Genomic DNA, 72,089 nt, shown 5'->3' with positions numbered 1-72,089 from the left:
GGTTAAAACAGCCCTGGGAGCCAATAGTAATAGCAGGCCTGGAGAGGGCTGTGGCTGGGAAAAGTGAATCTATCAGGACCTCCTCCGGACCTGGAAACTGTTCTCAATGACCAGGTCCATGGCGGCCACCGTGGGAGCAGATCTCCTCATGGAGCCCCTGCTACACAACCCCCAGCTCCGTGTTCAGGTGGCGGAGTCCCGCTCGGTGCACCAGAGTTTGGTCCTGGTGGAAGTCACGAGAGTCGGAGACCTCCTGGACTACGACCGGGGAGACTGGCTGGATCCCCTGATGCTCGCCCGGCGCATGGGGCTCTCCAGACCTCGTACCCCCCGGCGCGTACTTCAGGAGGTGAAGGCCGTCTTGACGCCTGCTGCTCGGGCTTATCTCAATTGAGCCCTGCGCGAGGGCGCACCCCGCCCACCCTCTACGCCAGGACCACCGGACCTTTCAATTGGGCCCCTACCCCGTAGATCCCAACAAACCCCTCACCCTTTCACTGCAAGCCAGCTGCATGAACTGCAGGTGGTCAGCTTCCAAATCACGACACGGAAATATTTATACACACTCACGCTTCACACCCTTCACGCCCACACCCTGGTGTCCCGCCCCGATACAAAGTGGCGGGACCTCCTGCCACCTTTGGAGGGTGAGCAACCTTGGTGGGCCAGCCTGTATTCCACCGTGGTCCCGAGGCCCGTCAGGGACATTAGTTGGCGGCTCCTTCACGGAACTGTGAGCACGGGTGTGTTTTTGACACTGTTCACCCCCATCCCGGATACCTGCCCTTTTTGCAACGTGAGGGAAACCCTGGCGCACGTATATTTAGAGTGTGCCAGATTGCAGCCCCTTTTCCGGCTCCTCATGAATATTTTATTATGCTTTTGGCTCCACTTTTCCCCTCACCTTTTTATCTACACACTCCCCATCCGTGGCCCCACAAAGTCGCGGGATCTCATGGCTAACCTCCTCCTAGCCCTAGCTAAAACAGCCATTTATAAAACCAGAGAGGGGAGGTTGGCTTATGAAGCGTCCTGCAATTGTAGGGCCATTTTCCGATCCTCAGTACATTCACGTATCCGGGTGGAGTTCCTCTGGGCGGCGTCCACCGACTCCCTTGACACCTTTGAGGAGCGGTGGGCGCTGTCCGAGGTTCTCTGCTCGGTGATCCCATCCGGTTCCCTCCGTCTGACCCTTTGATTGAGGGGAAGAGCGAGAGACCCCAGTCCCAGCCATTGCCGCTGTGGATACCATCATCATTGTCACCTAGGAGGGCTCCTATAACACGTGGGTGTAACCCCCCCCACCCCAAACCGCCCACTCCGCAGCCGTTCCCATCTTGTCGGGCACTCTCAGGAGAGGAATAATCGGTGACCCTGGGCATGGCACTAGGTAACTCGAGGGGGTAGAAGACCACGAGTGTGGAGGAAGCCCCCCCCACTCTAGGCCACGAGGTAACTCAGGAGGGTGGAAGACCACGAGTGTCGAGGAAGCCCCCCCTCTCTGGGCCCAGGCTAGCCTGAACACTTCTCCCTCCTGAAAGCTGCTGTGTTATACCTTCTGTTTGCGTTGTTTTGTTGCATAGTTGTTTTGTTTCCTTTGGTAATTCTGTAAGCGTTACCAATAAACTTTCTTTCTGTTTAAAAAAAAAAAAAAGCCCCCCCTCTCTGGGCCCAGGCTAGCCTGAACACTTCTCCCTCCTGAAAGCTGCTGTGTTATACCTTCTGTTTGCTTTTGTTTTGTTGCATAGTTTTGCTTTATTCTCTTTGGTGATTCTTTGTAAGTGTTACACAAATAAAATTCTTTTCTGCTTCAAAAAAAAAAAAAAAAAGGAGTGAAAGCACCTGAGTAGCTGACCACACCTGTAGCCAGCTCAATCAGGGCCCAGCTGGCCCTTATAAGAGGGGCCAGGAGCTGGAGGAGTCTCACTCTAGCCCTAGAGTGGGAAGGGCTGGCTGTCCGGGAGTGAGGTATTGGAGCTGGAGCAGTGCTGGGGAATAGGGCAAGGGAGCTGGGGAGCCCCAGCCTGGTAAACCCCCAGGCTGCAGGCCTTGATAAAGGCCCAGAAAGGCACTGGGGCTGCAGAGGGGCAGCCTGGGAATAGGCGGAAGCAGCAGCTGGTCCTAACCCCTTGTCAATGATGAGTGGCCATTACAGACTGTAGTCTTCCCCAGTAAGCAGGGATTAGATGATGACTGGCAGTAGTCACTGGGTCAAGGTGGGTTTAGAGGATTGGGGGTTCCCCTGGGAGGGGAGACCCAGAGTTTGGGGGTACTGCTGGGGCAGAACCCCAGCATAAAGGGCACTGGGATCTGGGAGGGGCATGGGGACAGCAGCAGGCAAGACACTGGCCTGCAGATGGCGCTCTGTACTCTGGAAAAGAGCTAATTCCCAGGATGACCAGCAGGAGGCGCTGTGCCGGTGAGTCCTTGCCTCGCTACAGACCTTCTCTCACTATAATAATCTGAGGCCTTGTTCTTTGGCTAAGCAGCAGGGGCAGCCATAAGATGGGAAACGTGTAGGCACATCCACACTTTCCAAACAAGTTACATTAAAACTAGGTAATACCAGGCTGTTAAGAAGGCAATGCAATCTAACACCTTAAGGAAAAGAAAAGATCCCAGAATGCTTAAATAAAACTTAGTTTGATCGCTTTCTGTCTGGCAAGATCTCACTTATCAATCGATGTGCTCAGGAAACCCTCATTTCTTTATTGTTTTATCTTTATGGTCCCCACTTTTCTATTGTTAATCTGTATGGTCTCTGTCTGGATCTTTAATTGTTTCTGAATAATGACAGGTTTCAGAGTAGCAGCCGTGTTAGTCTGTATCCACAAAAAGAACAGGAGGACTTGTGGCACCTTAGAGACTCACAAATTTATTTGAGCATAAGCTTTCGTGAGCTACAGCTCCCTGCATTGCATTTTATAATTAATTTTGCCAGGTGTAAATCAATTAAGGTGGTGAGATATAATTGTTAGAGATTATGTTATAATATGTTGGTGTTGGGGACACTGGGGCATGGCCACTAGGTAACTCGAGGGGATGGAAGACCACAAGTGTAGATGAAGCCCCCTCGCACTAGGCCCAGGTGTCCTTGGCCCCCCCCTCCTGCCTGGAGGCACTCGCAGCAGCTCTGCGTACTAGGCCCAAGTGTCCTTGCCCCCCCCGCCTGGAGGCACACACAGCAGTTATGCTGAGGATCTGCAACAATATGCTGCGGAGTCAGACTGCCTGAAACTAAGCAAGGCCACACAGGGCAGATATGGAAGAACAATGCTGAATAAAGCAGCTTTATGTATAGTTTAATAAATGATACAGAGAACCAGGGAACTAGCTGGGAACTGGATTGGCTGGCTATATGGATACTTGGGGCAGCTTGCTAGTGGATAAGTATGCTGGGAAAAAGGATGTATAAAAGCCTGTGTGACTTCCTGCTCTGGGTACAGGATTTGAGATTCAAATCTCCCTGTACCTATTTGAAGCTTCAAATAAACTTTTCTGCTTCTCGACCCCGTTGTGATAATTGGGTGTAGCACACCGGGTAACGAACCAACTCAAGCTGTTGTTCAGCCTCTCGGCACTGGGTGCCGGCAACATTGGGATTGGTTAGTAAAATTTCAGTAACAGAAACAAAAAAAGAGTTAAAATCAGAAGATGTTACAAAGTCCTGGAATGCTTCCACTCCTCTTGCAGGGCGGCAAGCAGTCCAGAGACAACCAGCACAGGAATAGAATAAAACACTGGAAACAGCTGAAAGGAACCTATAAAAAATACATGTGACATCCCCTCTTATAAATATTTGTGATCAAGAGCAGGCTTCGGGTAGCTACCCTGTGCCTGAAGAGTGGGGACAGAAGTGGAAAAAGGTGGCCCTAGTAAAACTAAAAGATGGAACGAGGTCCACTGCAGTGCAACCACCATCATATGATAAAAGCCAGGTTCTGCTAAAACCTAAACTGGGACCTAGACTGGTGCCTGTCAGAACAGAACAAGTAAGAGCAGAGAAAGAAAAAATAGCAAATAATACTTTCAGTGGATTGGGAAACCCAATGAAGGAAACAATGGAACAGTTCACAGAGCACACTAGAAGATAGGGCCTGCAACTCAATGGCAGGGGAGTGAATAAAAAATAATTTCAAAGTGAAAAATCTAGCTTATCCCATAGAACGGATGCATTAACACATGGAGTTGCCCAAAAATAGTTAAGTACAGAAAAAAGGGCACTCCCGCCATCCATTTGACATGCACACAACAGCAACAGGTACTGGTGGAACAAATTCAGGTTTTACAAGAGCAGGTAACAACCCCCACTCTCCTTTCAAAGCCAGGATAAAAACTGGGGATGTGGCTTCCCAACTGCTTTGACCCATGGAACCGCACTCCACGTTCAGCTAAAAATATAACCTTTTTTCTCAAATATTTTTACATAGAGGTAGGTTTTCCTTTAGATCCTTTCTCAGTTTGCTCAACTTGCTGTTGCTGTCTGTACCTTAAGAGTTAATCTCCCTTGGCTCAGGTCACACTACCTTCCTAGGTTGCTCTTCACCTCCCCCTTCCCTTCCCTCCCAGCCTTTTCCCTGCCTGTCCTCACTTCGACTCCCTCTCTGTTACAAGTTACAGATTTTACAGACATGTCCAAAAGATAAAGCAATTCAAAACAGAACAAAGCAAGAAACAAAGAGAAAACAAGGTAAAACCTTTACTTTAAATAAATCCAGTAAATTAATTATTTTAACCCTTCAGGAATGCAACAGCTGGAATTATTCCTAACTTTCTTGAAGATATGGTTGCCAAGCAACAGAAATGCACACCCTACTTCTAATCCTAACCACAAACTAATATTTGGAACATGGGCTTTTCTTATTTCCATGTAGCAGAGTTTTAAAATAAAGTTGAATATAAAGTAATGCAGAACTCCTCGTTACTAAATTTATAGAACAAATTTGGCAAATATTAATATGATTTTTATCAGTTTTATTAAGTTTTAAATAAAGTAATAATGCGTTTAAATGTTGACCCCTTTTTATTTTTTATTTTTGTTTGCTGTATTTTGTACAGTCATAAATAGAATTATGGCACCCTTTGTTTTTAATTGTAAGCTGTCCTGTATGTCATGTGTGTTGTATGTTGTGTGACACATGACTACTTTTTATTATTATTTTTATTTTATTCCAACAAAATTAAAATGTGTACCCTTTGAAAAAATATATATGTGGTACCACACCGTTGGAATATCATGGTTGGGATATAATGATAATATTCCATTTTTTGTGTGTGTCTGCAGTTAGGGTTATTGGCAATGTAGTGGCATCTTAAACATGTGTTGTGTTCCTGGATAACACTACTCAAATGGATAAGGCCGGATAGCTGTGTTGGTTGCCCATCAAGAAAACTTAGTTCTCACGATGGGCCATTGAAGAAAGATACCTCTGTAAGAAAGCATGTAAGGACATATGATGTGCTCATGTAACCCTGGACTCTGTCTTGGGCCAGTAACTTACCAGGCACCTGGGCTGTGGGCTTTGTTTGGGACAGTAACATTCCATGCACAGAGCAGAGGATATGAAATGACCCTTGAGACATCCCCACCTTGTCTTAATTTCCTGCTTAATTTATCTAGTCCGGATTTTTATCAAGGAAGCTCTCATAGAAGAGACCTCAGGAGGACTGATGATCCTCAAGCTGTTTGGATGACTCCCGAGAAACTTTTGCAAGCTAAAAGTTTATTCCATCACTGCTATGATCCTGATCTATAAACACTGAAAAGTCACTTGGATGTATCTCATATATTAACTATAAAAACATAACAAAGGCCATATTGGGTCAGATCAAAGGTCCATATAGCCCAGTATCCTGTCTTCTGACAATGGCCAGTGCCAGGTGCCCCAGAGGGAATGAACACAACAGGTAATCATCAAGTGATCCATCCCCTGTTGCCCATTCCAAGCTTCTGACAAACAGAGGCTAAGGACACCATCCCTGCCCAGCCTGGCTGATAGCCATTGATGGATCTATCCTCCATGAATTGCTCTAGTACTTTTTTGAACCCTGTTATGGGCTTGATCTTCACAACATCCTCTGGCAAGGAGTTCCACAGGTTGACTGCATTTTGTGAAGAAATACCTCCTTTTTGTTGTTTTAAACCTGCTTCCTATTAATTTCATTAGGTGACCCCTAGTTCTTGTGTTATGAGAAGTAGTAAACAACACTTCCCTTTCTACTTTCTCTACACCAGTCATGTTCGTATAGACTTCAGTCATATCTCCCCTTAGCAGTCTCTTTTCCAAGCTGAAAAGTCACAATTTTATTAATCTCTCCTCATATGGAAGCCATTCCACACCCCTAATTATTTTTGTTTCCCTTTTCTGAACCTCTTCCAATTCCAATATATCTTTTCTGAGGTGGGGTGACCACATCTGCACACAGTATTCAAGATGTGGTCGTACCATAGATTTATACAGAGGCAGTATGATATTTTCTGTGCTATTATCTATCACTTTCTTAATTACTCTTCGCAGTATGCTTGGCTCTTAACTATCTTCAATCATTTTGTATCATCTGCAAATTTTGCTACCTCACTGTTTACAGCTTTTTCCAGATAATTTATGAATATATTGAATAGGACTGGTCCCAGGCCTCTGGACACCACTGTTTACCTCTCTCCATTCTGAAAACTTACCATTTATACCTATCCTTTGTTTCTTATCTTTTAACCAGTTACCAATCCATGAGAGCACCTTCCTCTTATCCCATGACTGCTTACTTTGCTTAAGAGCCTTTGGTGAGGAACCTTGTCAAAGGCTTTCTGAAAATCTAAGTACACTATAACCACTGGATCACCTTTGTCCAAATGCTTGTTGACCCCCTCAAAGAACTTTAGTAGATTGGTGAGGCACGATTTCCCTCTACTAAAACCATGTTGACTCTTCTTCAACAAATTATGTTCATCTATATATCTGACAATATTATTCTTTATTATAGTTTCAACCAGTTTGCCCGGTACTGAAGTCAGGCTTACAGGCCTGTAATAGCCCGGATCACCTATGCAGACCTTTTTAAAAATTGACATCACATTAGCTATTCTCCAATCATTTGGTACAGAAGCTGACTTAAATGATAGGATACAGACTATAGTTAGTAGTTCTGCAATTTCACATTTGAGTTCCTTCAGAACTCTTCGGTGAATCCCATCTGGTCCTGGTGACTTATTGCTGTTTAATTTATAAATTTGTTCCAAAACTTCCTCTAATGATACCTCAATCTGGGACAGTTCTTCAGATCTGTCACCTAAAAAGAATGGCTCAGGTTTGGGAATCTTCCTCATATCCTCAGCTGTGAAGACTGATGCAAAGAATTAATTTAGTTTCTCCGCAATGGCCTTATCTTTGAGCACTCTTTTAGCAACTCGATTGTCCAGTGGCCCCACTGGTTGTTTAGCAGGCTTCCTGCTTCTGATGTACTTAAAAAAAAATTACAATTAGTTTTTGAGTCTTTGGCTAGCTGTTCCTCATATTCTTTTTTGGCCTTCCTAATTGTATTTTTACACTTCGTTTGCCATTTAAATCTCTTCTTCTTTTCTTTTCTTATTAAACCTTTAGTTTTTAGTTACTAATGGATTGGCAGCAGCGTGATCTTTGGGTAAGATCTGAGTTATATATTGGCCTGGTTATGTGGCTGAGCGCTTGAGATAAGAAGGATCCTATACGTGGCAAAATTTGTCTTCACTGACCACTCATCCTGGAGTCCAGTGTGTGGATGGTGATCTGGGGCTGTGATGCCTAATGAGATTGCACTTTTTTTGCTTCCAGTTAAGCCGTGTGGTGACACAGAAGTTGAAGTTTGTTACTGGCTTGGTACAATCTAACGGGGGTGAGTCTGCTCTATTTCTCAGCAATTTGTCATGAATTTGTCATCCTCAGCTGTGTTCCACTAAAGCACGATGACACCTGGATACCACTGACAAGTTCTTCATGAACTATTGCTCACTACTCCCAACAGATCTCCCCCTTTAAAAGATCAGGAAACTGAGGCAGCAGGAAGGGTTTAGTCTCTCTCAGACCTGGCTTGTACAGTCCATGCAGGAGCAAAGAGACCTGGTGCTGTTGCTCCATTGGTTTCTCTATTTCAGAGGACTTCCCCTGATCTCATTGGGACTGCACCCACTTATACCAGCTGAGGATTTGGCCCAAGACTTTTAACTAGAGATATAGTGTCATCAGAGACCAGTAAACTGGGAGTGACGAGTCCCAGCTCTGCCATGGATTCGTAGGGTGACCTTGGGCACAGCCCCTCCATGCATTAAATGCAGATTATTTTTTATTGTGTTCAATGTGCTGCTCCTAAAAGGCCTTAAACAGGGCCTACAAGTCACACCTTGCACTGATTTCATTCCTCGAAGAACATTCTTGGGCCTCTATCACTGTGTACACTTCTAGGCAGGGTTTGGTCCCTGGAAAACAAGAAAGACAAGTCTGAATACAGAGCTCTGTGGCCGTACTTTGTAACTGTTTCTTTAATAAATTCCTCCTGTTCAAGGAGGACTGCAACGCCACTGATTACAACACACAAATAACCTCACTGCACCTAATACAACCGAAAGAAGCAATGGGAGTTCATAGCTATAGCAACGGTGCTGGGGGGGCCAAGACCTCCAGTACCCATTCCCACCTCTGCTGTTGACTCATTGCATTGCCCTAGGTAAATCACTTTACTGCTGCTTCTCTCAGTCCCTCCATGACATGGGGATAATGCTGCCTAGCAGCCTAGCTAAAGAGCTTCTAGATGTAGTGACAAAAAGCATCATGCAGAGTGTATGTTAGACTCAGCGTCACTGTTCAGCCTCAGCCCCTGGGCAATAGGTGCCCTGTAGTTCCAGATAAGGTGCCCTGTATGTGTGTAAATAGCAGACAAACAGCACACCTTCTGTTAATCTCCCTCCCTGTGAGCTACCTAAGCCACCCCAGATTCGGCCCAGCATCCAGCCTTCCCAGCTAACACCGGGGCTTGTCCTTCCACCTTCGTGGAAGAGGTAGAGCAGGGAGATGGGCCTCAGTTGACATTGTGTATAGTTTTCTGAAAATATCAATTCAATGTGCAGTGGCAGTCAAAAAAAGTGAACAGAATGTTGGGAATCATTAGGAACAGAACAGATAAGACAGAAAATATCATCTTGGAGCTATATAAATCCATGGTATGCCTGTATATTGAATACTGCATGCAGATGTGGTTGCACCATCACAAAAAATATACTTTGGATTTGGAATATGTACAGAGAAGGGAAACAGAAATGATTATGAGCATGGAACACAGTCCATAGGAGGAAAGATTAAAAAGACTGGGACTTTTCAGCTTGGAAAAGAAGGGGGATGTGTGAGCTGTCTATAGAATCATGAATGGTGTAGAAAAATTGAATATGGAAATGTTATTTACTCCTTCACATAACAGAAGAACTAGGGGTCACCCAACTAATTTAATAGGCAGCAGATTTAAAAGAAACAAGAGGAAGTATTTCTTCACAGTCAACCTGTGGAACTATTTGCCAGGAGATGTTGTGAAGGCCAAAACAATAACAAGGTTCAAGTAGGAACTAGAAAAAAATCATGGAGAAATAGGTCCTGTTAGAGAGCTTATTCCTTCACTCTCCCACTTCCCTGGTCCTTCTTGCATGAACAGAGAGCAACAATACCCGAAGTCCGAAGGTGCAAACAATTCGATGTTTATTGGGGTGAACTTCCAGCAAGCTTAAATACAAGTTCCTTTTTCCTTATTTTCGAATCCCAACTTACTTCCTGTTTGCCCCTAATTTATATAGTAATATTCTTAGCTATAACTTAACCAATCATTCTACTGAAATTTAACTAACCAATCCTAACATATTGTAACATGATTAGCTAACCAATTATATCCTACCACAATAATTAGATTACACCCAGCAAAATTAATTATACAGCAGACAGAAACAATCACAAAACCAGACAGAGATTATACAGACAAACAATAGCAAAGTGGGAACTATAATGACAAAACAATACAGAAGTGAGGATTTCACATCCCAGCTATTGATAAGTGAGTTCTTGCCAGACAGGATGCTATCAAACTAAGTTTCCTTTTACATTTTCTAGGCACTTCCCTTTCTCTGGAGGTGATAGGATACAATCCTGTCCTGATAGTGCCTAACAGCCCAATAGCACCTTATTTCAATGTGACTAGTTTGGAATGTGAGGAGGTGACTGGTCGCTTCCTAGCTTATGGCTGCCTCTGCTGCTTAGCCAAAGGCCTTAGCCTAAGAACAGGGCCTCAGACTGTCACAGTAGGAGAAGGCCTTACACCGGCAGACAGTGATTTTGATTCTTTCTTTTATACCTCTATAACTAGCCAAGTGATAAGAATACCCCTAAATTCTTAAAGTACAGGCCTTTACAGACAGGCCTGAATATCTATATCCTAACAGGTCCATCAATGGCTATTAGCCAGGATGGGCAGGGATGGTGTCCCTTCTCTTTGCTAGAAGCTGGGAGTTTGGATGACTTGATGATTGCCCCATTCTGTTCATTCCCTCTGAAGCTTGTGGTATTCTCCAGTGTCAGAAGATAGGATACTGGGCTAGTTGCACCATTACCCAGTAGGGCCATTCTGACGTTCTTATATAGATCCCAGATGTATCTGCTCCCTGATGTAACCTAGTATACCCCACTTGCCTGCCAGAGATGAGAAAAAAAAAAAATGTAAGTCTTGACACCATCTCAGTCTCCACAGATTTAGTAAGAAAGTTTGAATATACATTTAAATTTTAACCTAACCAGGATCCCTTAAGTGACTTGCCACAAGGCGTCAGACATATTAGTATTGGAATTGAGTGAGTCTAATATTTTTTTTTGTTAATATATAAATTATATATAGTGCCCCTTCACCTAATTGCAAAGTTGTTAGCCAAAAAAAACCTAGAGTTTTTCAAGAGCCCCGATAGCCACTGGAATCACTCTTAATGTTGCAATCCCTATCAAAATTTGAAATGCTTCCCTTGCTGCTGGGGAAATTATCAAGACTGTTACAGGAGAGGGGAAGATAGGAGCAAGCAACAGGAGCAGGGCATTTGGTGGAAGAGGGAGAGCAGGGATAGAGCCTTGGTAGAAGAGGCGGGTCAAGGGGTTGGGTTTTGGGGATCCAGTTATAAGTAATTAGAAAAGTGGCAACCCAGTGAGTTTCACACAGACTGATTCCCCAGTTTCTCATGTTTATACTGCAAAGTAAGGTCAGGAAAGGTTTCAGTGTCTCTCAGACTATGCAATAAGTGATTCAGGAAAGAGGGCTCAATACCAAGTCACCAGCCAGCTTTGCACAGAGCTCAGTCTGAAAGCCAGAGCACCAGGAGAAAACTTTAGGCCCATTGATGAGTAAAGAGCCGGAGCAGACTGTCCCGGATCTGTTTGGTCCTCACCCCATAGATGATGGGGTTCAGCATGGGAGGCACCAGGAGATACACATTGCCCATGAGAACATGGAAATGCAGGGACACATTCTGGCCAAACCGGTGGGTGAGGAAGGAGAAGAGAGATGGGATGTAAGAGGCTGAAATGACACAAAGGTGGGAGCTGCATGTCCGAAAAGTCTTGAGCCGGGCGTCCTTTGTGGGGAGGCTGAAGATGGCCCTGAGAATCTGAATATAGGACACAGTGATAAAAAACAAATCCAGACTAGCCACATTGAATGCCACAAAGAGGCCGTAGTAACTACTGATGTGGATGTCAGCACAGGCCAGTTTCACCACAGCCATGTGCTCGCAGTACGAGTGGGCGATGATGTTGGTTCTGCAATATGGCCACTGCCTCGCCAGGAAGGGTTTGGGGATTATTAGTATTCCCCCACGCAGCACCACAGCTATGCTGATCTTGGCCATGATACAGTTTGTCAGGGTGGAGGAATGTCTCAGGGGATCACAGATGGCCACGTAGCGATCAAATGCCATGGCCACAAAGATCCCAGACTCCACCACTGTGAAGCAGTGAATGAAGTACATCTGGGTGAGACAGGCACTGAAATTTATCTCCCTGGAATTGAACCAGAAGATGCTCAGCATTTTAGGCAGGGTGGATGTGGACAGGACCAGGTCGGTGACAGCCAACATGCAGAGGAAATAGTACATGGACCCATGGAGGCTTGGCTCCATCTTCACAATGTACAGGATGGTGAAGTTCCCCAAGATGGCTATGGCATACATGGCACAGAAGGGGATGGAGATCCAGACATGGGCTGCCTCCAAGCCAGGTATGCCCAGCAGGATGAAGGTGGAGGGGTTGGTGAAGTCGCTTGTATTGTTTGAATCTGACATGGAGTATAGGAGAATTGTCCAACTCTGAGGCAGAAAGTTGTCTTATGAATGCACAACATGTTTCCCTGAGATCCTGTATGTGCACAGATTCTAGTGTGCTGGTCGCATTATTAATGCCTGGATGGAGAGACAATGTTAGTATGAGACACTGCATGAGCTACTAGAAGCTGTTCCCATGGGTGAAGCCAATTGCTTGCTCTTCGTACACTGAAAAGTGAAATTTTCATTATTCAGATAAACAAATCATGAACAACTGACACTACTAATGCCAATTCCACATTTGATGGTGCTTCATGCATCAATAGTTCCTACACATCATGGTGTGGAAAACCTTTGAAGGCACCAGCAGGAAACACATGTGTGGATACTGGTTATCCCTTATTATTCCTTAATAAAATCAAACCCAGACCAGAGAGTCCATGCTCTCGCGAGTTCTCCATTCTCCCAGTTGCTCAAAATCTGACAGTAGGAAATAATGAAAGATTTGCCAGGACATGTGCCAGGGGGAAACATCCCAAATAGAACACACCTTAGGGAAAAGAGCTGGGCATAATTGATAGCAGCTACATGGAAACACCTGCTCATTCACAGAAGTGGTCAAAGCAAAGGCAATGTTTGGTTGCTTAAGTAATGGGATGGAGAATAACCTACTCTGGATATGCGCTAAGTTTGGCTAACCAGTCTCTATAAAGGATATAGCAGACAGAGAGGGGGTTTTTGAGACAGTCTGGGAGAATGGGGGAAGCTGCCATATGCACATAGACTGAAGAGTCTGGGCCTATTTAGTGTAGAGAAGAGACAATGAAGTGGGTATATGATAGAGGAGAACAAAATAACAGAATGGAACTGATTACATTCAAATGGAGAAACAGAGACCAGTTCCCAACCAGTAATATCTATAGGCACTTATTGCTTCAAAGGGGCTAATTCCCCAAAGCTGAGGCAAATTATCAGCAAAATGATTGGGAAGAAAAATTAGTAGTTATTTAAGCAGAGTTTGTATAATAGCTAAAAACCACAATTCCAGAGTCAAGAAAGTGGATCATTTTTGCTAAAAACCCAATTGTGTGGCCAACAGAAGGCAGCCATTAGATGGGGAAAAGCATATATAAGAAAGAGGAAAAAAGGAGAAACATATAACAAGTAATATAAATCAGAAGATATGAAAACTGAAAAGGAAAGTTGAAGACATCTGGGGAAAATCCATGTTTCGCAGGCCTAAGGATAACAAAAAGGAGGTTAGTAAGTGTATTAAGAACAAAAGAAATCCTAGAAAAGGTTTGGGCCAATTCCAAGAGGGAGAAAGGAAACTTTTTAATGCTGCAGGAAAAGAAGATATGTTTGTGACGGGTTCGGCCACAGAGGGACCCTTGGGACTGTCACCTTTCGTGCTGAGACTACCTCTGAGGCTGTAAGTGGTTTCAAGCATAGAGTGCAACATCACAATCATGCCACGTCATATAGAGTCCAACATCACAGTGTTCAAGAGATAGTTTTGTTCTGCATTTAGAAAGAAGCAGTATGATGTACTCATCTCTGATTAGGTTGAAATATCGTCCAGTCCATTAGCTGTCAAGGAGGATGTTAAACAGCATCTTCAATAGAACCTTAGAGTTACAAACACCAGGGTTAGGAACTCACCGATCAACCACACCTGTCATTCGGAGCCAGCAATATGCAATCAGGTGGCAGCAGACCCAAAACAAACACTAAAACAAAACAAAATGAAAACTGGAAAAGTCAAATACAGGACATGAGTCTGTTAAATGTAAAAGATTAAAAAATCAAGGGAAAGTTTAAAAAAAGATTTGATATGGATAAGAAACAATGGAAAAGCTGGTATGGGATTAGTTTAAAAAAGTCTATGAATATAACTAATGCCAGTCAACAATAGGGTTTATGGAAACCAGGTATTTTCAAATAAAACCAATTTCAGTGTTTAATGAGAGTATGTTTGGCTGACCTGGGAACTGAGCAGATGCAATAGATTTCGATTTCTCAGAGACATTCAATTTAGTAGGGGGAAATATTCAAATAAAAAATAAACACGGTACAATATCAGTAGAGCACACATAAAAACGGACTAAAAATTGGCTAACTGACAGATCTCAGAAAGCAGCTTTCAATGGGCCATTGTGAGCAAGTGGGGCTGTTCCTAGTGGGGTTCTGCAGAGATGAGTACTAGGCCAGATGCTATTCAATATTTTAATAAATGATCTGGAAGCAAATAGAAAATTACTTCAGATAAAATTTATGACCGACCCAAAGATTGGCACAGTGGTTACAATAAGGAGGCCAGGGCAGGTATACCAATTGATTTGGAGAATTTGGTGATCTGGGCCCAGCCAAACAAAATGTTTAAATATATTAAAATGCAAATTTATCATCTAGGAACAGGGAATACAGGTCCGACTCACAGACTAGATCACTGCATTATGGAATGCAGGGACCCTTAAAAGGATTTACGGGTTACTGTGGACAACCAACTCATCGTTAGCTCCCAGTTTGAAGCTGTGGCCAAAGGGGCTGATGTGACCTTGGATGCATAAACAGGAGAGTGGCACGGGTGTAACCAACTGCATCCAGTTCTGGGGCCCACACTTCAGAAAGGATTTTGAAAAATTGGAGAGAGTGGAGAAAGGAGCCATAAAAATTATTTGAGACTGACGAAAGAGACTTCAAAAATTTCATTTATCAAAAAAGATGGTAAAGGGGAAACTTTCATTGGGAAAAGACTGATAATTGACTCTGTAATCTAGTGGAGAAAGGACGAGCAAGACAGAATGGCTGGAAGCTGAAGCCAGAGAAATTCCAGATGGAAATAAGGGCCAAATGTTTAGCACTAGGGGTTGTTATCCATTGGAACAAACTGCGAAGGGAAGTGGTTCTCCATCTCCTCATGGCTGCAGATTCAGACTCGATGCTTTTCTGGAAGAGCTGCTTGAGGGCTTGTCTGCACATAAAACACTACAGCAGAGCTGCCGTAGTGCTTCAGCATAGACACCACTTACACCAATGGCGGGGGCTCTCCCATCAGCGTAGGTAATCCACCTCCCTGAGAAGTGGTAGGTAGGTTGATGGAAGAATTCTTCTCTCAGCCTCATTCTGTCTACACCAGGGTTAAGTTGATATAGCTATATCTCACAGGGGTGTTGGTTTTTTGCTCTGGCACAAAAAGAAAATGCAATTTTAGGTTGCATTAACAGCAGCAGAGCATGCAACTCACGGGAGGTGATATTGTTCCTCTACTGGGAGCTGATTAGACTTCAGCTGCAGTACTGTGTCCAGTTTGGGTCACCAGCGTATAGGAAGTCTGTAGAGAACCTGGAAAGGATCCATGGGATGGAATAAAAGCCATACAAGCAGCGGCTGAAGGAACTGGGTATGTACAATTTGGAAACAAGGAGATTGAGCGGGGACATGAGATCAGTCTTGAAATACTTGAAGGGCTGCCATAAAACCTATGGAGAAAAGTTGTTCTCTCCTGCCACATAGTGCAGGACAAGAGGCAATGGGTTCAAACTCCAGCAGAACTGAGTTAGATGAAATCTCAGGGTTTCAGGAATTGCCAAACTGTAAGAACAGGAGGACAGTGGAACAGATGCCTCGATCCTTCACTGGAGGTTTTTCAAAGGAGGCTGGATATTCATCAGTTTGAATGGTTTAGGTGCAACAAATCCTGCATCTTATAGGTTGTAGAATACCTGCCCATTGTTGTCCCTTCTCAACCTCTGGCTCTACCTTTCTATAATGAGAAATCTGAGTGTAAACCAAGCCTTTGTCAAACACAAGTTGAGGAGCTCAATACAGGGGTAAGTGTGTGAAATTTAATGGCCTGTGTTATACACAAGGTCAGACTGGATGATCTAATGGTCCCTTCTGGCCTTAAACTCTATGAATCCATTGAGAAAGAAAGTAGATCAGACAATTATATTTATTGTCTCTCACAACACATGAACAAGGGAATCTTCAATTACATTTAATACTGATAAAAGAAAATTGTTTACATAAACCATATTTGGTCTGTGGAACTCCTTGCCATGGCCATTAATGGAAAATCTTAGCTGAATGGGATTCACAAATAGACTGGCCATTATATGTGGTGCTGATGGCACCACCTTTAGTTAAGGCTGTCTGAAAATGTCAGTTAGAAGACCTCATATTCAAATGCTTGTAATAACTTTGCCAAACTTTAAGAGTTTGGACTGTAAATTCCCTTGCTGGGTGTCTGCTATGGGCTGAACTGTTTTCCATCATAACAGTTCAGCTGACTTCTTGAATGAAGCTGGGAGATAAGATGTCTTGCCCATGATGAAAGATTCTTATAGTTTTTATATTTTTTATGATTCCAGTAAGAAGCCCTAGTACGTCCCTGCGTTCCATCAGATAAAGGTCGGGTAACAGCCCTCCCACCCCCGTGTTAATAGCTAGAGCTCTGAATTGCAAGAGGAGGAGGTGACAGTCTCTGTGCATTAGCACACAGCTGGCTCCTGAGTTCTTTACTCAGTTCTTACTCCAAGGGGAGTTTGAACTCAGTGGAGCCTGAGGAAAGTATGGGCCATGGCCTCAGAATGTGGCCTTGTACTGTACATCTACTAACACCTCTCACACTGAAGCAGCCACTGTGCCATTGAAATGCAGCTCCCTTGAGGCTGGAGGCCATCAGCTAGGATGGGTGGGGATACACAGAAAAGAGGAATACTTTGGCTAATCATACCGGAACAAGCTCATCCCCTGTGGCAAGGGCCCTAAGATGTTTAAAGGCTGGGCAGAGAGGAAAGGACAACAGACTTACTTTCTGTCCCAGCACATCCACGGTACACTGTGTTTATCAAGCAGGTGAGCTCCTCAGCAAGAGATGGGTACCTGTGAATTGTGGGATAGAAGTGCCTTCCCTGGTAATCCCCTCAGATAGCCGTGTCCCAAACCTCTCTCAGCCCAGCATCTTCAGCATCTTCCCATGCTGAGAGCCAACACAGTGGTGTGTACCATACAGTTCTGTGCAGCAGCAGAGGTTTCTTCAGCCTATAGTGGATAAGCGAGCATCTGGATGCAAACAGGCTGGAAACAAGCGTGTCTGTGCTTCTGTTCTATTTATGCAGCTTTAGGAGTAAATAGTAATTAAGGGACCTTCCCAAAGGGAGATGAGAACTCTTGGGCTCTGTGCTGAGTCAGAGAGAAACTGGCTGTTCTCTGTATTTGTGTATATTTAAAACATTATAGTAGATTAGGAAGAAAATTAGGGATAATGCCTAAATCTCCACAGGGCCTGATACCCTGTAAATGCTCAGGAGGGTTGGGTAGATAGTAGTCAGACACTTCTGGAGAGAGATGACTGAGGGGAGACATAAGCACTTTCTGCAGGCACCTGGGGCTTTTGCTAAGGGATCAGAAATCAGTAATTCTCATCAGTAACTGTCACCTTACTTTGCAGCAGCTTTCACTAAAGGAGTTTCAAAACACCCAGCGAAGGAAAGTCACTATGAACATATCCTCATAATACAGATAGGTGAACTGAGTCACAGGGATATGTGATTTAGGCAAGGTAGTGCAGAGAAAGCAGACAGACTCCAGCAGACAGACTTTCCTGCTGTAACCACCGTCTCTCTGTCAGTAACTTAGCGCATGACAAGAAGGAAATGGACTCACAGTCTAGTAGGGCCTGTTCCTTGGGTGGGTGTAATGGATTTTCCCAAGTGCACAACCTGGAACTTGGGTACCATTGATTCCTCTGGCATACCAATATGGACCCCGTCTCACACTTTAAGTCTGTGGGAAGCTGAAATCTTCTCCAGGTCACACGCTTACACAGCCATACACAAAGAGTGAGACACCCAACTGCAGTTACATGAATGCTTTCAGTAGCCACTGATGGACCAACAATACAGAGGCTCCAGGACTTCCCCAACAGCTTCCCAGCCTAGGACCTCAGAGCTGTATGGTCTTGCTCTGGTCAGAAGCCTGACTGGAGTTAGATTATTACTCAGTCCATTCCTTCCTCCATGTGCAGAGGAGTACGCACCAGCTCCTGATCATGAGCATAGTTCCCTTTTCCATTTCAAAGAACACACTGTTATAGGTAAAAAAAAAGAAAAGAAAATAGATTAACTAAGTATGGAAAGATAGATATTAGGTGATTATAATGAAGAGTGTACAGATTAGGGTTGTTGATTAATTGCAGTTATCTCACGTGATTAAGCAAACAAATTAACCATTATTAATCGGATTTTTAATCGCATTGTTAAACAATAGAATTTATTCAATGTTTCTGAATGTTTTTCTACATTTGCAACACTGAATACAAAGTGTACAGTGCACACTTTATATTCTTAATTTTTGATTTAAAATACTTGCACTGTAAAAATGATAAACAAAAGAAACAGTATTTTTCAACTCAACTCATGCAAGTATTATAATGTAATCTCTCTATTAAAAGTATGAAAGTACAACTTACATATATATGTTTTTGTTACATAACTGCAGTCAAAAACAGAACAATTTAAAACTTTGGAGCATCCAAGTCTACTCAGTCCTATTTCTTGTTCAACCAATCACTAAGACAAACAAGTTTGTTTACATTTTGGGGGGATAATGTTGCCTTCTTCTTATTTCCAATGTCGTCTGAAAGTGAGGGCTTTTGTAGCTGCCATTGCAAGGTATTTACACGCCAGATATGCTAACCATTCATGCTTCTGCCACAATTCCCGAGGACATGCTTCCGTACTGATGATGCTCGTTAAAAAAAATACTGTTATTTAAATTTGTGACTCATCTCATTGCGGGAGAATTGTATGTCTCCTGCTCCATAGTTTTGCCTGCATTCTGTCATATATTTTGTGTTAATGGCAGTCTCTGATGATGAACCAGCATGTATTGATCATTTTAACAACACAAGGAAGAGGGAAAAGGGGGAATGTTGGGCCACCAATAACTTAATCACAAACTTGATTTAGGCTTGTTTATCTCAGGGAATTTCAGTGTTGGGACTTGTACAAAAGCCTGTTTTAAATCACAGAAAGCTTTTTCCTGTTCAGGTCACCATGCCTTTTCTAATTTCTTTTTGAATAAATGCCACAAGGGTTTAGTTATAATGGTGAAATTCCAGATGTGTTACCTTAAATAGTTAAACCCTGCTAACATTACCCTCAATGCATGGGAGCCCTCTGGTCTGGGTAAAGTCAGCAATTATTTCATTTTTTGTTGATCTACCCGAACTTCTTGTTCCCCTAGGGTCACCCACAAGTAATTCACCCTCTGTTGCACTAATTGGTCTTTCTCTCTGTTACTGTTAAAACCCGTTTCCTGGATAAGTCTAAGCACCCTTTTAGTCCTCTCACTTACCTCCTCCTCAAAGTCTCCCCCAACTAACATGTCATCTACATGTAACTCTGAGGCACTGAGACCACTAGATGGAGAGTGAAGTCTGGCTACTCTATGGCCTGAGTTAAGAGCCAGCTGGTGTTTAGTTCATGCAGTAGAGACTCAAAGGTCCCAGGTTCAATCCCAATCACTATATTAGGTGACATTCTCCCACTAGTTCTAGACTTGATTTTCACAAACAAGAAGGTACTGGTTGAGGATTTAAAAGTGGAAGGCAGCTTGGGGGAAAGTGATCATGAAATGATAGAGTTCATGATTCTAAGGAATGGCAGGAGCGAAAACATCGAAATAAAAGGAGTACTTGTGGCACCTTAGAGACTAACCAATTTATTTGAGCATAAACTTTCGTGAGCTACAGCTCACTTCAGCGGATGCATGTAGCTCACGAAAGCTCATGCTCAAATAAATTGGTTAGTCTCTAAGGTGCCACAAGTACTCCTTTTCTTTTTGCGAATACAGACTAACACGGCTGTTACTCTGAAAACATTGAAATAAAGACAAAGGATTTCAAGAAGGCAGAAGTCTGGCAAGAGACCACCCAGGCTTCACCAGGAGATCTCGAATGATCTAAAAATAAAAAAAAAGAGTCCTACAAAAAGTGGAAACAAGGTCAAATTACCAAGGAGAAGTATAAACAAATAATACACGTATATAGGGGCAAAATTAGAAAGGCCAAGGTACAAAATGAGATCAAACTAGCTAGAGACAAAAAGGGTAACAAGAAAACATTCTACAAATACATTAGAAGCAAGAAGAAGACCATGGACAGGGTAGGCCCGTTACTAAGTGAAGAGGGGAAAACAATAACAGAAAATGTGGAAATGGCAGAAGTGCTTAATGACTTTTTTGTTTTTGTTTTCACCAAGAAGGTTGTCATAAAGAATGCAATGAAAATGGGATAAGTTCAGATGCTAAAATAGGGAAAGAACAAGTTAAAAGCTACTTTAACAAGTTAGATGTCTTCAAGTCACCAGGGCCTGATGAAATGCGTCCTAGAAAAATCAACGAACTGAATGAGGAGATAGCTGAGCCATTCCCTGTTATCTTTGAAAATGGAAGATAAGGGAGATTCTGGCAGACTGGAAAAGAGCACATATCGTGCCTCTCTATAAAAATGGAAACAAAGGCAACCCAGGCAACAACAGACCAGTCAGCTTAACTTATGTGTTTTATTTTGCTTGGTAATTCACTTTGTTCTGTCTGTTATTACTTGGAACCACTTATATCCTATTTTTTTTTATTTAATAAAATCACTTTTTACTTATTAATTAACCCAGAGTATACATTAATACCTGGGAGGTGGGGGAGGCAAACAGCCGTGCATATCTATCAGTAAAAAGAAAAGGAGTACTTGTGGCACCTTAGAGACTAACCAATTTATCTGAGCATGAGCTTTCGTGAGCTACAGCTCACTTCATCAGATGCATACTGTGGAAACTGCAGAAGACATTATATACACAGAGACCATGAAACAATACCTCCTCCCACCTCACTCTCCTGCTGGTAATAGCTTATCTAAAGTGATCATCAAGTTGGGCCATTTCCAGCACAAATCCAGGTTTTCTCACCCCCGCACCCCCCTCCAAAACCCACACACACAAACTCACTCTCCTGCTGGTAATAGCTTATCCAAAGTGACCACTCTCCTCACAATGTGTATGAAAATCAAGGTGGGCCATTTCCAGCACAAATACAGGTTTTCTCAACCCCCCACCCCCTTTTTTAAAAAAAAACACACACACAAAAACTCACTCTCCTGCTGGTAATAGCTTATCCAAAGTGACCACTCTCCTCACAATGTGTATGATAATCAAGGTGCGCCATTTCCAGCACAAATCCAGGTTTTCTCACCCCCCCCACCCCCATACACACACAAACTCACTCTCCTGCTGGTAATAGCTTATCCAAAGTGACCACTCTCCCTACAATGTGCATGATAATCAAGGTGGGCCATTTCCAGCACAAATCCAGGTTTTCTCACCCCCCCCCCCACACACAAACTCACTCTCCTGCTGGCAATAGCTCATCCAAACTGACCACTCTCCTTACAATGTGCATGATAATCAAGGTGGGCCATTTCCAGCATAAATCCAAGTTTAACCAGAATGTCGGGGGGGGAGGGGGTAGAAAAAAACAAGGGGAAATAGGCTACCTTGCATAATGACTTAGCCACTCCCAGTCTCTATTTAAGCCTAAATTAATAGTATCCAATTTGCAAATGAATTCCAATTCAGCAGTTTCTCACTGGAGTCTGGATTTGAAGGTTTTTTTTGCTGTAAGATAGCGACCTTCATGTCTGTGATTGCGTGACCAGAGAGATTCAAGTGTTCTCCGACTGGTTTATGAATGTTATAATTCTTGACATCTGATTTGTGTCCATTTATTCTTTTACGTAGAGACTGTCCAGTTTGACCAATGTCCATGGCAGAGGGGCATTGCTGGTACATGATGGCATATATCACATTGGTGGATGTGCAGGTGAACGAGCCTCTGATAGTGTGGCTGATTTTATTAGGCCCTTTGATGGTGTCCCCTGAATAGATATGTGGGCACAGTTGGCAACGGGCTTTGTTGCAAGGATAGGTTCCTGGGTTAGTGGTTCTGTTGTGTGGTATGTGGTTGTTGGTGAGTATTTGCTTCAGGTTGGGGGGCTGTCTGTAGGCAAGGACTGGCCTGTCTCCCAAGATCTGTGAGATGTTGGGTCATCCTTCAGGATAGGTTGTAGATCCTTAATAATGCATTGGAGGGGTTTTAGTTGGGGGCTGAAGGTGACGGCTAGTGGCGTTCTGTTATTTTCTTTGTTAGGCTTGTCCTGTAGTAGGTGACTTCTGGGAACTCTTCTGTCTCTATCAATCTGTTTCTTCACTTCCGCAGGTGGGTATTGTAGTTGTAAGAATGCTTGATAGAGATCTTGTAGGTGTTTGTCTCTGTCTGAGGGGTTGGAGCAAATGCGGTTGTATCGCAGAGCTTGGCTGTAGACGATGGATTGTGTGGTGTGGTCAGGATGAAAGCTGGAGCCATGTAGGTAGGAATAGCGGTCAGTAGGTTTCCGGTATAGGGTGGTGTTTATGTGACCATTGTTTATTAGCACTGTAGTGTCCAGGAAGTGGATCTCTTGTGTGGACTGGACCAGGCTGAGGTTGATGGTGGGATGGAAATTGTTGAAATCATGGTGGAATTCCTCAAGGGCTTCTTTTCCATGGGTCCAGATGATGAAGATGTCATCAATATAGCGCAAGCAGAGTAGGGGCTTTAGGGGACGAGAGCTGAGGAAGCGTTGTTCTAAGTCAGCCATAAAAATGTTGGCATACTGTGGGGCCATGCGGGTACCCATAGCAGTGCCGCTGATCTGAAGGTATACATTGTCCCCAAATGTAAAATAGTTATGGGTAAGGACAAAGTCACAAAGTTCAGCCACCAGGTTAGCCGTGACATTATCGGGGATAGTGTTCTTGACGGCTTGTAGTCCATCTTTGTGTGGAATGTTGGTGTAGAGGGCTATGGAAAAGAAGCCCTCTACACCAACATGAAAAGAACCCATGGAAAAGAAGCCCTTGAGGATTTCCTTTGGTGAGTGCACCTTTTAAAATACTATACATGGTTTAAAAGCAAGCATATGAAAGGATTACTTTGCCCTGGCATTCGAGGCTATCCTGGATATACTCCCAAAGCCTTTGCAAAAGGTTTCTGGAGAGGGCAGCCTTATTGCATCCTCCATGGTAGGACACTTTACCACACCAGGCCAGTAACACGTACTCGGGAATCATTGTACAACAAAGCATTGCAGTGTATGTTTGCTGGCGTTCAAACAACATCCGTTCTTTATCTCTCTGTGTTATCCTCAGGAGAGTGAGATATCATTCATGGTCATCTGGTTGAAATAGGGTGCTTTTCTTCAGGGGACACTCAGAGGAGCCCGTTCCTGCTGGGCTGTTTGCCTGTGGCTAAACAGAAATGTTCCCTACTGTTAGCCACGGGGAGGGGGGAGGGTTGAGGGGGTAGCCACGCGGTGGAGGGAGGCAAAATGCAACCTTGTAACAAAAGCACATGTGCTATGTATGTAATGTTAACAGCAAGGTTTACCCTGAAAGAGTGTACCCATTGTTCTATAAAATATGTCTTTTTAAATACCGCTGTCCCTTTTTTTTCTCCACCAGCTGCATGTGTTTCAATGATCACAGGATCTTCTCCTTCCCAGAGGCTAGTGAAGCTTAGAAAGAAAAAAAAAACGCACTCGAGATGAAATGTTCTCTGAGCTCATGCTGTCCTCCCACACTGACAGAGCACAGATGAATGCGTGGAGGCAAATAATGTCAGAGTGCAGGAAAGCACAAAATGACCGGGAGGAGAGATGGCGGGCAGAAGAGAGTAAGTGGCGGGCTGAAGACAGGGCTGAAGCTCAAATGTGGCGGCAGCGTGATGAGAGGAGGCAGGATTCAATGCTGAGGCTGCTGCAGGACCAAACCAGTATGCTCCAGTGTATGGTTGAGCTGCAGCAAAGGCAGCTGGAGCACAGACTGCCACTACAGCCCCTGTGTAACCAACCACCCTCCTCCCCAAGTTCCATAGCCTCCACACCCAGACGCCCAAGAACACGGTGCGGGGGCCTCCGGCCAACCAGCCACTCCACCCCAGAGGATTACCCAAAAAAAAAAGAAGGCTGGCATTCAATAAATTTTAAAGTTGTAAACTTTTAAAGTGCTGTGTGGCATTTTCCTTCCCTCCTCCACCACCCCTCCTGGGCTACCTTGATAGTCATCCCTCTATTTGTGTGATGAATGAATAAAGAATGCATGAATGTGAAGCAACAATGACTTTATTGCCTCTGCAAGCGGTGATTGAAGGGAGGAGGGAAGGGTGGTTAGCTTACAGGGAAGTAGAGTGAACCAAGGGGCGGGGGGTTTCATCAGGGAGAAACAAACAGAACTTTCACACCGTAGGCTGGCCAGTCATGAAACTGGTTTTCAAAGCTTCTCTGATGCATACTGCGCCCTCCTGTGCTCTTCTAACTGCCCTAGTGTCTGGCTGCACGTAACCAGCAGCCAGGTGATTTGCCTCAACCTCCCACCCCACCATAAACATCTCCCTCTTACTCTCACAGATATTGTGGAGCACACAGCAAGCAGTAATAACAGTGGGAATATTGGTTTCGCTGAGGTATAAGCGAGTCAGTAAACTGCGCGGGGCGCCTTTAAACGTCCAAATGCACATTCTACTACCATTCTGCACTTGCTCAGCCTGTAGTTGAACAGCTCCTGACTACTGTCCAGGCTGCCTGTGTACGGCTTCATGAGCCATGGCATTAAGGGGTAGGCTGGGTCCCCAAGGATACATATAGGCATTTCAACATCCCCAACAGTTATTTTCTGGTCTGGGAATAAAGTCCCTTCCTGCAGCTTTTGAAACAGACCAGAGTTCCTGAAGATGCGAGCGTCATGTACCTTTCCTGGCCATCCCACATTGATGTTGCTGAAATGTCCCTTGTGATCCACCAGAGCTTGCAGCACTATTGAAAAGTACCCCTTGCGGTTTATGTACTCGGCGGCTTGGTGCTCCGGTGCCAAGATAGGGATATGGCTTCCATCTATGGCCCCACCACAGTTAGGGAATCCCATTGCAGCAAAGCCATCCACTATGACCTGCACATTTCCCAGGGTCACTACCCTTGATATCAGCAGATCTTTGATTGCATGGGCTAATTGCATCACAGCAGCCCCAACAGTAGATTTGCCCACTCCAAAATGATTCCCAACTGACCGGTAGCTGTCTGGCGTTGCGAGCTTCCACAGGGCTATCGCCACTCGCTTCTCAACTGTGAGGGCTGCTCTCATCTTGGTATTCATGCTCTTCAGAGCAGGGGAAAGCAAGTCACAAAGTTCCATGAAAGTGCCCCTACGCATGCGAAAGTTTCGCAGCCACTGGGAATCGTCCCAGACCTGCAACACTATGCAGTCCCACCAGTCTGTGCTTGTTTCCTGAGCCCAGAATCGGCGTTCCACAGCATGAACCTGCCCCATTAGCACCATGATGCATGCATTGGCAGGGCCCATGCTTTCAGAGAAATCTGTGTCCATGTCCTGATCACTCACATGACCGCGCTGATGTCGCCTCCTCGTCCGGTATCACTTTGCCAGGTTCTGGTGCTGCACATACTGCTGGATAATGCGTGTGGTGTTTAATGTGCTCCTAATTGCCAAAGTGAGCTGAGCTGCCTCCATGCTTGTCTTGATATGGCGTCCGCACAGAAAAAAGGTGCGGAACGATCGTCTGCCATTGCTCTGACGGAGGAAGGGGCGACTGACGACATGGCTTACAGGGTTGGCTTTAGGGAGCTAAAATCAACAAAGGGGGTGGCTTTACATCAAGGAGTATATCAGGCAGGACTTCACGGAGGGTTCCAATAAGAAATGGTGCACCTAAGTTATTGTTCTTATTGGAACAAGAAGGTTAGTCTGGCCTCTGATTGATACATGGCTAGATTTACCTCGCTGCACCTTCTCTGTGAGTGACTGCAGTGTGACCTAGAGGAATGAGTCCCCTAGATGGGGGAGGAGGCAAATGAGTACAAAACAAATCTGGTCTATTTCTTGTTTTGATCCACTCCATCTATCTTTTACATCTTTGGCTGGCAGCAGACGGTGCAGAAGGACTGCATGCCATCCACATCTCATGGCTGCTCGGCAGAAGATGGTGCAGTAGGACTGCTAGCCATCCTCATCTCTTGCCTGCCCGGCAGAAGATGATGCAATAGGACTGCTAGCAATCCGTATCGCCTGCCTGCTCACCATAAGACGGTTCAATAGGACTGACTGCAGGACTAAAGAGAATGACCTGGTCAAGTCACTCCAAATTTAGTCCCTGCGCCCATGTCTGCCCAGGCGCTCCCAGCCGAAGTGGCCAGGAGCACCTCGGACATGACGATGACGGCTACCAGTCGTACTGCACCGTCTGCTGCCACAAGGCAATGGGTTGCTGCTACTGTGTAGCAATGCCGTACCACGTCTGCCAGCACCCAGGTGACATACGGTGACGGTTACCTGAGCGGGCTCCATTTTTGCCGTTGTATGGCGTCTGCACAGATAACTCAGGAAAAAAGGCGCGAAACGATTGTCTGCCCTTGCTTTCACGGAGGGAGGGAGGGAACGGGGGCCTGACGATATGTACCCAGAACCACCCGTGACAATGTTTTAGCCCCATCAGGCATTGGGATCTCAACCCAGAATTCCAATGGGCAGCGGAGACTGCGGGAACTGTGGGATAGCTACCCACAGTGCAACGCTCCGGAAGTCGACTCTAGCCTCGGTCCTGTGGAAGCGCTCCGCCGAGTTAATGCACTTAGAGCATTTTCTGTGGGGACACACACACTCGACTATATAAAACCGATTTCTAAAAAAACCGACTTCTATAAATTCGACCTTATTCCGTAATGTAGACATACCCCTAGGGAGGTTGTGGAATCTCCTTCATTGGGGATTTTTAAGAGCAGGTTGGACACACACTTTTCAGAGATGGTCTATAATACTTACTCCTGCCTTGAATGCAGGGCACTGGTCTAGATGACACCTCGAGTTCCCTTCCAGTTCTATGATTCTGATTCTACTGTTGTCCCTTAAAGGTAAATGCAAAGCTGGCCCAAGAATCTGGATGCAATGGGATAGCAAAACAATAATTTACCAAATCTATGACAGAGAATCGTTTAGGGACCCCCTGTATTCTTGCCATCACATGAGTCAAATCTGCTGCTATTGGTGCCAGGGCGGGGGTAGCTTTATGAATTTGTCTAAAATGCACTGTGAATCTCCAATCTCCTGAAGCTTTTAGTATGGGCCAAATCAGGCTATTGTATGCAGAATTCCTCTTTTGAATCACCCCCGTTCATAGAATCATAGAATACAAGAGTTGGAAGAGACCTCAGGAGGTCATCTAGTCCAACCCCCTGCTCAAAGCAGGGCCAATCCCAAACTACATCATCCCAGCTAGGGCTGTGTCAAGCCTGACCTTCAAAAACCTCTAAGGAAGGAGATTCTACCACCTCCCTAGGTAACATTCCAGTGCTTCACCACCCTCCTAATGAAAAAGTTTTTCCTAATATTCAACCTAAACCTCCCCCACTGCAACTTGAGACCATTACTCCTTGTCCTGTCCTCTTCTACCACTGAGAATAGTCTAGAACCATCCTCTCTGGAACCACCTCTCAGGTAGTTGAAAGCAGCTATCAAATCCCAACTCATTCTTCTCTTCCGCAGACTAAACAAACCCAGTTCCCTCAGCCTCTCCTCATAAGTCATGTGTTCCAGTCCCCTAACCATTTTTGTTGCCCTCCGCTGGATGCTTTCCAATTTTTCCACATCCTCCTTGTAGTGTGGGACCCAAAACTGGACACAGTACTCCAGATGAGGCCTCACCAATGTCGAACAGAGGAGAATGATTGCGTCCCTCAATCTGCTGGTAATGCCCCTACTTATACATCCCAAAATGCCATTGGCCATCTTGGCAACAAGGTCACATTGTTGACTCATATCCAGCTTCTCATCCACTGTCACCCCTATGTCCTTTTCTGCAGAACTGCTGCTGAATCATTCGGTCCCTAGTCTGTAGCAGTGTATGGGATATTTCCGTCCTAAATGCAGGACTCTGCGCTTGTCCTTTTTGAATCTCATCAGATTTCTTTTGGCCCAATCCTCTAATTTGTCTAGGTTCCTCTGTATCCTATCCCTACCCTCCAATGTATCTACCTCTCCTCCCAGTTTAGTGTCATCTGAAAACTTATGGAGGGTGCAATCCACGCCATCCTTCAGATCATTAATGAAGATATTGAACAAAACCAGCACCAAGACCAACCCTTGGGGTGCTCTGCTTGATATTGGCTGCCAACTAGACCTGGATCCATTGATCACTACCTGTTGAGCCCGACGATCTAGCCAGCTTTCTATCCACCTTATAGTCCATTCATCCAGCCCATACTTCTTTAACTTGCTGGCAAGAATACCTTGGAAAACCATGTCATAAATATAAAGGGAAGGGTAACAACCTTCCTGTGTTCAGTACTATAAAATCCCTCCTGGCCAGAGGCACAAAATCATTTTACCTGTAAAGGTTAAGATGCTCAGGTAACCTGGCTGGCACCTGACCAAAAGGACCAATAAGGGGACAAGATACTAGTCTACCAGGGGATCCTGCTCATCAGTTCCCTGAGGGAGTAAAAGCCTGCTTTTATGAAGTCCAGGGTCTGTATTCTGCTGCTCTCCTTTCTTCCTTGTGTCAGGATCCTGAACTCGACCATCTCATTGTCACTGCCTCCCAGGTTCCCATCCACTTTAGCTTCCCCTACTAATTCTTCCAGTTTGTGAGCAGCAGGTCAAGAAGAGCTCTGCCCCTAGTTCATTCTTCCAGCACTTGCACCAGGAAATTGTCCCTTACATTTTCAAAAAACTTCCTGAATTGTCTGTGCACCTCTGTATTGCTCTCCCAGCAGATATCAGGGTGATTGAAGTCTCCCATGAGAACCAGAGCCTGCGATCTAGTAACTTCCATGAGTTGCCGGAAGAAAGCCTTGTCCACCTCATCCCCCTGATCTGGTGGTCTATAGCCGACTCCCACCACTACAATCACCCTTGTTGCTCACACTTCTAAACTTAATCCAGAGACTCTCAGGTTTTTCCGCAGTTTCATACTTGAGCTCTGAGGAGTCATACTGCTCCCTTACATACAGTGCAACTCCCCCACCTTTTCTGCCCTGCCTGTCCTTCCTGAACAGTTTATATCCCTCCATGACAGTACTCCAGTCATGTCAGTTATCCCACCAAGTCTCTGTTATTCCAATTGCATCCTAATTCCTTGACTGTGCCAGGACATCCAGTTCTCCCTGCTTGTTTCCAAGGCTTCTTGCATTTGTATATAGGCACTTGAGATAACTCGCTGATTGTCCCTCTTTCTCAGTATGAGGCATGAGCCCTGCCCTCTCGTGCCCTCCTGCTCGTGCTTCATCCCGGTATCCCACTTTCCCAGTTATCTCAGGGCTTTGGTCTCCTTCCCCCGGTGAACCTAGTTTAAAGCCCTCCTCACTAGGTTAGCCAGCCTACTTGCAAAGATGCTCTTCCCTCTCTTCGTTAGGTGGAGCCCGTCTCTGGCTAGACCTCCTCCTTCTTGGAACACCATCCCATGGTCAAAGAATCCAAAGCCTTCTCTCCGACACCACCTGCGTAGCCATTCGTTGACTTCCACGATTCGACGGTCCCTACCCAGGCCTTTTCCTTCCACGGGGAGGATGGACGAGAACACCACTTGCGCCTCAAACTCCTTTATCCTTCTTCCCAGAGCCACGTAGTCTGCAGTGATCCGCTCAAGGTCATTCTTGGCAGTATCATTGGTGCCCATGTGGAGAAGCAGGAAGGGGTAGCGATCTGAGGGCTTGATGAGTCTTGGCAGTCTCTCCGTCACATCGTGAATCCTAGCTCCTGGCGAGCAGCAGACTTCTCGGTTTTCCCAGTCGGGGCGGCAGATAGATGTCTCAGTCCCCCTGAGGAGAGAGTCCCCGACCACCACCCTCGCCTCCTTCTTTTGGGAGCGGTGGTCGTGGAACCCCCAACCCTAGGACAGTGCATCTCATGCCTTCCAATCGGCGGAGTCTCCTTCTGTTCCCTTCCCTCAGACGTAACATCTAGTCCACTCTCCGCATTAGTACCTGTGGAGAGAACATGAAAACGGTTACTTACCTGTATCTGCGCTGCTGGTACATGGGCGCTCCCCTTTCTCCTTCTGGAGGTCACATGCTGCCAAATTTCTTCACCGTCCTCCTGTCCCCGCTGTGCAGCCTGCTCTGAATCTTCAGAACATTGTGCCCATAGAAGTATATCCTGACATCTGTCCAGGAAATCTTCAGTTTCTCTTATGCAACGCAGGGTCGATACCTGTTACTCCAGACCTTGTACCTTCTCTTCCAATATGGAGACCAGCTTGCACTTTGTACAGACAAAGTCACTTCTGTCCTGTGGAAGAAAGACAAACATGGCACATCCAGTACAGGTCACAACAGCTGAACACCCCTCATCCATATTACATTCCTTCTACGAGCTCACTCAGGAGTTGTAGAAACTACTCAGAGAAGCCGGCAATATGTAAGCCTCAGCAAGCTCTCCCCAGGCAGATCCCAGGCAAACTCCCTCTGTTAGCTGCTCTGCTCTTTGCTGCTCAGCTGGTTCCCAACTGACTGGCTTTTTATACAATCAGGCCCACCCAAGGCTCACCTGGAACAAAGCACTCCCAATTCACACATTTCAAACCACCAATCAAGCACACGGTCAAACTGTCCCCACAACAGACACTCAGATATTCACCAACACAGCCTCCTTAATACAGCCCTTAGAGTACCTCCTCTCAGGCAGATCCCAGGCAAACACCCTCTGTTAGCCGCTCTGCTATTCGCTGGTCATTCATATTCATATATAAAAGAAGAAAAATAAATATTAGACCACTCAGTTCCAATACTAATATGTTCTGATGTCTTGCGGCAAGTCACTTAAGGGATCCTGGTTAGGTTAAAATTTAAATGTATATTCAAACTTTGTTACTAAATCTGTGGAGAGTGAGATGGTGTCAAGACTTGCGGTTTTCTTTCTCAGTTCTGGCAGGCAAGTGGGGAATTCTAAGTTACATCAGGGAGCAGATACATCTGGGATCTATATAAGAACCTCAGAATGGCCCTACTGGGTAAGACCAATGGTGCAACTAGCCCAGTATCCTATCTTCTGACACTGGAGAATGCCACGTGCTTCAGAGGGAATGAACCGAACAGGGCAATCATCAAGTGATCCATGACATGTCTCCCACTCCCAGCTTCTAGCAAAGAGAAGGGACACCATCCCTGCCTATCCTGGCTAATAGCCATTGATGGACGTATCCTCCATGAATTTATCTAGTTCCTGTTGAAACCATGTTATTGTTTTGGCCTTCACAACATCTCCTAGCAAATGATTCCACAGGTTGACTGTGAAGAAATACTTCCTTTTGTTTCTTTTAAATCTGGTGCCTATTAAATTAGTTGGGTTCCCCCCCTAGTTCTTGTGTTATGTGAAGGAGTAAATTACATTTCCATATTCAATTTTCCACACCATTCATGATTCTACAGACACCTCACACATTAAGACATCTCTTTTCCAAGCTGGAAACTTCCAGTCTTTTTAAGACTTCCTCATATGTATAGTGTTCCATGCCCATAATCATTTCTGTTTCCTTTCTCTGTAGCATTTCCAAATCATACTTTTTTTGTGATGGTGTGTAATCACATAGGATATCAGGTTAGGAAGGGACCTCAGGACGTTATCTAGTCCAACCCCCTGCTCAAAGCAGGACCAATCCCCAATTTTTGTCCCAGATCCCTAAATGCCCCCCTCAAGGATTGAACTCACAACCTTGGGTTTAGCAGGCCAATGCTCAAACCACTGAACTATCCCTCCTCCCCCACAGCTGCATGCAGAATTCAATAAATGTGCATAATGTATATAGCGCCAAGATGATATTTTCAGTCTTATTATCTATTCCGTTCCTAATGATTCCCAACATTCTGTTCACTTTTTTTGACTGCCGCTGCACACTGAATGGATGTTTTCAAGGACTATTCACAATAACTTCTGAGGCCCCACTCCCTGTTCCTCCTCTTCACGTCTGCAAAAGGATAAGTCCCTGCATTAGCTGGGAAGACAGGATGCCGGGCAGAGGCCAGGGAGGCTTCGGTAGCTCACAGGGTGGGAGATGAACAGCACACCTGCCATTAGCCAGGTATTTACATGTGTACACAGCACCTTAGCTGGAACTACAGGGCACCCGTTGCCCAGGGCGTGAAGCTGAACATTGGAGCTGCGTCTAACATACGCTCTGCATGATGCTTTCTGTAGCAGCCCACTAGAATTAATAAATAATCATCTCCATTAAATACATGGAGAGGCTGTGCCCCCTATCATCCTTCTAATCTGTGACCGGGCTGGGACTCTTTGCTCCCAGCTCGCTGGTCTCTGCTGATGTTAGTTAAATGACTTGGGTGAAATCCTCAGTTGGTGTAAGTGACTGCAGCCCCACTGAAATCAGGGGAGATCCTCTCACTAGAGAAACCAATGCAGAGAAAGCACCAGGCCTCTGTGCTGCTGCATGGGCCATACGAGCCAGGGCTGAGAGCGACTAAGCCTTTCCTGCTGCATTAGTTTTCCTATCTGTAAAAGGGGGATACCTCCTGGGAGTAGTGAGCAATAGTGTGTGAAGAACTTGTCAGTGTGCCACTGTCCTTCAGTGGGACACAGCTGTGGATGCCAAATTCTGGACATAGTGCTAAGAAATGGGGCAGACTTACCCCAGGCTGATGGTTGTTCTATCATTAGATTATACCAAGCCAGTAACAAACGTAAACTTCTGTCTCACCACACTGGTTAACTGCAAGCAAAAAATTGCAGTCTCCTGAGGCATCCCAGCCCCTGGATCGCCACCCGGACATTGAACTTGATTATGAGGGTCAGGGAAAACCAGTTTCATTCCTTCTGATCTCAAGACCTCAGCCACATAGCCAGGTTAATATATAACTCAGAACTCGCCCAAGGATCATGCTGTTGCCAACCTGTTAGTAACTAAAAACTCAAGGTGTAATAATAAAAGAAAAGAAGAAGAGTTATAAATGGTTAACAGATCAGATACATCTAAGTGGTTTTTCAGTGTTCATTGATCAGGATCAGAGCAGTGATGGAATAAACTGCTGGCTTTCAAAAGTCTCTCTGGAGTCACCCAAACAGTTTGGGGGTCATCTGTTCTTGCTCAGAAGACTAGATGACCTCCTGAGGTCTCTTCCAACCCTGATCTTCCATGATTCTATGAGACCTTCCTTGTTAGAAATCCAGTGCAGAGAAATGAAGACAGAATGGGGATGTCTCAGTGGTCCTCTTATATCCTCTTTTCTGTGCATGGAATTTTACTGCCCCAAACAAAGACAACTGTCTCTGTTTGTGGAAAGTTACTGGCCCAAGAGGGAGTCCAGGGTCACAAGAGCAAACCACATGTGCTCACATGTTTCGATGCCTCACAGGGGCAGCCATTGCCTGTATTTTTGATGACTGTGTTTCTTCTATGGCCCATTGTGAGAGCTAAGTGTCCTTGAAGTGCCCTCAACACACAGAGGTCTGACGTTAGAGTAAATTTTACCTGAGCGGTGTTATCCACAAATAAAACACTTGTATATGATTTTAAGTATATATAGATCAAGATCATATCAGTGATGGAATAAACTGCTAGTTTGCAAAAGTTTCTCTGGTGTCCTCCTGAGGTCTCTTCCAACCATAATCTTCTATGATTCTTTGATTCTATAAGTGCTTCCTTGATAGAAATCCAGATCAGAGAAATGAAGACAAGGTGGGGGTATCTCAGGGGTCATTTCATAGCTTCTGCCCTGTGCATGGAATTTTACTGTCCCAAACAAAGCCCACAGCCCAGATGTCTGGAAAATTATGGGCCCAAGTGGGAGTCCAGGGTCACATGAGCATATTACATGTCCTTACATGCTCTGATGACTCACAAGGGAAGCCACTGATCCTATTCTTACAGAGATGTGTTTCTTCTATGGTCCATTGTGAGAGCTAAGTTTTCTTGATGGTCCTTTGACACAGCTATCTGGCCTTATCCATCTGAGGAGTGTTACCCAGGAACACAACGCATGTGTAAGATACCAGCACATCACCAATAATCATAACTTCAGACACAAAGTTGATACATGTATATAAACAGGATAATCATAGTTAAGAAATCATAACTTTCCCATTGACACCTGATAGCACATACTTTTTACAATATTTGTAGCAATTGTACAACAGTGGTAGCAACATTGATAAAAATGGTCATTTTCAATCATACAGCATCACACCGTGTTCTCCTCCCACAATGGTGCTACAGCCGCTAGCCACCTAAGGAAGGGGCATTGCCCGGGTTCGAGCAGGGCAAACAGCTGGGACACGAGAGCCACTGGAGGATGGGAAGAGCACATAAAAACCTCTTTTGCCACAGGGACCCTGGTCCTTGTACAAAGAAAGGAGGAAAGAGTTATTTAATAGTGAGAGGTGGACGTTAATTAACTTGGCTGTTTCCTCCAAGCATCGCCAGCCAGCCCCCTTGGCTTTGAACAACCTTAACTTGTATTTGACTAAAATATCTGCCAGAAAGGTGTCCAGGCTTAGACCCACAAAGGCACTCAGGTAAATACTAAATTTAGGCATCACTGCATTTCTCAAACACCGGCTCATCTGCTCCCGGACCCTGTAGGTGCCTAAGGTTCTGCCAGTAGCCTGCACAAAGCAACCTGGGGGCTGACACTGCTCCACAGCTAACGAGCTGCTGAGAGTCTTCGCTCAGGCCTCAATTCTGTTGGGGTTCTCCAATGATCTCCCCAGCAGGCCCGATCAGCTAGGGATTCTCAGACCATGCCTCCTGTATGGGGCCTTGCAGGTCGGGAATGTGTGTATGTACATATGCACACATGTGTGTGTGTCCATTTGTGAGTGAGTATATGCAGTTGGGTCCATGTGTGTGTGTGCATGTCCATCCCTATGTGTGTGTGTGTGCACGTGGGTCAGTGTGTGGTTGTCCGTGTGTGTGTGTGTGTGTTGACGAGTGATGGGATGAATGGCCCCCAGACACTGTGTCAAATGGTCAGTTATCCAGTGTGTGAGGCTGAGGACTGACAAGCAGAAAGGACGGGTGACACTCATTGAACAAGGAACATTTTCAGGGGGTCACATATTACACATGTGATAGGTAGTGAGGTAAACACTTTCCTTTTCCTTTGCTCAGTACCTCTGCTTGCTTATCTCCTGTGGTGCAGACTAGAATTATGGTCTTTTTCAGGACATAGATGTATGCCTTTGGTAAAAATACAAAATTAGATCTGAGAGAGCTCTAGTTCTACAGATATAATGCTGCGAAACTCTGTACCTCAAAGCAACACTCTGAGAACTCCATATTCATCACTGTTATATAATAGCAACAAATCTTGTACAAAATATGTCATGTGAGGTGTCAATGGAAAAGTTATGGTTTGCTGAATATGATTATCCTATTTGTATGCATGTCTCATTTTTGTATCTGAAGTTATGAGAATACTAACTATGTATCTGTATTTCAAACGTGTTTTCTCCTGTGGTAACTCCCACATGGGTGTTTACAACCAGTTTAGCCAGCAAATTGTGAATGGATTATTCAAGTTATCACAATGGGCCATGGAAGATGCTTATCCCCACCTGATGGACATTTCTGGTGATGTTCTAACCAGAATATGTGTAAAGGCCCCTGCTAATGACTCATTGAAGCAATCAAGGGCATGTGACCAACTCATGTCACAGTGGACTCCATCTTGTGCCCGTACTTTTTCCACTAAATGTCCTGGGGGCTTTGTCTGGGACAATGAAGTTCCCTCCACATGGCAGAAGCTGTAACCATGGGAAGTGACATCACCAGTTGGCCTCATTCCCGTCCCCCCGCTACTGAACACCTGAAAACATGGCTAGAAGAAGAAGATTTTGACTGGGGAGGTGGTCCCAGGCTGGAAAGGACAATTCCTGGTATGTGTATGTGTAGCGGTCCAATGACAAGACAGCACAGAGCTTTTAGCAAGCAAGCGGCTGGTCTGCTAACAGGCTTCTGCCTGTCAGATTTCCACCTTCCCCTTTATTCTTTCTCTCCCCCCCGCGCATTACATTCTCCAACAAATAAAAGGAATACACTGGCTTTGTTTAACATTCTTATTTACCAGTTTCTATCTACCGCATTCCTTGCTCTCGGGCCTTGAGCCCAGTCCTGGGAGGCTTCCCGCGGTTCATGTCATCTGGGCGAGATTCCAAGGTTGATGCCCTTGAAAGGAGCTGCGTGTGCACAGGTCCAGCACAACACTCCGGGTGTGCCCTGAATGTTGCCAAGCGCATAAACCTTGTATGAATCCTACATGTATGTTTCAAGGCTGATTCCCCACTCTGGCGCCTCAAGTGCAGAAGGTGAGGGCCCCAAGGGTTCTAAAAATTAATACTGGCCACTCCAGGCTGGTATTAAACTCCAAAGGTTGCAGATCCCCCAGGCCTTGGGTTGGTAAATGCTGCCACCATCCCTTTGAGAGCCCAGAAAGGTGCACTTGGGAATTCCTTCCTGTGGGGTACCCCCAACTCTTTTAGTTAGACGCGATCAGGTTTATTTCCTTATTTTGACCTTGTGGATTTCTCTGTGCTAAACACACAAGTGTTTTTGTCAGCTTCCAGCTGGACCCCAGGATAGCTACTCTTGGTGTTTTATCCTTTCAGTGGCTCTTTTAATATCTAGCAACAGCCTGATTTCCCAGATGTATTTCCTTTCCCTGTTTTTTTTTTTTCTCTTTTTTTAATAAATTTACATTTTTTAAGAACATGACTGGAATCCTGCATCGTAGGAGGTAAAAGGTCTGGGCATATATTTTCAAATAGCTGGTGGAAACAGCTTATTTCTTTTTCTTCCCTTTATTTCTCTATTGAGGGAATTTCCCCTGATTTCAATGGGGCTGCACCAACTTACACCAGCTCAGGATTTGGCTCAAGTCATTGAACTGGAGATAAAGAATCAGTAGGGACCAGTGAGCTGGTAGCGAAGAGTCCCAGCTCTGCCATGGATTCACTGGTGACCTTCTCACTGGGTGACCAGAGTCACTTCCTCCCTCTGAACCACAACCTCTACAGGCATTAAATGAAGAGTATTATTTATTATTTCTAGTGTGCTGCTACCAAAAGGCCCTAATCAGGGCTGTAGAATCACACACTGCATTGATTTGATACCCTGCAACACATCCTTGGGCTCTATGCATTATTTAGAATTCCAGCCAGAGTGTGGTCCCTGGTAAACAAGCAAGACAAGGCTGAAGACTGAGCTGTGTGGAAACCTGTTTTTGTGGATGTCGTTTTCAACTGTTTCTTTAATAAAATCTTCCTATTTAAGAAGGACGGCAACTCTACTGATCATGCCACACAAATAGACTCACTGTGTCTAACACAACTCAGAGGAGTGTTAGTATATAAATCTGTTTGAATTTTGGGTGTGACCTGTTGACACTCTTATATCTTATATTAATATGTGTAAACAAAGGACAAAGACACCATGTGCTACAGCTGCCCTGTCAAGGTTCCTTCCCCACTCTGAACTCTAGGGTACAGATGTGGAGATCTGCATGAAAACCTCCCTAAGCTTATTCTTACCAGTTTAGGTTAAAAACTTCCTCAAGGTACAAACTTTTCCTTGTCCTTGAACCCTATGCTGCCACCACCAAGCTTGTTAAACAAAGAACAGGGAAAGAGCCCACTTGGAGATGTCTTCCACCCCCAAGCCCTACACCCACTTTTCTGGGAAAGGCTTGATAAAAATCCTCACCAATTGGCATAGGTGAACACCAAATCAAACCCTTGGATCTTAAGAACAATGAAAAAGAAATCAGGATCTTAAAAGAACAATTTTAATTGAAGAAAAAGTAAAAGAATCACCTCTGTAAAACCAGGATGGTAAATACCTTACAGGGTAATTAGATTCAAAACATAGAGAATCCCTCTAGGCAAAACCTTAAGTTACAAAAAAGACACACAGACAGAAATAGTTATTCTATTCAACACAATTCTTTTCTCAGCCATTTAAAGAAATCATAATCTAACACGTACCTAGCTAGATTACTTACTAAAAGTTCTAAGACTCCATTCCTGGTCTATCCCTGGCAAAGGCAGCATAAAGACAGACCCACAGACCCTTTGTTTCTCTCCCTCCACCCAGCTTTTGAAAGTATCTTGTCTCCTCATTGGTCATTTTGGTCAGGTGCCAGCGAGGTTACCTTTAGCTTCTTAACCCTTTACAGGAGAAAGGGTTTTGCCTCTGGCCAGGAGGGATTTTATAGTTCTGTATACAGAAAAGTGGTTACCCTTCCCTTTATATTTATGACATGCCCACAAGCAGAGGGGGTCAAAAGAGTTAAGAGATGGCACTAAAGGGTTACAGGGTAGGGTGGAATGGAATATATGAGCACACACTGGAATGCTGCCTGGCTCTTCTTTCAAGGCAAGGTCAAGCAACCAGTTGGGAGGAGCAAGGGAATATGGGAGGGAAGGTATAAAACAATAAAAGGCCAAAGAAATGCCTGTCCCTGACTGCAGCACAACCTCACTCCTCATCCCTCCCATGAGATACAAAAGAGGTGGGATGACAACACTAGACTCACAACCCTCCAAAAGGTAACATGACAATAAGTTGCACAGGGCTGGACAGAGGGCCTGCATTGCTTGTATATTTGGGGTCTGCTGAGGAAGAGGAGGAGGAGATGGGAAATGGGATTAGGGAATGGGCAATAGGGACACAGACCAGGCTTTGCATGATCAGAGCTGAGAAGGAGGGCATGTGGTAAACAGTCCAAGGCATGAGAGCTGGGAGCAGAACCCTGGGAAACAGACTCTGCTGGCGCGTAGAGTTCTGGATATGTTTGCTTGGAACTAACCCCAATAAACATCGCATTGCCTGCACTTCAGGCTGCTGCTTTCTGTCTGCGTGATGAGAACCGGGGGGGGGGGGGGGAGGAGAGGGGTGAATGGAAATCCCTTTAGCAAAGAGCAATGGCAGTTCATGGCCATAGCAATGGTGCTGGGGTTTCAGGACTCCTGGTTCCTATTCTCAGCTCTGTCACCAACTCATTGTGTGGCCTTGGGTAAATCAATTTATTGTTGCGTGTTTCAGTCCACCCATGACATGGGGAGAGCGCTGCTAGCAGACAAGCTAAAGAATTGCGAGATGAAGTTATAAAAAGCAACATGAGAAGCACATGTTTGACTCAGCTTCACTGTTCAGCTTCGGCCCCTGGGCAACGGGGGCCCCTGTAGTTCCAGATAAGATGCCACACGCGTGTGTAAATAGCTGGCTAATGGCAGGTGTGCTGTTTATCTCCCTCCCTATGAGCTACCAAAGTCACCCCGGACTCTGCCCAGCATCCTGCCTTCCCAGCTAACGCAGGGGCTTATCCTTCTGCCTCTCTCAGCTGTTCTCCTAGCTTCAAAGCTGATCCCTTGCCCTTCCCTTGAGGCCTGGCTCAGGGCAAAGGGCTCCCAGACCATCCCCATTGCAGGCTACAGGGGATGCAGTCAGGAGGAACAAAAGGGAACTGCAAGTTAAAGAAATAAGCCAAACAAGCTTCCCCCTTCCCTCAGGACTTTGTAGCTGAGCTTTAGGGTCCACAAACTGTATGATGCACAATCTCACCTGCCTACTTCATAACTCTATTCCCAAACCTCAGCTACTTCTATATGGCTTCCTGGTTTCCCTCTCTGCTCCTGATTGCCCTGTCACCACATCCTTGCTGCACACACTGCAGGCTCCTGCTAAGGCTGCAGCAGCCCCTGTCCAAAGCTGGAGTAGAAGGAGCTCCACTAGGGTGTGTGTGGGGGAGAGAGGTGGAGATGATCCAGGCAGTGAGAGAGGGATGAGAGGAGGAAGCAACAGTGGTGGGACCTTGGGGAAGAGTCAGGAGATAAGGAAGGGCCTCCACGGTCCAGTTACCAGCAATTAGAAAGGTGGTAACCCTCTGAGTTAAGGAGCTGTACACAGACTGATTCCCCAGTTTGTCACACTGACACAGCACAGTAAGACTGTCTCATAAGTGACTCAGGAAAGAGGGCTCAGCACCATGTTACCAACCAGCTGTGCAGGGAGCATGATCTGAGAGCCAGAGCACCAGGAGAAAACTTTTAAGTCCTTTTATGAGTAAAAAGCCGAATCAGCCTGCCCCGGATCTGTTTGGTCCTCACCCCATAGATGATGGGGTTTAGCATGGGGGGCACCAGGAGGTACACATTGGCAGTGAGAACGCGGAAATGAAGGGGAACATTCTGAGCAAATCGGTGTGTGAGAAAGGAGAAGAGACGTGGGATATGAAAGGCTAAGATGATACAGAGGTGTGAGCCACAAGTCCCAAAGATCTTGAGCCGGGCATCCTTTTTGGGGAGGCTGAAGATGGCCCTTAGGATCTGAATATATGACACAACAATTAAAAATATATCCAGACTGGTCACAGAGAGTGCCACAAAGAGGCTGTAGTAACTACTGATGCGGATGTCAGCGCAGGCCAGCTTCACCACAGCCATGTGCTCGCAGTACGTATGGGGAACGATGTTGGTTCTGCAATATGGCCATTGCCTTGCCAGCAAGGGATATGGCAGTATGAGCAAGCCACCGCGGAGCAGGAAAGCCAGGCCAATCTTGGCCACCATGGGGAGTGTCAGGATAGTGGAATGTCTCAGGGGATCACAGATGGCCACGTAGCGATCAAAAGCCATGGCCACAAGGATCCCAGACTCCATCACTGAGAAGGAATGAATGAAGTACATCTGGGTGAGGCAGGCACTGAAATCGATCTCCCTGGAATTGAACCAGTAGATGCCCAGTGTTTTGGGTAAGGTGGACGTGGACATGACCAGGTCACTAACAGCCAGCATGCAGAGAAAATAGTACATAGGCCCGTGGAGGCTCGGCTCCCTCTTCACAATGAACAGGATGGTGAAGTTCCCCAAGACGGCTAAGGCATACATGGTGCAGAAGGGGATGGAGATCCAGACATGGACCATTTCAATGCCAGGAATGCCCATCAGGATGAGGCTGGAGGGGTTGGTGAAGTCGGTTGTGTTGGAATCTGACATGGAGGAGGGGAGAAGGTGTCCAACTCTGAGAGAGAATGGTGTCTCCTACACGTGCGGTAGAATGGTATCTCCTCTCCTGACTTCTTCTATATGCCCAGGGTTTACGGTGATGGCCAAAGTACAATGCCTGGACGGAGAGACAATATAAATATGAGACACTACATGCACTTCTGGTGGATGTTATCGTGGGTGAAGCAGATTGGTCGCTCTTTATGCATTGAAAAATGACATTTTCATTCATTCAAAAAAATGAATTATGAACAACCGAGCCTACTAATGCCAATTCCATATCTGATGCTGCTCCATACATCAATAATTGCTACATATTGTGGTCTGGGAAACCTTAATAGTCACCATCAGAAAACACAAATGTAGATACTGTTTATTCATCATTGTTCCAATGAAAACAAAGCTAGAGAATCCATGCTGTAGGGAGTTTCCCATTCACCTGGTTGCTCAAAAACTGAGAGTGGAAAAAAAAAAAACCTTTTTCCAAGACATGTGCTGGGGGAAACATCCCAACTAGAACACACATCAGGGAAAAGACCTGACCGTCATTTGATAGCAGCTATACAGAAACACCTGCTCATTCACAGCAGTGCCCAAAAGAAAGACAATGTTCAGATGCCTAAGGAATGGGATGCAGAATACCTGCTCTGGACATGCGCTTAGTTTTGGGCACTCAGTCTCTATAAATGATGTAGCAGATAGAAAGGGGATTTCTGAGACAGGCTGTGAGAATGGGGAAGGTTGTCATTAATGGACAGACCAAAAAGTCTGGGACTGTTTAGTTTAGAGATGAGACAAAGAAGGAGGCATATGATATAGGAGAACAAAATAAAAGAATGGAACTGATTACATTCAAATGGACAAAAAGAAAATATTTCCCACCAGTAATATCTATAGAGACTGAATACTGAAAAAGGGCTAATTCCTGAATGCTGAAGCAAATTGTCAGGAAAACTGGGAGGAAACATTTAGAAAGAAAAAAGGGAATGAAACTTGGGAGTTCTTTAAGATGAGTTTAGTAGATAGCTAAATGTCCATGATTCCACAGTCAAGAATGTGGACAAATTTGGCTAAAACCTGGGTTCATTTGTAAAGGGAAGGCTGCAATCAGAGGCAAGGGGGAGCAGGAAAGCAATATATAATACATGAGGGAAAGGGTAAATAGCCACCAATACAAATTGGAAGTTATGAAAATTGATAAGGGACGTTAAACACATCAGGGAAAAATCCATGCTTGTTAGGGCTAAGGATCACAAAAATGAGGTTATTAAGAAGATAAAGAACTAAAGAAATTCTATAAAAGGATCATGCCAATTTCTAAAGGGAAAAGTCAACTTGTTTATGATGGAGAAAAGGTAAATATGTTCAAGAAATAGGTTTTGTGGGGGGCTGCTTTGGTCAGGTCTGAGCCCTATCTGGTAAACTGTCAAGAGTAAATCCTGGCTGGCAAGCCGCTAGGAGAAGGTGCATAACAGGAAGCCCTGTAATCACAGCTTGATAAAAGGCTAAATGCTGAAGTCTGCCTGGTAAGGGCCAGCAGATACAAGCACGGAAAGTCCTGTGATGCATGCACACCTGCACAAGATCAAATCCAAGGGCTCAAGAACTATCCCCATAAGGCAAACTGGTCAGGACAGGAATAAACAATCAACAGGCACAAAGAATTTGGCAACGTAATTAAAGAACATTTATTGGGCCAAGACCGAATTGGTTCTGCCCACCTGGGTAGAGAAAGGGCTAATGCTTACAATAAAGCGGTAACACAATTAAACATCTAGGCTGACTCCTCAGGGTTAGGGAGGCAGGGGAATGGGCAGTACAGTTTGCAAGGTCCTAGCAATTCTGATTCAATAAACAGCGGTACCTTGCCTGAAAAGTCCAGCCTCTGTGTGGATCCTTCCCTTTTTCTCAATTCTACCCCCAACAGCTTTGTTCTTTTCTGGAAAGAAGCAGTATGAGGTACTCACATCACCTGAAGTGCTGAAATTCGTTCCTGTCAATCAGCAGTCAACGAGGGTGTTAAACAGTATCTATAGTACAACCTTATAGTTACGAACACCAGAAATCATAGAATCATAGAATATCAGGGTTGGAAGGGACCTCAGGAGGTCATCTAGTCCAACCCCCTGCTCAAAAGCAGGACCAATCCCCAATTAAATCATCCCAGCCAGGGCTTTGTCAAGCCTGACCTTAAAAACGTCTAAGGAAGGAGATTCCACCACCTCCCTAGGCAACGCATTCCAGTGTTTCACCACCCTCCTAGTGAAAAAGTTTTTCCTAATATCAACCTAAATCTCCCCCACTGCAACTTGAGACCATTACTCCTTGTCCTGTCCTCTACTACCACTGAGAATAGTTTAGAACCATCCTCTCTGGAACCACCTCTCAGGTAGTTGAAAGCAGCTATCAAATCCCCCCTCATTCTTCTCTTCTGCAGACTAAACAATCCCAGTTCCCTCAGCCTCTCCTCATAAGTCATGTGTTCCAGACCCCTAATAATTTTTGTTGCCCTTCGCTGGACTCTTTCCAGTTTATTCACATCCTTCTTGTAGTGTGCGGCCCAAAACCGAACTCAGTACTCCAGATGAGGCCACACCAATGTTGAACAGAGGGGGACGATCACGTCCCTCGATCTGCTCGCTATGCCCCCACTTATACATCCCAAAATGCCATTGGCCTTCTTAGCAACAAGGGCACACTGCTGACTCATATCCAGCTTCTCGTCCACTGTCACCCCTAGGTCCTTTTCCACAGAACTGCTGCCTAGCCATTCGGTCCCTACTCTGTAGCTGTGCATTGGGTTCTTCCGTCCTAAGTGCAGGACCCTGCACTTATCCTTATTGAACCTCATCAGATTTCCTTTGGCCCAATCCTCCAATTTGTCTAGGTCCCTCTGTACCCTATCCCTGCCCTCCAGTGTATCTACCACTCCTCCCAGTTTAGTATCATCCGCAAATTTGCTGAGAGTGCAATCCACACCATCCTCCAGATCATTTATGAAGATATTGAACAAAACTGGCCCCAGGACCGACCCCTGGGGCACTCCACTTGACACCGGCTGCCAACTAGACATGGAGCCATTGATCACTACCCGTTGAGCCCGATAATCTAGCCAACTTTCTACTCACCTTATAGTGCATTCATCCAGCCCATACTTCTTTAACTTGCTGACAAGAATACTGTGGGAGACCGTGTCAAAAGCTTTGCTAAAGTCAAGAAACAATACATCCACTGCTTTCCCTTCATCCACAGAACCAGTAGTCTCATCAGAGAAGGCGATTAGATTAGTCAGGCATGACCTTCCCTTGGTGAATCCATGCTGGCTCTTCCTGATCACTTTTCTCTCATGTAAGTGCTTCAGGATTGATTCTTTGAGGACCTGCTCCATGATTTTTCTGGGGACTGAAGTGAGGCTGACTGGCCTGTAGTTCCCAGGATCCTCCTTCTTCCCTTTTTTAAAGATTGGCACTACATTAGCCCTTTTCCAGTCATCCGGGACTTCCCCCGTTCGCCACGAGTTTTCAAAGATAAAGGCCAATGGCTCTGCAATCACAGCCGCCAATTCCTTTAGCACTCTCGGATGCAACTCGTCCGGTCCTATGGACTTGTGCATGTCCAGCTTTTCTAAATAGTCCCTAACCACCTCTTTCTCCACAGAGGGCTGGTCATCTATTCCCCATGTTGTGATGCCCAGCACAGCAGTCTGGGAGCTGACCTTGTTAGTGAAGACAGAGGCAAAAAAATCATTGAGTACATTAGCTTTTTCCACATCTTCTGTCACTAGGTTGCCTCCCTCATTCATTAAGAGGCCCACACTTTCCTTGGCTTTCTTCTTGTTGCCAACATACCTGAAGAAACCCTTCTTGTTACTCTTGACATCTCTCGCTAGCTGCAGCTCCAGGAGCGATTTGGCCCTCCTGATTTCATTCCTACATGCCCAAGCAATATTTTTATTCTCTTCCCTGGTCATATGTCCAACCTTCCAATTCTTGTAAGCTTCTTTTTTATGTTTAAGATCTGCTAGGATTTCACCATTAAGCCAAGCTGGTCGCCTGCCATATTTACTATTCTTTCGACACATCGGGATGGTTTGTCCCTGTAACCTCAACAGGGATTCCTTGAAATACAGCCAGCTCTCCTGGACTCCTTTCCCCTTCATGTTAGTCCCCCAGGGGATCCTACGCATCCGTTCCCTGAGGGAGTCGAAGTCTGCTTTCCTGAAGTGCAGAGTCCGTATCCTGCTGCTTACCTTTCTTTCCTGTGTCAGGATCCTGAACTCAACCAACTCATGGTCACTGCCTCCCAGATTCCCATCCACTTTTGCTTCCCCTACTAATTCTTCCCGGTTTGTGAGCAGCAGGTCAAGAAAAGCTCCCCCCCTAGTTGGCTCCTCTAGCACTTGCACCAGGAAATTGTCCCCTACGCTTTCCAAAAACTTCCTGGATTGTCTATGCACCGCTGTATTGCTCTCCCAGCAGATATCAGGAAAATTAAAGTCACCCATGAGAACCAGGGTGTGCAATCTAGTAGCTTCTGCGAGCTGCCCGAAGAAAGCCTCATCTACCTCATCCCCCTGGTCCGGTGGTCTATAGCAGACTCCCACCACTACATCACTCTTGTTGCTCACACTTCTAAACTTAATCCAGAGACACTCAGGTTTTTCTGCAGTTTCGTACCAGAGCTCTGAGCAGTCATACTGCTCCCTTACATACAGTGCTACACCCCAACTTTTCTGCCCTCTCTGTCCTTCCTGAATAGGCAGGACAGAATACTTACTGACAGATCAAAAACACATCTCATTTTGAACCAGAAGTACAAAATCAGGCAGCAGCAGAATGAGAAAAAAAAATACAGGAGAGTACTGAGTTAAATGTATAGTATTAAAATAATAAAGGGAAAGTTAAAGTAAATGACAAGATTAAGGAACAATGGAAAAGCTGGATTATTTGAAAAAAAAAGCCTAGGAATATAATTAATACTAGCCAAAAATGGCGTTTATGGAAAACCGGTCTTGTCAAATCAACCCCATTTCATCCTTTAATATGAGTATACATATGGTTGATCAAGGGAACCAAGGAGATGCAATAGACTTTGATTTCTGAAGATATTTGTTTTGTAGCAGAAAACAGTCTGATGAAAAATAAACACTGTAAAATATCAATAAAGTACATGTAAAATGGACAAAAAACTTGTTAACTGATAGATCTCAGAAAGCAGTTGTCAATGGGCCATTGTCAGCAAAAGGAGATATATCCACTGGGGTTCTACATAAATCAGTTTTAGGCCAGATGCTATTCAATATTGTAATCAATGACCTGGGAGCAAAAAAGAAAATCATTGCAGATAAAATTTGCGATGACCCAAAGATTGGCAGAGTGGTTACAAGGAGGAGGCCACTGTAGGATTAACGATTTATCTGAAGTGTTTGTACAGCTGGGCCCATACATACAATATGTTTTAAGACAGTCAAATGAAAAGTTATCTCTAAAAAAGGGAATGCAGGTCCAACCCACTGCATTATGGAACACAGGGACCCTGAAAAGGATTTTGGGGTCACTGTGGACATCATGAGATCCCAGCACGATGCTCTGGCAAAAAGGGCTGATGCAATATTTGGATGCCTTACCAACCTGGTTGCCTTCTTTGATGAGATAACTGCGTCTGTAAATATTGCAAAAGTGGTGCACATGATATACCTTGACTTTAGCAAAGCTTTGGATATGTTCTCCAGTGCTTCACCACCCTCCTAGTGAATAATAACTTATGTGGAGATGCTGAGGGAACTGGGATTGTTTAGTCTGCAGAAGAGAAGAATGAGGGAGGATTTGATAGCAGCCTTCAACTACCTGAAGGGGGGTTCCAAAGAGGATGGAGCTCGGCTGTTCTCAGTGGTGGCAGATGACAGAACAAGGAGCAATGGTCTCAAAGGGTGCAGTGGAGGAGGCCTAGGTTAGATATTAGGAAACACTGTTTCACTAGAAGGGTGGTGAAGTACTGGAATGGGTTATCTTGACAAAGCCCAGCTTGACAAAGCCCTGTCTGGGATGATTTAGTTGGGGATTGGTCCTGCTTTGAGCAGGGTTTGGACTAGATGACCTCTTGTGATCTCTTCCAATCTTTATCTTCTATGATTCTATGATTATTGGAGCAAAGTGCATGTCTGAATGGGATTCATAAATGGATTGGGTATTCTAGGTGGCAGCACCACTAGTTAAGGCTGTCTGACACCTGCAATTAGAAGACCGGATTTTCAGTTGCTTATAAGTTTGCCAGACTTTAATGGTTTGGACTGAAATTTGCCACGCTGGGTGTCTACTTCCAGCTGCATAGGGTTTTTTTTTTTTAAAAAAAGCTTCAGGCATAACAGTTTAGCCCACTTCTCGAATAAAGCTAGGAGAGAAAATGTCTTACTCGTGTTGAATAATTTTGAGAATTGTTTCAGTTAGGATTCCTAGTATCTCCATGCTTTCTAGCAGGTAAAACCAGGTAACACCCTCCTCCTCTACCGCCTCTCCACCTCCATTAACAGACAGAACCCTGAGATGCAAGAAGAGCAGGTGACATGATTTGTACATGTACTAACACGTTTAAACATGAAGGGTCCCCTGTGCTACTGAAATGCAGCCATCTGGGGGCTGGAGGCCATCAGCTGGCTCAGGCGGGGGTGCACAGAAAGGAATGACATTTTGGCCAGTGATACTGGAGCAAACTCACACCTTCTGGCAAGGTCCCTGGGATGTTTAACGGCTGTGAAGAGCAGAAAGGGCCCCAGACTTACACTCTATCCTATGATGCCAGCATTGCATGCTGTTTGTTGAGCAGGTGAACTCCTCAGCAGGAGATGGGTACCTGCGAATTCTGAGAGGGAAGTGTCTTTTCTGGGAATCCCCCTCCGGTTGCCGTGTCCCACACCACTCTCATTTCAGCATCTGTGGCAGCATCCTGCACCGCGAGTCAACACAGGAGGGTTCACGGTTTATAATATAGCTCTGTGCAATCCCAGTGGGATTCGCTTAGTCTCTAGTGGATACACGAGATTCTGAGAGAAACTGGAGACCAGCCTGTCTGCATTTCTGGAATCTTTTATCCTGCTTTAGAAGTAAACATTAATTAAAGGACTTTCCCAAAGGGAGATGAGAACTCTGGGTCACAGAGGAATTGGCTCTTTGCATTTGTTTGTATATTTAAAAATGATAGCTGATTATTAAGAAAACTAGGCATAATGCCTAGCTCTTTATTGGATCTGGCACCTTGTAAATGCCCAGCATGGATGTGTGGAAAGTAGACAGAGATATCTGGAGAAGGATGAGACATGAATACTTCCTGCAGGCACATTGGGCAATCACTACAGTATCAGAGATGAATCATAGAATCATAGAATCATAGAATATCAGGGTTGGAAGGGACCTCAGGAGGTCATCTAGTCCAACCCCCTGCTCAAAAGCAGGACCAATCCCCAATTAAATCATCCCAGCCAGGGCTTTGTCAAGCCTGACCTTAAAAACTTCTAAGGAAGGAGATTCTACCACCTCCCTAGGTAACAAATTCCAGTGTTTCACCACCCTCCTAGTGAAAAAGTCTTGCCTAATATCCAACCTAAACCTCCCCCACTGCAACTTGAGACCATTACTCCTTCTTCTGTCCTCTTCCACCACTGAGAATAGTCTAGAACCATCCTCTTTGGAACCACCTCTCAGGTAGTTGAAAGCAGCTATCAAATCCCCCCTCATTCTTCTCTTCTGTAGAATAAACAATCCCAGTTCCCTCAGCCTCTCCTCATAAGTCATGTGTTCCAGACCCCTAATCATTTTTGTTGCCCTTCGCTGGACTCTCTCCAATTTATCCACATCCTTCTTGGAGTGTGGGGCCCAAAACTGGACACAGTACTCCAGATGAGGCCTCACCAATGTCGAATAGAGGGGGACGATCACGTCCCTCAATCTGCTCGCTATGCCCCTACTTATACATCCCAAAATGCCATTGGCCTTCTTAGCAACAAGGGCACACTGCTGACTCATATCCAGCTTCTCGTCCACTGTCACCCCTAGGTCCTTTTCCGCAGAACTGCTGCCTAGCCATTCGGTCCCTAGTCTGTAGCGGTGCATTGGGTTCTTCCGTCCTAAGTGCAGGACCTTGCACTTATCCTTATTGAACCTCATCAGATTTCTTTTGGCCCAATCCTCCAATTTGTCTAGGTCCCTCTGTATCCTATCCCTGCCCTCCAGCATACCTACCACTCCTCCCAGTTTAGTATCATCCGCAAATTTGCTGAGAGTGCAAACCACACCATCCTCCAGATCATTTATGAAGATATTGAACAAAACTGGCCCCAGGACCGACCCCTGGGGCACTCCACTTGACACCGGCTGCCAACTAGACATGGAGCCATTGATCACTACCCGTTGAGCCCGACAATCTAGCCAACTTTCTATCCACCTTATAGTGCATTCATCCAGCCCATACTTCTTTAACTTGCTGACAAAAATACTGCGAGAGACCGTGTCAAAAGCTTTGCTAAAGTCAAGAAACAATACATCCACTGCATTCCCTTCATCCACAGAACCAGTAATCTCATCCTAGAAGGTGATTAGATTAGTCAGGCATGACCTTCCCGTGGTGAATCCATGCTGACTGTTCCTGATCACTTTCCTCTCATGTAAGTGCTTCAGGATTGATTCCTTGAGGACCTGCTCCATGATTTTTCCAGGGACTGAGGTGAGGCTGACTGGCCTGTAGTTTCCAGGATCCTCCTTCTTTCCTGTTTTAAAGATTGGCACTACATTAGCCTTTTTCCAGTCATCTGGGACTTCCCCCGTTCGCCACGAGTTTTCAAAGATAATGGCCTATGGCTCTGCAATCACAGCCGCCAACTCCTTTAGCACTCTCGGATGCAACTCGTCCGGCCCCATGGACTTGTGCACGTCCAGTTTTTCTAAATAGTCCCTAACCACCTCTTTCTCCACATAGGGCTGGCCATCTACTCCCCATGCTGTGATGCCCAGTGCAGCAGTCTGGGAGCTGACCTTGTTAGTGAAAACAGAGGCAAAAAAAGCATTGAGTACATTAGCTTTTTCCACATCCTCTGTCACTAGGTTGCCTCCCTCATTCAGTAAGGGGCCCACACTTTCCTTTACTTTCTTCTTGTTGCCAACATACCTGAAGAAATCCTTCTTGTTACTCTTAACATCTCTTGCTAACTGCAACTCTAGGTGTGATTTGGCCTTCCTAATTTCAATCCTGCATGCCGAGCAATATTTTTATACTCCTCCCTGGTCATTTGTCCAATCTTCCCCTTCTTGTAAGCTTTTTTGTTTATAAGATCAGCAAGTATTTCACTGTTAAGCCAAGATGGTTGCGTGACATATTTACTATTCTTTCTACACATCAGGATGGTTTGTCCCTGTGACCTCAATAAGGATTCTTTAAAATACAGCCAGCTCCCCTGCACTCCTTTCCCCTTCATGTTATTCTCCCAGAGGATTGTGCCAGTCATTTCCCTGAGGGAGTCAAAGTCTGCTTTTCTGAAGTCCAGGGTCCGTATTCTGCTGCTCTCCTTTCTTCCCTGTGTCATCATCCTGAACTCGACCGTCTCATGGTCACTGCTTCCCAGGTTCCCATCCACTTTTGCTTCCCCTAATAATTCTTCCCGGTTGGTGAGGAGCAGATCAAGAAGATCTCTGCCCCTGTTTGGTTCCTCCAGCACTTGCACCCGGAAATTATTCCCTATCCTTTTCAAAAACTTCCTGGATTCTCTGTGCACCACTGTATTGCTCTCCCAGCAGATTACAGAATCATAGAATATCAGGGTTGGAAGGGACCTCAGGAGGTGATCTAGTCCAACCCCCTGCTTAAGCAGGACCAATCCCCAATTAAATCATCCCATCCAAGGCTTTGTCAAACCTGACTTTAAAAACTTCTAAGGAAGGAGATTCCACCACCTCCCTAGGTAACGCATTCCAGTGTTTCACCACCCTCCTTGTGAAGAAGTTTTTCCTAATATTCAACCTAAACCTTCCCCACTGCAACTTGAGGCCATTACTCCTTGTCCTGTCATCAGCTACCACTGAGAACAGTCTAGATCCATCCTCTTTGGAACCTCCTTTCAGGTAGTTGAAAGCAGCTATCAAATCCCCCCTCATTCTTCTCTTCCGCAGACTAAGCTATCCCAGTTCCCTCAGACTCTCCTCAGAAGTCATGTGTTCTAGTCCCCAAATTATTTTTGTTGTCCTTTGCTGGACTCTTTCCAATTTTTCCACATCCTTCTTGGAGTGTGGGGCCCAAAACTGGACACAGTACTCCAGATGAGGCCTCACCAATGTCGAACAGAGGGGGACGATCACATCCCTCGATCTGCTGGCAATGCCCCTACGTATACATTCCAAAATGCCATTGGCCTTCTTGGCAACAAGGGCACACTGTTGACTCATATCCAGCTTCTCGTCCACTGTAACCCCTACGTCCTTTTCTGCAGAGCTGCTGCCTAGCCATTCGGTCCCTAGTCTGTAGCAGTGCATGGGATTCTTCCGTCCTAAGTGCAGGACTCTGCACTTGTCCTTGTTGAACCTCATCAGATTTCTTTTGGCCCAATCCTCTAATATGTCTAGGTCCCTCTGTATCCTATCTCTACCCTCTAGTGTATCTACCTCTCCTCCCAGTTTAGTGTTATCTGCAAACTTGCTGAGCATGCAATTCACACCATCCTCCAGATCGTTAATGAAGATATTGAACAAAACCAGCCCCAAGACTGACCCTTGGGGCACTCCACTTGATACCGGCTGCCAACTAGACATGGAGCATTGATCACTACCTGTTGAGCCCGACAATCTAGCCTACATTCTATCTACATTATAGTCCATTCATCCAGCTCATACTTCTTTAACGTGCTGGCAAGAATACTGTGGGAGACTGTGTCAAAGCTTTGCTAAAGTCAAGGAACAATACGTCCACTGCTTTCCCCTCATCCACAGAGCCAGTTATCTCGTCATAGAAGGCAATTTGATTAGTCAGGCATGACTTCCATTGAGGAATCCATGCTGACTGTTCCTGATCACTTTCCTCTCCTCTAAGTGCTTCAGAATTGATTCCTTGAGGACCTGCTTCATGATTTTCCATTGACTGAGGTGAGGCTGACTGGCCTGTAGTTCCCAGGATCCTCCTTCTTCCCTTTTTTAGAGATGGGCACTACATTAGCCTTTTTCCAGTCTTCCGGGACTTCCCCCGATCGCCATGAGTTTTCAAAGATAATGGCCAATGGCTCCGCAATCACATCCGCCAACTCCTTTAGCACTCTTGGATGCAATGCATCCAATCCCATGGACTTGTGCTCGTCCAGCTCTTCTAAATAGTCCCAAACCACTTCTTTCTCCACAGAGGGCTGGTCACCTCCTTCCCATGCTGTGCAGTAGTCTGGGAGCTGACCTTGTTCCTGAAGACAGAGGCAAAAGGAGTATTGAGTACATTAGCTTTTTCCACAACCTCTGTCACTAGGTTGCCTCCCTCATTTAGTGAGGGACCCACACTTTCCTTGACTTTCTTCTTGTTGCTAACATGCCTGAAGAAACCCTTCTTGTTACTCTTAACATCTCTTGCTAGCTGCAACTCCAGGTGTGATTTGGCCTTCCTGATTTCACTCCTGCATGCCCGAGCAATATTTTTATACTCATCCCTGGTCATTTTTCCAAGCTTCCACTACTTGTAAGCTTCTTTTTTGTTTTTAAGATCAGCAAGGATTTCACTGTTAAGCCAAGATGGTCGCGTGCCATATTTACTATTCTTTCTACACATCCGGATGGTTTGTCCCTGTGACCTCAATCAGGATACTTAAAAATACAGCCAGCCTCTCCTGGACTCCTTTCCCCCTCATGTTATTCTCCCAGAGGATTGTGCCAGTCATTTCCCTGAGAGAGTCAAAGTCTGCTTTTCTGAAGTCCAGGGTCCATATTCTGCTGCTCTCCTTTCTTCCCTGTGTCAGGATCCTGAACTCGACCACCTCATGGTCACTGCCTCCCAGGTTCCCATCCACTTTTGCTTCCCCTACTAATTCTTCCCGGTTTGTGAGCAGCAGGTCAAGAAGAGCTCTGCCCCTAGTTGGTTCCTCCAGCACTTGCACCAGGAAATTGTCCCCTATGCTTTCCAAAAACTTCCTGGATTGTCTGTACACTGCTATATTACTCTCCCCGCAGATATCAGGGTGATTGAAGTCTCCCATGAGATCCAGGGCCTGCGATCTAGTAACTTTCGTGAGTTGCCGGAAGAAAGCCTCGTCCACCTTATACCCCTTGTCCGGTGGTCCATAGCAGACTCCCACCACAACATCACCCTTGTTGCTCACGCTTCTAAACTTAATCCAGAGACTTTTTCTGCAGTTTCATACTGGAGCTCTGAGCAGTCATATTGCTCCTTTACATACAGTGCAACTTCCCCACCTTTTCTGCCCTGCCTGTCCTTCCTGAACTGTTTATATCCCTCCATGAAAGTACTCCAGTCATGTGAGTTATCCCACCAAGTCTCTGTTATTCCAATCACATCCTAATTCCTTGACTGTGCCAGGACTTTCAGTTCTCCCTGCTTGTTTCCCATGCTCCTTGCATTTGTGTATAGGCACTTGAGATAACTCACTGATCATCCCTCTTTCTCAGTATGAGGCAGGAGCCCTCTCGTGCGCTCCTGCTCATGCTTCCTCCCGGTATCCCACTTCCCCACTTCCCTCAGGGCTTGGTCTCCTTCCCCCGGTGAACCTAGTTTAAAGCCCTCCTCACTGGGATAGCCAGCCTGCTTTCAAAGATGCTCTTCCCTCTCTTCCTTAGGTGGAGCCCATCTCTGCATAGCACTCCTCCTTCTTGGAACACCATCCCACGGTCAAAGAATCCAAAGCCTTCTCTCCGACACCATCTGCATAGGCTTTCATTGACTTCCATGATTCAACGGTCTCTACCCTGGCCTTTTCCTTCCACGGGGAGGATGGACGAGAACACCACTTGCACCTCAAACAACTTTATCCTTCTTCCCAGAGCCATGTAGTCTGCAGTGATCCGCTCAAGATCACTCTTGGCAGTAACATTGGTGCCCACGTGGAGAAGCAGGATGGGGTAGTGATCCGAGGGCTTGATGAGTCTCGGCAGTCTCTCCATCACATCGTGAACCTTAGCTCCTGGCGAGCAGCAGACAGTCTCGATTTTCCCGATCAGGGCAGCAGATAGATGACTCAGTTCCCGTGAGGAGAGAGTCCTGACCACCACCACCCGCCTCCTTCTCTTGGGAGCAGTGGTCGTGGAACCCCCATCCCTAGGACAGTGCATCTCATGCCTTCCAATCGGCGTAGACTCCTTCTGTTCCCTTCCCTCAGATGTATCATCTAGTCCACTCTCCGCATTTGCTGCAGGCTAGCAGGTCTGGCTCACACCGGGCAGGGCTCTGGACTCCCAAGCTGCCAGGGCAGGAAAGCAAGGGCAGAAATAGTCTTGGCACATCAGTTGGCAACCCCCAGAGTGTTTCTGTGATCCAACCCATCACAGTGGTTTCCTGACTTTTATCTGCTGGAAACATGGAGCTGCTTGGGCTCCATACTGGAACAATTGTAAGAATTTTTCAACATGGGCAAGACATATTTTCTCACAGCTACATTCGAGAAGTTGGCTGAACTGTTATGCCTGAAACTTTCAAATCCTATTGAGCCAGAAGCAGACACCCAGCATAGGAAATTTCAGTCCAAACACTTAAAATTTTGACAAACTATAAGCAACTGAAAATGAAATCTCCTAATTGAAAGTTTCAGACGGTCTTACCTAAAGGTGGTGCAACCAGCACCACCTACAATGGCCAATTCATTTGTGAATCCCATTCAGCTAAGGACTTTGCTCCAATAATGTCTGTGTCAAGGAGTTCCACAGGCCAAATATGTATTATGTAAACAATTTTCTTTTATCAGTATTGTATGTTCAGGCTTTCAGTGTAACTGAATATTCTCTTGTTTGTCTGTTATGAGACACAGTCAATATAAATGCTTGTTCTACTTTCGTTATTGATATATTTATAGAGTGTCAGGCTAGAAAAGACCATTACATCATCCAGTCTTAATTCCTGGAAAATGCAGGCCATTTAATTTCATATGGTTACCCCTGTATTGAAATCCATAATATGTGTTTGACTAAAGCCTGGTCTACACAATGATATGATTGCATACAATCATAGACCCACAGGATGAGAAGGGACTGCAAGGGTCAGCTAGCCTAATCTCCTGTCAAGATGCAGAATTTGTTGCATCTAAACCATCCCAGTTAGATGACTATCCAGCCTCCTTTGGAAAACCCACACTGAAGGAACTTCCATGACCTACCGAGCGTCTGTTCCACTGTCCTCCTGTTCTTTCAGTTATGGAGTTTCTTCTGAGATTTCACCAAAATCTGCTGTGCTATGTTGAAACCCCTGTCTTTTTTATAAGGTAAATAGATGAAGCTAGTTCAGTCTCTCTCCCGCTGTCAGGCATTTTGTCCAGTCTCCAATCATTTTTGTGGCTCTTTTCTACAACCTCTCCAATTTTCCAACATCATTTTTTAAATGTGTACCCGAGAACTGGATGCAGTTGGTGCCGTCAGTGCCATGTGCAGAGGTAAAATCCTTCCCATGCTCCAACTCACCATTCCCCTGATTATGTGTCCAAGGATCACATCAGCCCTTTTGGCCATAGCATTGAATTGTAAGCTCATGAGTTGGTTGTCCATTAAAACACTTAAATCTTTTCCAAGGTCCCTGACTTCCATAATACTATGCTCTAGTCTGTTTCACGATATAAAAATATTTTATTTGCATGGGCCCAGCTCACCAAATGCTCCAGATCAGTCTGTATGCCTGCCCTGGCATCCTCATTGTAATCAATCTGTCAGTCTTTGAGTCATCCGTAAAATTTATCTGTCATGATTTCCTATTTGCTTCCAGATTCTTGATGAAAATATTGAATATCATTGGGCCTAGAACTGATCCCTGAAGAACTCCACTAAACACAGCTCCACTCACTGATGATGGCCCATTGACAAATGTTTTCTGAGATCTGTCAGTTAGTGCAGCTTTTAGTCCATTTGCCGTATATACTATGGATATTGTATATTGTGCATTTTTAACTGAATGTTCTCCCCTACTAAATCAAATGCTTCAATGAAATCAACATCTGTTTTCCATAAACCATTTTGTTGACTGGCATTAATTATATTCCTCATCTTTTTTGGAACTAATCCCTTAGCAGCTTTACCATTGTTTACTAACATTGTCAAATCTATTTTTTTAAACTTTCCCTTTATTTTTAATACTTTACATTCAACACACAACTGTCCTGGTTTTGGTTTTGCTGCCTGATTGCATACTACTAGTTCTGAATGAGACGTGTAGTGGATCAGTCACTTCTATTGGTCACTTTGCATGTTCATAACTCTAAGGTTCGACTGTAAATACTGTTGATCACCTTTCTTGACAGCTAATGGACTGGAAAGTGTTTCATCGCCTCAGGTGATATGAGTACCTCATACTGCTTCTTTCCGAATGCAGAACAAAATGATTTCATGAACACATCTACCTTTCCTGCCACATTAGCAAGTTTTCTTTCTTCCTCTCATTGTCCTATACCTTTTTATGGATTTCTTTTGTTCTTAATATATTTAATAACCTCCTTAATGATATCCTAAGCCTTGCCAAGCATGGATTTTTCCCTGATGCCTTTAACATTCCTTATGAATTTTCATAACTTCCAATTTGTATTCCTTGCCATCTATTTCCCCATTTTGCTCATCTATTATATGTTCCTTTTCCTCCTTAATTGCTGTGTCACTTTGCCACTGAACCAGGTTTTTAGCCAAAGTTGTCCATTTTCTTGATTGTGGAATCGTGGCTTTTTGACAATCTCATAATCTCTTCTTAAAGAACTCCCATGTTTCATTCCCTTTTTTGTGTTTAAATTTTTCCTCCTGATCAGTTTTCCTGATAATTTGTCTCAGCTTTGGTGAATTTGCTCTTTTGATTCATTAAGAATCTACAGATGTTGCTGATTGGGAACTTTTTCTTTGACAATTGAATGCAATCAGTTCCATGCTTTATTTTGTTCTCCTCTGTTACATGCCCTCTTCTTTGTCTCTTCTCTAAACAAAGCAGGCCCAGACTTTTCAGCTTGTCAGTTTATGGCAACTGCCCCCATTCTCACAGCCTTTCTCAGAAACTCTCTTTATATCTGAATTATAGACACTGGTTGACCCCTATTGACCCTGTATCCAGAACAAGTTATTCTCCATACTATTGTTTAGGCATCCTTAGATCATCTTTGTTTTGGCTGCTGCTGAGATGAGTTTGAGTTGGGAATTTCCCCCTGGAACATGTTTCTGCCAAGGTTTAAATTGTTTCCACTCTCAGCAACCGGGTGAATGGGGAACCGGTTCTCAGCAACAGTTTGAATGGGGAACTCCCTACAACATGTGTTAGGATATAAATATTCAGGCCTGTCTGTAAAGGCCTAGACTCTAAGAATGTAGGTGTATGTTTATCATTTAGCTAGTAATAGAGGTATACAAGAAAGAATCTGTGTAAGGGCCTTCTCTCACTGTGACAGTCTGAGGCCCTGTTCTTAGGCTAAGGCCTTTGGCTAAGCAGCTGAGGCAGCCATAAGCAGGGAAGCGACCGGTCACCTCCTCACATTCCAAACTAGTCAATCTAGGGCTGTTAGGAAGGGGATCCGATCTATCACTTCCAGAGAAACGGAAGAGCCTAGAAGATGTAAAAGGAAATTTAGGTTGATAGCTTTCTGTCTGCTAAGAACTCACTTATCAATAGACGCAGCTGGAAAACCCTTATGTCTTTATAGATGTAGTTGTGAAATCCTCACTTCTGTATTGTTTTGTCATTAGAGTTCCCACTTTGCTATTGTTTATTGGCATGGTCTCTGTCTGGTTCTGTGACTGATTCTGTCTGCTGTAAAATTAATTTTGCTGGGTGTAAACGAATTAAGGTGGTGGGATATAATTGGTTAGCTAATCAAGTTACAATATGTTAGGATTGGTTAAATTTCAGTAGAATGATTGGTTAAGGGATAGCTAAGAATATTACTATATAAATTAGGGGCAAACAGGAAGTAAGTTGGGATTCAAAAATAAGGAAAAAGGAACTTGGATTCCTGGAGTTCACCCCAATAAACATCAGATTGTTTGCAGCTTCGGAATTTGGGTATTGTTGCTCTCTGTTCATGCGAGAAGGACCAGGGAAGTGGGAGAGTGAAGGAATAAGCTCTCTAACAATATGTTTCAGAGTAGCAGCCACGTTAGTCTGTATTCACAACAAGAAAAGGAGTACTACATGGATTCTCTAGCCTGGGTTTCATTGCATTAAAGAACAATGATGGATAATAGGTATCTACAGTCATGTTACCTGCTGGTACCTATTAAGGTTTTCCACACCATGATGTCGATGAATTATTGAAGCATGGAACACAATAAAATATGGAATTTGCTTTAGTGGTGTCAATTATTCATAATTTGTTACTCTGAATAATGAAAATGTCATTTATCAGTGTGTGAAGAGCGACCAATCTGCTTTACCCATGAGAACAGCCCCCAGTAGTGCATGCAGTGTCTCATATTAACATTATCTGTCCATCCAGGCATTTATATTGAGACCATCCCTGGGCACATACAGGAAGTCAGGGGAATATACAGTACATGCAGGAGACACGATTCTGCCTCAGAGTTGGACACCTTCTCCCCTACTCCGTGTCAGATTCCAACACAACCAACTTCACCAACCCCTCCACCTTCGCCCTCCTGGGCATTCCTGGCCTGGAAGTCAGCCCATGTCTGGATCTTCATCCCATTTTCCACCCTGTACGCCATAGGCGTCTTGGGGACCTTCACCAACCTGTTCATTGTCAGAAGGAATCTGAGCCTCCACGGTACTGTCACTGACCTGGTCCTGTTTAGGTCCATCCTTCCCAAAATGTTGTGTTCTGTGTGTGGTGGCCAAGATGGGCCTGGCTGTGGTGCGGCATGACAGTGTGATTGTATGGCCCTATCCCTTCCTGGTGAGGCAGTGGCCCTATTGTTGAACAAACATTATCCCCCACTCGTACTGTGAGCATTCTGTTTGATCAGTCTGGATGTGTTTTTTATTGCTGTGTCCTATATCCACATCTGCAGGGCCATCTTCAGCATCCCCAGAAAGGGCGCCCTGCTCAAGACTTCTGGGACCTGCAGCTCCCACCTTTGTGTGATTTGATGCTCTTACATTCCAGTTCTCTTCAGCTTCCTCATGCACAGGTTTGGCCACAATGTGGTTCTGCATTTCAAATTCTCATTGCCAACGGCTACCTTCTGTTGTCCCCTATGCTGAACCCCATCATCTAGGAGGTGAGGACCCATAAAATCCAGGACAGGCTGCCCCTGCTTTTTACTCATAAAGGGACCTAAAGTTTTCTCCTGGTGCTTCAGATCTCAGAGTGAGTTCTTTGACAAGTTGGTTGGTGATAGGGTGCTAGGCTCTCTTCCCTGAGTCACTTTCCAGAAAGTAAGAAAGACTAATCTCTTTCCTGACCTCATTGTGTCGTGTCAGCATGATAAGCTGAGGAACCGGTCTATGTACAATATAATGGGTTACCACATTTCCTCTTCCTGCTAAATGGACCTCCAAAATCCTGCCGCTTGCCTCAACTCTTCTGCCAAGACTCCACCCATTTTGCCTCTTCTCCCCCAAGGGCCTGCCCTCGTTGTTTGTTCCTCTCTTTGCTTCCCTGTCCCTTGCTGGATTATTTTGACATCCCTCCCCCGACCCCAAGCTGCAAGAGAGACATTTCAGTTTTTGATAGGGGTGGCAACTTTAACTGTGAGTCCAGCAGCTACTTTGACTTTTGAAAACTCAAGTTTTTTGGCAGAAGGACTGTATCTAATTCCTAAATAAAGAAAGAATATTAATTAATAGTGAACCCCCCCCCCAGCTTTAGTACTAACATGTCCTGAAATTCTGTGGCAAGTCACTTAAAGGACACTGGTTAGGTATAAAATTTTCATGTATATCCTTAACTCCATGGAGAGAGGGACCCTGTCAGGACTCTCGGATTCTGTCTCAGCTAAGGGAGGAGAGTGGGTTCCAGTCGGAGGAGGGACAGATAAATCTTGGGACTACATAAGAACATCAGAATACCCATAATGGGTCAGATCAGTGGTCCATCTAGCCCAGTATCCTGTTTGCCAAGAGTGCCCTTTGCCATATGTCTCAGAGGGAATGAACAGAACATGGAAATCATCAAGTGATTCATGTCGCCCACACCCAGATTCTGGCAAACAAATGCTAAGGACACCATCCCTGCCCATCCTGGATAACAACCATTGATTGACCTATCAATAGAACATAGGTATTCCATACCCCTAGTCATTTCTGGTGCCTTTCTCTGTACCTTTTCCAATTCCAAGCTTTCTCTTTTAAGATGGGGAGGCCAGATATGCACACACTAATCAATGCGTGGACATACCAGTCTTAATAACTCCAAACATTCTGTTAGCTTTTTTGTTTGCCATTGCATATTGATGAGATATTTTAACCCTACTAATGCAAGTCTAATTGCATGAACTGTCTCTATCCTTAGGTTTTTGTCTTTTCCTGTTCTCTTTGCTCACACACCTGTTGATCAGAGGCAGGCGTTTGGGTTGGAGGCATCTGTCTATAAATATGCTTGTTTTGAAGCTTATCAGCCCTAACCAGATCTCAGCTGGACAGAAGAAAGGAGTAACTGCATTCTAGATTAAACCAGTTTCTTCCAGCTTCTCTGCTGAGAAGTGGGCATGGAGGAAATGGAACCTCCCCAGAAGAGGTATCAGAGAGAGGAAGTGTTGTTCAGCCTTTCAAAACCAGATTGACTGGATGAATCAGGAGAAGCTGGGGCAGGGGAGGGGCTCAAGGGTGGCAAAGAGGAATCTGAGGATGCAGGTTTATGGCTGCAGAAGAGAGAGAGACTCCAGATGCAGGAGAAGTCATGAGTTGCAGGAGGGACAAATTATCCTCCAGGGATGTGTGGACAAAGAAATGGCTATAGGAAAACATAAGTCCAACTATCCATATAAAATTATGGGGTCTAAATTAGCTGTTAACACTCAGAAAGGAGAGCTTGGCATCGTTATGGATAGTTCTCTGAAAACATCTACTCAATGTACAGCAGGGAATCAGTTAGAAAGGGAAAGATAATAGACTGAAAATAACAGTCTATATCCTGTATTGCCTGTATCTATATCCATGGTATGCCCATACCTATACTGCTGCATGCAGATCTGGGTGTCCCATCTCAAAAAGATATATTGGAATTTAAAACATTATGGAAAAGGGCAACAAGAATGATAAGGGGTATAGAACGGCCTCCATATGAGGAGAGATTAATAAGAATGGGTCTTTTCAACTTGGGAAAGAGACAACTAAGGAGGGGATATGAGAGAGGTCTATGAAATCATGAATGGTGTGGAGAAAGTAGAAAAGGAAGTGCTATTTACTCCTTCTCATTACACAAAAAGTACGGGTCACCCAATGAAATAATTGGCAGTGGTTTAAAACACACGAAAGGAAGTATTTCTTCACACAACACACAGTCAACCTGTGAAGCTCTTTGTTACAGGATGTTGTGAAAGACAAGAGTATTACAGCTTTCAAAATAACTAGATGAATTCATGGAGGATAGGTCCATCAATGGCTATTAGCCGGGATGGGCAGGGATGTTGTCACTACCCTCTGTTTGCTGGAAGCTGGGAAAGAGTGATGGAGAATGGATCACTTAATAATTTATCTGTTTTGTTCATTTCCTCTGAAGCATCTGAAATTGGCCACAGCTGGAAGACAGGATACTGGGCTAGATGAACCTTTGGTCTAACCCAACATGTCTGTTCTTAAGTTCACTGAAGAAGGAAATGGTGTGCAGATGTTGTGTTGTGTTGTGTTTACCTGGATCTAGGTATCTCTTCTGCTGCCTAAGGTAGATGAGTAGTTTTAGCAACCTGTGAATGGGGTTCCAGGGGGTCCCACTCTGAGATTGCTCAATTAGGTCAAACTGCAAAGAAAGGGGATGACAATCTTCAAAATGGGTGGTTATTCTAATACTTGGACTAACCAAGTCAGTAGCAAAAAAACTTTTGCAATGCTTTACTGCTTACACAGAAGCCAAAATACAATTCCCTTAAAGCAACCCAGCCTTGGGCTTCCACCCAGACAGACAAGTCAAGTACAATGATGATTATTGAAAACCTTATTCATCATATAATAAAGATCTACCAATACCAAAGGATTGTACATATCACCTCCCAGGTAAATGAATATTTTAGATATTACCCAAATATTCACTTAGAGCCAATTCTTATTAACTAAACTAAGAATTATTAAACAGGAGAGAATGTTGGTTAAAAGATAATTATACACAGACACTTGATTAGAATTTCAAAGTCAGTTTCATAGTCGAGATGGCTGGATTCAGAGTTCAACAGAGTTCTTTCTGAATTATCGAGAGATTATAGTCCAATGTTGAAATATTCATTATCAGGGTGATCCAGGGTGTATCAGGAAACCAGAATCTTGTGACTCAGGCTTCCCCTGATGATGCTTAATCAGATCTGAGATTAAAAGTATCAGGTTCTAAGAGCCCTTTTCACAGTTCCAGGGCAGCACAGCAGTCCTTGGGTGAATAATAGGCTTTTGAAGTAACCTTCTCTTTCTTAAACATCACCTGTGATTAACTACCCAGATTAACATCAGGTTATTATTCATTAAGCAGTTAAAGAGAGGTCTCCAGAAACTTTAAAGAGATGTATAGAAAATGATATTATTGCACCCAAGTTCCATTTAATAATATTTCCTTTTCATCTCTAAATTAACTGAATACAGCTCTAGACAGGAATCCTTTGCGCACACTGTTAACATCTAACCCACTGGTTTTTCTCACCCTCCGAAGGAGATCCTAGGTCCTGCCACTTGGTATCAGGGCATCTGAGGAAGTGAAGCATGTGGAACATGAGCATGTACAGTTGTTCCCTTGGTGGAATTCAGAAATGAACAGGCTGCAGGGCTTGCAGACCTCACGGGTTATTCAAGGGAGGCGTTCAGGGAACTTATGGGACAGGAGCCCAATCAAGAATTGCAGAGGTCCTGGGGTGATGAGTGGATGGGGAGCACCCTCTTGTTGGACCCTTTCAAGGAAAATCCGAGCAGTAGGCAATAAGGTGGCCCCCATCTCCTGGTGTATGCACAGGGCGGTCTGAAGTGTGAAGAGCCCCAGGTGAGGTCCGAGATGAAAGATGCCATCATGGCCATTAAATGGCGGGCTGAGAATTGAGCCAGCCGAATGCTGTAGGAGTGGTCCCATGGAAGATGGAAACAAAATACATACATGGGGTCCAACCAAGAGTAGCAAAACTGATCTACCTCCACCTGGACATAGGTAAAAGTGGAATTGTCATCCGGGTGTTGGCTGCAATAGACATCCACCAGGGAGTGATGATTAAAGATCTCATTGAGGATGTCTGCAGTGGCCTGGCTACTCTTGATCCCTGAGCAATTCTGGTCCTCAAAGATGGTATTAAAATCCCCACTCAGGACCAGGCACTAGTGAGGATCCAAGGTGCTGAGGAAGGCAGATGCCTGTTGACAGAAACACACCCACTCCGTGTCTGCATTTGTGGGTAGACATTCAACAAATTCAATGTCAGCCCCTCCACACAGGCCTGGACGTTCAGCAGGCTGCCTGGGTTGACCTCAGCAACTCCCAGCATCTGAGGGTGAATGTCAGGGGAGAAGAGGGTGGCCACCCAAGACAAATGAGCACAGATGTCTAACATACACCATGTCCCCCCATTCCAGCCACTTACTAGTCTCGGCGGCTGGATCCTTGTTGGTTTCCTGCAGGCAAACCACAGAGTACCCTACCTCACAAACGAAGGAGAGCACCTGGCAACAGGAGAGACCCACCCTAGAGCTTCTGGTGTTCAAGTTGAAAAGATGGTTGGCTTCATTCTGAGGGCTGAGGAGGACCCTTGCAGGCAGGAGGTTCCGCAACCGGCCTTGCAACAATCGCTGAACAACCTGAAAGGGTTGTCACAGCAGTTGCGGGCCCACTGGTAGACCAGGATGTCCTGCCTCCCTGTTCCCTTCCACTTCTCCAAAACAGCCCTTGTGGCCCAGAGGACGAGATGGATGTCTCCCCAACACTAGAGAGGAAGCTTCACCTTACCCTTGAAACCAAAGGTGTCCACCAGAAAAGGGTCAAGCTCATCCAGCAGCTCAGTGGGGGAAGGGGTAGTGGACCCATGATGATCCTCTGGATGGGCCCTGTTATGACCCTTTGGCCCAAGGAGATGGGCAAAGAAGGAACAGACAACCAGTGCGGTGATTATACTGGTGGCATTTTGCAACCAGTTTCTTTCTCCAGAAAGGGAAAGGGAGGTGGAGGGAAGGGAGCAGCCCCTAAAGGGTCAGGGAGGGAAGAGAAACCACTCCCTGAGGTTCGTCCAAGGACGGGGAAATGAGGAAGCAGTGGTGTGGAAGATGGGCGGACAAAAACGAGTAGGGCTTCTTTCCCCCTCTCCCCTCTCCTGCTCCACACGAATCACATGATAATTAACAAGTTTTGTTCATTCCCTGGCACTGGGCACTGTCAGAAGCCAGGCTACTGGGCTACATGGACCATTGGTTTTTCCCTTTGTGGCCATTCTGATCTTACTTAGACCCCAGATGTATCTGCCTCCTCCTGTAACACACTGTACCCCATTTCCCTCCCAGAGCTGAGATAGATCCCAGGGGTCCTGACGGGGTCTCTCTCTCTCCTCAGAGTTAGTAACAAAGTAAGAATAAACTTTAAAATTTTAACACTAACCAGTGTCCCTTAAGTGACTGGCCATAAGATGTGAGAACATCTTGGTTTTAGAGATGACTGTGTCACAGCTGACAAGGGGAAGGGAAGACATGAGCACGTGACAGGGGCAGGGCCTTGGGGAGAAGACACACAGCAGGGTCCATGCTTGAGAGAGTAGATGGGGTAAGATTGCAATTTCAAGGATCCAGCTACCAGCAATTAGAAAGGTGGCAACCCAGTGTAGTGGACACGACTGATTCCCCAGTTCATCACATTTACGCAGCACAGTAAGGACAGGAAAGAGTTTAATCTCACTTTGACTGTCCAGTAAGTGATTCAAGGAAGAGGGCCCAGCACCATCCACCAGCCAGCTCTGTACAGAGCTCCATCTGAGAGCCAGAGCACAAAGAAAAAACATTTAGTTCTCTTTATGAGTAAAGAGCCGGAGCAACCTGCCCCAGATCTGTTTGGTCCTCACCCCATAAATGATGGGGTGTAGCATGGGGGGCACCAGCAGGTACATATTGGCAAAGAGAACAAGGAAGTGGTGGGGCACATTATGGCCAAACCTCTGCATGAAAGAGGAGAAGAAATCTGGGATGTACAAAGCTAAGATGGCACAAAGATGAGAGATGCAGGTCCCAAAAGTTTTGAGCTGAGCATCCTTTGTGGGGAGATGGAAGATGGCCCAGAGGATCTGAGTATAGGACACAGCTATAAAAAACACATCCATTCCTATCATAGAGAAAAGATTAAAAAGTCCATAGTAACTATTGATGTGGGTGTCAGCACAGGCCAGGTTCACCACAGCTATATGCCGACAATAGGTGTGGGGGATGATGTTTGTTCTGCAATATGGCAACCGCCTCACCAGGAAGGGGTAGGGTAATGCGAGTATGCAACTGCGAAGCACCACGGCCAGGCCTATCTTGACCACAACAGAGTTTGTCAGGGTTGAGGAATGTCTCAGGGGATGGCAGATGGCCACATAGCGATCCAAAGCCATGGCCATGAGGATTCCAGACTCCATCCCTGAGAAGGAGTGAACGAAGTACATCTGGGTGAGGCAGGCAGTGAAACTGATCTCTCTGGAATTGAACCAGAAGATGCTCAGCATTTTGGGCATTGTGGATGTGGACGTGAGAATGTCGGTGACAGCCAGCATGCAGACGAAATAGAACATGGGTGTGTGGAGGCTTGGCTCCCTCTTCACGATGAACAGGATGGTGAAGTTCCCCAACACGGCTATGGAGTACAAAACACAGAAGGGGATGGAGATCCAGATATGGGCTGCCTCCAGGCCAGGAATACCAAGTAGGATGAAGGTGGAGGGGTTAGGGAAGTCAGATGTGTTGGAATCTGACATGAAGTAGGGGAGAAGGTGTCCAACTCTGAGGCAGAAGGGTGCCTCCTGCATGTAACATACGTTCCCCTGACTTTCTATGTGTTCCCAGGGTCTCGGGTGAGGGTCACAGTAGAAATGCCTGAATGGAGAGACAACATTAATATGAGACATTACATGCACTAGTGGAGACTGTTCTCATGGGAGAAGGAGAATGATCACTCTTCACACTCTGAAAAATTACATTTTCATCATAAACAGGAAATAACTATGAACAATGAGCCTACTAAATACAGTTCCACATTTTGTGGTGTTTTCTACATTAATAATTCCTATACTTTGTGGTGGGGGATCCTTAAGAGGCACCAGAAGAAGACACAAATGTGGATACTGGTTATCCATCATTGTTCCTTAACGCAATGGGAGCCAGGATAGAGAGTCCATACTGTAGGGAGTTCCCCATTCATCCAGTTGTTCAACATCTGAGAGTGGAAAAAAACAAACTTTTCGGAAGACATGTGCTGGGAGAAACATCCCAACTAGAACAAACATCAGGAAAAAGACCTTGGCACCATTGGTAGCAGCTCAAAAGAAACACCTGCTCATTCGCAGCAGTGAACAAAACAAAAGCAACGTTCAGATCACTAAGATATGGGATGGAGAATAACATGTTCTGGACATGTGCTCAGTTTTGGTCACCTAGTCTCTATTAAGGATATAGCATAACTAAAAGGGATTTCCAAGACAGGCTCTGGGAATGGGGGAGGTTGCCATATGGAAACATATACAAAAGTCTGAGCCTCTTTAGATTATACAAAAGACAAAGAAGAGAGCATATGATATAGGAGAGGAAAATAAAAAATAAAACTGATTTACATTGAAATGGACAGTTCCCAACCACTACTATTGATAGACACTTACTGCTCAAAAGAGGACTAATTCCCCAAAGCTGAGGAAACTTGTGAGCAAAACTGCTTGGGGCGAAAAATGTAGACAAAAAATATGAATGAAAATTGGTAGTTCTTTGATAAGATTTTATTAGAGAGCAGAGTATTCATGATTCCACAGTCAACAAAGTGAACAACTTTGGGTAAAAACCTGGTTCAGTGGTAAAGTGAAGGCAGGGGGCGGAGAGAAGCAATATGTAACTAAGAATAGAAATCGGAAATTGTCTAAATTGATTAGGGACATTAAGACATCATGGAAAACTTCATGTCTGGCAGGGCTATGGATCACAAAAAAGAGGTTATTAAGTATATTAACAACAGGAGAAATCACAGAAAATTTTATGTCAATTCCTGTGTTAAATGCAAAGTATTAAAAAAGAAAGGGAAAGGGTTTTTTTCTAAAAAATTGACAAGGTAAAGAAACAATGGAAAAGCTGGTATGGGATTAGTTAAAAAAAAATCTAGAAATGTAAGTAATGCCAGGACCAACAGGGTTTATGCAAAACAGGTCTTGTTAAATAACCCTGATTTCATTCTTTTATTTGATTGATCAAAAGGAACCACACAGATGTAACAAAACTTGATTTCTCAAAGGCATTTGATTGAGTAGGGGAAAATTCTGAGATAAAAAAAATAACACATTACCATATCAGTAGAGAACATATAAAATGGACTGAAAACTGGCTAACTGATTGATCTCAGACAGCTGTCGTCAATAGGCCTTCGTCAGTAAATGCTGATGTTTGTAGTGGGGTTCTGCAGGCAACCCAGCTCTAGGCCTGACGCTATTCAATATTTTAATCAATCATCTGAAAGAAAATAGAAAATCACTGCAAATAAAATTTGCAATGACCCAAAGATTGGCAGAGCAGATACAAGAGGTGGCCAGGGCAGGCATACCAAGTGATATGGTGTATTTGGAAAGTTGGGCCCATGCAAACAAAATGTTGTATTACAATCAAATGCAAAATGATCCTCTTGGAACAGGGAGTGCAGGCCCGACCCACAGACAACAGCACTGTATTAGGCAATGCAAGGACCTTGAAAAGGGTCATTGTTGACAACCAACTAATTGTGAGCGCCAGTGAGATGCTGTAGCATTAAGGGATGATGGGGTCCTTGGATGCATAAACAGAGGGGTGGTGAGTTGGAGCAGGGGAAGGATTTTACCTCTGCTTATGGGATTGGAGAAACAAACTGCATCCAGTTCTGGGGTCCACATTTGAAATAAAGATGATGAAAACTTGGAGAGGGGGCAGAAAAGAGCCATAATAAATATTGGAGGATAGAAAAAAAGCCTGACTGTTAGACTTGAGGGTGTATATCTCTTTAACGTACCAAAAACGTGATCAAGCAGAGACTTTCATGGGGAGAAAAAATTGGCTAGTAATAGGCTCTGTAATCTACCAGAGAAAGGCTGATCAAGACTGAAGGGCTCAAAATTAGGGCCAAATTCCAGCTTGAAACTAGGGCCAAAATTTTAACACTGAGGGTGATTAACCACTGGGACATACTGAGAAGGGAAGTGCTAGATTCTCCAATTCCCCATGTTGGCAGATCCAGACTGATTGTTTTTCTGGAAGATCTCCTTCAATGGCTGTTTACACTTAAAATGCTACACCAGTGTTGCCATAGTGCTTCAATATAGACACTACTTACACAGAGGGAAGGGGTTCTCCCCTGAGCATAGGTAATCCCCGAGAGATGGTAGCTAGGTGGATGGAAGAATTCATCTCATGCTGTCTACACCAGGGCACAGATAATCCAACAAGCTCTTGGAATGTATTGGAAACAACTCTTTGTTCCAGAAGCTGGAGAAAGCTACTAGGAGAGAGGCTGTTCTAGACTTGATTTTGACAAACAAGGAGGAACTGATTGAGAATTTGAAAGTGGAAGGCAACTTGAGGGAAAATGATCATGAATGATGAGTTCACGATTCTAAGGAACTATAGGAAGGAAAACAGCAAAATAAAGACAATGGATTTCAAGAAGGCAGACTTTAGCAAACTCAGGGAGTTGGTAGGAAAAATCTCATGGGAAGCAAGGCTGGCAGTTTTTCAGAGAGACGTTATTAAGGGCACAAGATGGAACTATCCCTCTGCGTAGGAAAGAAAAGAAGTCTGTCAAGAGATGACAATGGCTTAACCAGGAGATCCTGAATGATCTAAAAACAGAAAAGGAGCCTACAAAACATGGAAACAAGGTCAAATGACAAAGCAGGAATATAAATTAATAACACATGTATGTAGGGGCAAAATTAGAAAGGCCAAGGCACAAAATGAGATCAAACTATCTAGAGACATAAAGGATAATAAGAGAACATTCTGAAAATGCATTAGAAGCAAGAGGAAGACCAAAGACAGGGTAGGTCTGTTACTAAATTAAGAGGGAAAAATTATAATAAAAAAATTGTGATAATGGCAGAGGTGCTTGTCAGGGTTCCTTCCCCACTCTGAATTCTAGGGTACAGATGTGGGGACCCGCATGAAAGACCCCCTAAGACTATTTTTACCAGCTTAGATTAAAAACTTTCCCAAGGCACAAACTTTGGTTTGTCTTTGAACAGTATGCTGCCACCACCAGTGATTTAGACAACGAAGAGGGAAAAAATCACTTGGAGTTTCTATTTCCCCAAAATATCCACCCAAGCCCTTACACCCCATTTCCTGGGGAGGCTTGAGAATAAACAAGATGAGCACAGACCAGACTTGGATTTTTACCACCCAAAAAACCCAATCAGATTCCTAAAAAACAGAACTTTATTACAAGAACAAAAAAAAGATTAGAGAACAACTCTGTAAGATCAGAATGGAAGATGATCTTATGGGCAGTCAGATTCAAACCATAGAGAATCCCTCTAGGCAAAACCTTAAGTTACAAAAAGACATAAAAACAGGAATACACATTCCCTCCAGCACAGTGAATTTCACAAGCCAAAACAAAGAAAACCTAATGCATTTTCTCGCTAGATTACTTACTAACTTTACAGGAGTTGGAGGGCTTGCATCCTTGATCTGTTCCCGGCAAAGGTATCACACAGACAGACAAAAGCCCTTTTCCCCCACCTTCAGATTTGAAAGTATTTATGTCCCTTCATTGGTCATTTTGGGTCAGGTGCCAACCAGGTTACCTGAGCTTCTTAACCCTTTACAGGTAAAAGGACTTTGCCTCTGGCCAGGAGGGATTTTATAGCACTGTATACAGAAGGGTGGTTACCCTTCCTTTTTATTTATGACAGTGCTTAATGAATTCTTTGTTTCTGTTTTAACCAAAAAGGTTGGTGGTGTTTGGACACTTAACCTAGAAAATGCCAGTGAAAACGGGGTAGGTTCAGATGTTAAAATAGGGAAAGAACAAGTTAAAAGTTTCTTGGACAAGTTAGATGTCTTCAAGTCTTAAAGTCCTGACTACATGCATCCTTCAATAAACTGAAGGAACTGACTGAGGAGATATTTAAGCCATTAGCTATTATCTTTGAAAAGTCATGGAAGACTGGGAAAGAGCACATACGCCTATCTATAAAAAGGGGAAAAAGGGCAACCCAGGTAATTACAGACTAATCCGCTTCACTTCTGTATCAGGTAAGATAATGTAGCAAATAATTAAGGAATCAATTTGTAAATGTCTAGAAGATAATAAGGTGATAAGTGATAGTCAGCATGGATTTGTCAAGTACAAATCATGTCAAACCATCCTGATAGCTTTCTTTGACAGGGTAACAAGCCTTGTGGATGAAAGGAAGCAGTAGATGTGGTATTTTTACACATTAGTGAGGCTTTTGATACAGTCTTGCATGACCTTCTCATTAAGAAACTAGGGAAATACAACCTAGATGGAGCTACTATAAGGTGGGTGAATAACTGGTTGGAAAATGCTCCCAGAGAGTAGTTATAAATGGTTCACAGTGATGCTGGAAGGGCATAACTGGTGGGGTACCACAGGGATCAGTTCTGGGTCTGGTTCTTTCCATTATCTTCATGAAAAATTTAGATCATGGCATAGAGAGTATACTTATTAAGTTTGCAGATGATACTAAGTTGGGATGGGTTGCAAGTCCTTTGGAGAATACAATAAAAATTCAAAATGATCTGGAAAAACTGGAGAAAAGGATGATTAAGGGTCTTGAAAACATGATTTATGAGGGAAGACTGAAAGAACTAGGTTTGTTTAGTCTGAAAAAGAGAAGACAGAGTGGAGACATGATAACAGTTTTGAAATAACTAAAAGGTTGTTATAAGGAAGGAGAAAAAATATTCTCTGTAACCTCTGATGATAGGTCAAGAAGCAATGGAATTAAATTGCAGCAAGGGCAGTTTGGGTTGGACATTAGGAAAAACTTCCTAACTGTCAGGGTGGTTAAGCACTGGAATAAATTTCCTGGGGAAGTTGTGGAATCTCCATCCTTGGAGAATTTAAAAAAAAAAAGGAATACTTGTGGCACCTTAGAGACTAACCAATTTATTTGAGCATAAGCTTTCGTGAGCTACAGCTCACTACATCCGATGAAGCGAGCTGTAGCTCACGAAAGCTTATGCTCAAA

The 72,089-nt window shown here is 44.7% G+C and overlaps 3 protein-coding genes across 3 annotated transcripts; all 3 read right to left on the bottom strand.

The window, feature by feature from the left end:
- Positions 1-11,377: 11,377 nt before the first annotated feature.
- Positions 11,378-12,328, bottom strand: LOC144259370 (olfactory receptor 52R1-like). Its single transcript, XM_077807585.1, has one exon. It carries the CDS (start codon positions 12,326-12,328, stop codon positions 11,378-11,380), a length of 951 nt encoding a protein of 316 aa, XP_077663711.1.
- Positions 12,329-40,461: 28,133 nt separating this feature from the next.
- On the bottom strand, positions 40,462-41,409 carry LOC144277947 (olfactory receptor 52E2-like). The gene has a single exon (XM_077838994.1). The coding sequence runs from the start codon at positions 41,407-41,409 to the stop codon at positions 40,462-40,464; it is 948 nt and encodes a 315-aa protein (XP_077695120.1).
- A 24,269-nt stretch (positions 41,410-65,678) lies between these two features.
- On the bottom strand, positions 65,679-66,677 carry LOC144277943 (olfactory receptor 52R1-like). Its single transcript, XM_077838981.1, has one exon. The coding sequence runs from the start codon at positions 66,675-66,677 to the stop codon at positions 65,679-65,681; it is 999 nt and encodes a 332-aa protein (XP_077695107.1).
- Between the last annotated feature and the right edge of the window lie 5,412 nt (positions 66,678-72,089).

This window comes from Eretmochelys imbricata, chromosome 1 (assembly GCF_965152235.1).
Source record: "Eretmochelys imbricata isolate rEreImb1 chromosome 1, rEreImb1.hap1, whole genome shotgun sequence".
Taxonomy (NCBI): Eukaryota; Metazoa; Chordata; order Testudines; family Cheloniidae; genus Eretmochelys; species Eretmochelys imbricata.
This window is presented reverse-complemented; position numbering and strand designations above follow the sequence as displayed.

Bases quoted from the DNA above. Each gene is read 5' to 3' on its own strand.
- LOC144259370 (XM_077807585.1), bottom strand. From the start codon at position 12,328: ATGTCAGATTCAAACAATACAAGCGACTTCACCAACCCCTCCACCTTC.
- LOC144277943 (XM_077838981.1), bottom strand. From the start codon at position 66,677: ATGCAGGAGGCACCCTTCTGCCTCAGAGTTGGACACCTTCTCCCCTAC.
- LOC144277947 (XM_077838994.1), bottom strand. From the start codon at position 41,409: ATGTCAGATTCCAACACAACCGACTTCACCAACCCCTCCAGCCTCATC.